The sequence below is a fragment of the Symphalangus syndactylus genome, chromosome 2, assembly GCF_028878055.3.
Source record: "Symphalangus syndactylus isolate Jambi chromosome 2, NHGRI_mSymSyn1-v2.1_pri, whole genome shotgun sequence".
NCBI classification, from domain to species: domain Eukaryota; kingdom Metazoa; phylum Chordata; class Mammalia; order Primates; family Hylobatidae; genus Symphalangus; species Symphalangus syndactylus.
The window spans coordinates 145,045,971-145,113,655 of NC_072424.2; the positions used below are offsets into that span (position 1 = coordinate 145,045,971).

The window sequence follows — 67,685 nt, forward strand, 5'->3', positions numbered from 1 at the left end:
TTAAGGGGCTGAGATAAGTTTTGGTAAGCTTGTATATCAGATCTAAAGTTCCTGTCTGAAACGAGGCTAACATACAGCTCCAAAAAGATGGTATCGCCACCATGCTGGAGTTTGCCCTTTCTTGCTGGCTGCATTTTCTTTCAAGTAAAAGTGGAGGCGAGAATGAAGGCCTCTCTTCCTTTCCCTGTAGATCCTGGGGTCGGAAACCTGGGGCTACTTGGCCCACCATGTTCTCTAAAATGGACCCAATGATGAGCTCTATGAGGGCAGAGTTATTTCTGTGCCTTGCTCAGAGGGATGTCTCCTGTAACTAAAACAGTGCTTGGCATGTTGTTTGGTTTAATTAATATTTGTTAAATAAATGAATGTGTGAATGAATGAGTTGGCGATTATGTGAATGAAAGATTATGATTAAGTGGGTAAAATGCAAATTATCCACTTGGGACACAAGCGTGTAACTGAATAGATCCAAGCACCATATGCACGTGTGCCTGGGAGACCCGGGAGAGCCACCTCACAGTTAGATGCAGGGAAGGGCAGGTACCCAAAGGGCTCCTGTTGCCTTCTTGGGTTTGAGGGTGTCCACATGTCCATTATTTTTAGTGAACCCTAACTCTTTCTGTCTTGGGTTTGAGGGTGTCCACATGTCCATTATTTTTAGTGAACCCTAGCTCTTTCTGTTGCCTTCTTGGGTTTGACGGTGTCCACATGTCCATCATTTTTAGTGAACCCTAACTCTTTCTGCCTTAAGAAAAAATAAAGTTCAAATGTGCTTATCGTCATCCACAGCAAGAGAAACGGCAGTGGGGGGACTTTCCTGCTTCACACCAGGAGAGTGGAGTAGGAGTGACTCCGCTCACTGTCACCCCTAGTGACTCACAGGCAAATGTGTGCTTCTCAGCTCTGACCTTAGACTCTGCCAGACCGGAAGTTCTCATTCCAGCAGGAGGAGGGCTCCCACCAGGAGACACAACAATGATTCCATTGAACTGGAAATTAAGACTGCCTGGCTACTCTTGGCTCCTGATGCTTCTCAATCAACAAGCTAAGAAGGGGCTCTACTAGTTGGGTGACAGTCCTGAATACTAGGAGAAATTGAGCTGCTACTCCACAATGGAGGGAAGGAAGAGTGTGTCTGAAATACAGAAAATTCCTTAGGGCGTCTCATAGTACTACCATGTCCTGAGCTTAAGTTAATGGAAAACTATAGCAACCCAATTCAGACAGGGCTACTTGATGGCCTAGACCCTTCGAGAACGAACTAGTAAAGAATCGTGACCAACTGAGGCGCTTAGTAAGGGTACAGGAAATACAGCCTGGGTAAAGGACGACGGCTGTTACAAATACCAGCTACGACCTTGGGACCAGTTACAGCTAAAGGAAAAAAGGAGTCTGTGTATTTCTCCCTTATCTTGTTATTAATACGTTTGCATGTATGTTAACACAATATTTTTGTTTTCTTCCTTTCCGTCTTTTTTTATAATGTCACATAAGATGAGTTAATAATAATAAACTTTACTTGACAGTATTTAAGTTACAAGATGTCAAAAAAAGTGTGAACATTAACGCAATATTTTTGTTTTCTTCCTTTCTGTCTTTTTTTATAATGTCACATAAGATGAATTAATAATAATAAACTTTACTTGACAGTATTTAAGTTACAAGATGTCAAAAAAAGAGTGAACATCAACCAAGAACTTAGTGTCTTCTTCTAGGGAAGGAGCTAGCGTATTGTTGGTTGTATGAAATTGTACCACTGGGTGCAGAGGTACGACTTCTTGTTGTCTTTATATGGAAATTAAGTATGGTTTAAAGAGGTGTGCATGAGTGCCAGGTTGACAAGGGGAGGACTGTGATGGTTAGTTTTCTGTGTCAACCTGGTAAGGCTACCATCCCCATTAATTCACTCTATCAAACAACAGATGTTGCTGTGAAGGAAGCCAATGTGATTACAGTCCGTAATCAGTTGACTTGAAGTGAAAAAATTATGACAGATAACCTGGGTGGGCCTGGTTCAGTCAAAAGGCCTTCTGGGGAGACCAGGGGCCTCTCAGGTGAGGAAAGGTCCCTGGTGGATGGCCGCTCCAGCCTGCTCAGCCTGGTGTCTGCCCTAAGATGCTGGACTCACCTCACCCCTTATTGCCCAGGCCAGCTCTCTGTGCTGAGTCAGTGTGTGCTTCCTACTGGCTCTGTTTCTCTCGCTGAACTTGACTGACACAGATTTTGGCACCAGACGTGTAGAGAAAAGCAAAATGACTGAAAGCTGAGAACCCATGGCAAAAAAGCAAGGACACTGAGCTCCATTTCACTTCAGAGAAATAGACCTGGGACCCCCAGCAGTAGGGACGGGGAGGTTTTTGCATCGTGTGGCAGAACGATTTTGGAACAATGTTTAAACATCCCTGTTATTGAAGCCACAGTGGTCAATAGCGTTGGACTCAGGTGGTCTTGAACCTGCATCCGGGCTCAACTTGGACAGAGGTACTGTCTCCAGCAGGAGGTACTCAGTTGGTGATGGCTGCCGTTGGTGATTGGTATCCCCTGGGGATACCATCCATACTTGTTCTGTTGACAGGGGCTTCTGAAGACCAGGATCTGTGACTCTCTAGAGAGCCATGGATGGTGGCAGGAAAACCTCCCTGGGTCCCTAAACCACCCTCAGCTAAGCCCACATCTTCGGGACAGTCTGCTGAGTGGCAGCTCTTTCAAGTGAGCCCCAGCCATGCTCCCCTGGAAGCCTCTGCATAGCCAACTGTTCCCGAGGCTCCTTTTATTTGAAGAGAAACGTCCAAAGCCGTAAGTATTCAGGAATGGGTGTCCTAAAGTCCGTGAAACTTGCAGGTTTGAATACAGAATTCAATGTGTGTAAGCGTATGTGCCTCTTTCTGGGGCAGGTTATACAGTTTTCATCACATCCTCAGTTGGAACTGTGAAGTTGCCCAAGTCCCAGGAAAAACAGTGAAGAACTGTTGTTGTTTATTCTTAGAGGGAACATGATCTGCCCAATTCCCCACCCACGAACTTCAAACCCTTCAGACTCTTCTGTGGTTTCCACTGTACAACACTAAAGTTTCCAGGCAGGCTTAGCATGTCCTGGTGGTTGTGAGTTTTCAAATCCTATGCATCTGACTTCCACGTTAGATCCCAGGAGGTTATTCTGCAGTCAGTTCTTCTTTGGGGCAAGAGCTATGTTAGGTGACGACACACAGTGGAGGGTGGGGAGCTTATCTTAGGGATGCTCACATTATCTCAACGAATCCTAACAGGATTATCTCACCGATAAGAAAACTGAAGGACAGAGGGGTTAAATAATCTGCCCCAAGTAACATGCAAGCTGGGACTTCAAACCAGGGCTCCAAGATTCCAGAGATGATATCTTTGGATCTGGGCGAGAACAATCCAGCCTTCTCATTTTAGAAATGCCGAAGGCTAAGGACCTGAAACCACCCATGCACAGGACGTCATCCAGTGTGACATAGACGAGGCTATGACGAGAGCCCCCCATCCAGAGCTCTCCCCATGTGGGCAGCTCCGAGGTGGCTCCAGACTTCGGGAGAGGAAGCACTTGCTGATTATCTCCTTAGATGTGGACGTGCTAAAGTGAATTCCAGGCATGTTTTCGAGATGTCCTTGGGCTGCCTGGATCCGAGGGCGGGGTAGTTATCTCTGCTTGAAGTATCAGTGGTGGAAGCCTTCCATCGGCTCCTCCCATCATCTTGAAAGAATCCCGGGGCATCTGGTGGCTGGCCTCCCTCCGAAGACGGTGGGGACGAAAGCGTCTGGGATACCCATTTTCTTCAGGGGCGGCCAGCTGCAGGAGACACCGTCCAACCCGAGGTGGCAAGTTCCTTGAGCACAATAACCCAGCTCCGCCACTGAGTGTGTAAGCCAGCACCCTACTCCACCAGCACACAACCGTCTCTGAGGACACTGAGTGTGTAAGCCAGCACCCTGTCCCACCAGCACACAACCGTCTCTGAGGACACTGAGTGTGTAAGCCAGCACCCTACTCCACCAGCACACAACCGTCTCTGAGGACACTGAGTGTGTAAGCCAGCACCCTACCCCACCAGCACACAACCGTCTCTGAGGGCACTGAGTGTGTAAGCCAGCACCCTACCCCACCAGCACACAACCGTCTCTGAGGACACTGAGTGTGTAAGCCAGCAGCCTACCCCACCAGCACACAACCGTCTCTGAGGACACTGAGTGTGTAAGCCAGCACCCTGTCCCACCAGCACACAACCGTCTCTGAGGACACTGAGTGTGTAAGCCAGCAGCCTGTCCCACCAGCGCACAACTGTGTCTGAGGACACTGAGTGTGTAAGCCAGCACCCTACTCCACCAGCACACAACCGTCTCTGAGGACACTGAGTGTGTAAGCCAGCACCCTGTCCCACCAGCACACAACCGTCTCTGAGGACACTGAGTGTGTAAGCCAGCACCCTACTCCACCAGCACACAACCGTCTCTGAGGACACTGAGTGTGTAAGCCAGCACCCTGCCCCACCAGCACACAACTGTGTCTGAGGACGGTTGTCAAATGGCACTGTGGGAAGACTTGCAGACTGCTCACCGAGAGCTCGGAGTTCACGTCCCAGCTTCTCCACGAAGTGCCTGCGGCGCCCTGGACAGGCCGCTCCACACGCATCTGTCAGACGTGGGACTGGGTTCAAGCACAAGCTAGGAATTCCATCCCACTGGCCGACGGCATTGCCAATAATTGAAACTATGAAATTTCCTTTAAAAATCCAAATTGCTGGTTTCTGCTTTAAAGCAAGAAGCAGGAGCAGCTCCAGCAGCCCAGGCCCTTCCCTCCCGCCTCTCCCCTGGGCAGTCCAGCCCCAGACCCCTCCCAGGCTGCACACTCGTGCCTGCTGGGTGCTGGCAGGTCGTAGCCATTGGACTCTTGCCCACACATCCTCGGCCCTCCTGGCCAGAGCTGGCCTTTCACGACAGACTGGCGTCGGTCCCACGCAGCGTCCAACCCCTCCTGAAGAAAATGTTCCCTTGGCTTTGGGGAAGCAAAGTTGCTCAGACCAGCAAAAAAGAGCAACTACTTTCAGGGGAAATATGTACCCTGTCTTTTCCACATTCAACCATAAAAATGTCTGGATGTACTAAAAGTCTGCCGCTAAACCATGGAAACGGAGCCAGGCATTGCTTGAATGACACAAACCAGGAGCCATCCCTTATGGCTTTGCATTTCCCTACGCTTTTCTGAAGCCAAATACCAATGGCGTCTCCTCATGGGATGGTGATAAAGGCAAGAATCTCAAAATGGGACCCATATCTGCAGCCTCTGCTGAACAAGCCCCACCCCGGCGTTTCTGTCTCTACCTGGCCTCACCTCCCCCTGCCGCCAGCGGGCATCTCAGATGCAGACGGACCCTGCCACTGTAGAGTGGCAAAGTGTGTGCCGTGCCAGACCTCCTTTCTCAAAACTGGCACAGGCCAGGGGAGGCTGGAAAGATGGCAGAGCCGTTTTAACCTGACTCTAAGAGACTCCAGGTTGTTTAGATTATTTTACTAATTGGATTTTATAAGACCTGTGCTCTGGGGCTTTTTAATGAAGAATAATAATTTTTAAGTGAACCTTGAAAACTTCTATAATAGGTGGAAAAAAAGAGTCAGCTCTGCAAGCACATTCCTTTTCCTGCTTCATCCCCTACAACTTAATCCTGCTGCTGTGCTTCCTCCTCGAGTCCCTCCAAGAACACATGATAAGATGTTTATCCACAAAGGATCTTAATCCCTTTTTGAGATTGCTTTAAAAACTTCCAGTCTTCAAGAGCTGAGTCTCTTATGTTTCTTACTTGCCACAAACTGAGCCCATAACGTACGTGGAATCCTTGGGGAGCCGTTGCCACCGGATGGGCTGGATGGGCTGGATGGGCACAGGGCCTGCCGTGTTTGGGCCAGCCTGGGCTGGACTTGGCCTCATGTCTTTGGACGGACTCTGGGAACGTATTGGTTAGAGAATGGAGGGCCGGGAGGAGGAAGACACTAAGCTAGGTGCTATTAGCTGCAGTAAATTAACGTCCTCCTGCTGGATGCTTTATTGATGGCCATGCCATGCATTTTTAAACAAAATAAATAATGTATTTTGAACAGTGCCGATTTGTGCCTATTTACCAATTGGATAGGTGAATTGTTGTACTAAAACAATTTGAAAATACTTTTTTTGAATTAACACAATGTTTCAGTAAACAGACAACAAATTCTCACTTTTAAACACTTCTTATTGTGTTGTGTGTTATTGTGTTGACTTGTGTCCATGCTGTGGAAGGGAGGGAGGGAGGGAGGGAAGAGGGAAGGAAGGGAGAAAGGAAGGAAGGGAGAGAGGGTGGGAGGAAGGGAGGGAGGAAGGAGGGAAAGAAGGGAGGACGGGAAGCAGTAAAGCAGGCAGGCAGGCAGGGAGGAAGGGAAGGGAAGGGAAGGAGGTGGGAGGAGGAGGGGAGAGAGGAAGGGGTAAGGGGAGGAGGGGAGGGAGGGGAGGAGGAAGGGCAGGGAGGGAGGAAGGGAAGGAGGGAGGGAGGGAAGGGAGAATGGAGGGGAGGGAGGCAGGCAGTCACACTTAATTTCTACACTCAGACTCGGCTGTGTGTGTGTTCATGTGTGTGTATTGAGTGCACATGTGTGTACATGTGTGAGTGCTGGGAAGAGAGGGGAATGCATGAAAGAGACGGTGCTCAACTCCTCTCCCCAGCAAAGCGCTCCCTCCCTCCAGGTGGAGAACAACCCTACACTATGACTACGGGTGCTTGTCACGACCCCGGTGCCTGGCACTGGGCAGACCCCAAACTCTTTCTCTGCTCGGCTTTCTCGTCTGTACCCCGAGCCTCACCCATGAACCAAACTGAACTCACCACACACATCCAGCAAGTGCCCACTCCTGACTCAGTCCTGGCTGGGTTGGGTGATGCGGTTTTATTCACTTCACTGAACATGAAAATGTAGCAATGGTGTGCCAGGCGTGGGTGCACAGAAGGAAGTGAACCAGAGCCAATTCTGTGCTCCCGGAGTGCAGCCCATCAGCTCCAGGCACGGGGGAGACAACGACCTTGTGCCAGTGCTGCAGGGGACCTCCCCACACCACCCAGACGCTGAGGTCCCCGATGCCAGGACTGCAGGGGACCTCCCCAAATCACCCAGACGGTGAGGTCCCCGATCTGAAGTCCCCAGGCTGAGCCTGGGGATGGGCTCCACTGGGAAGGGGATGCCCCAGGCGGTTTCCTCTCAGAGCCCTCTGACCTACAGGCCTCTCCTGGGAAGCGAGGAGCCTGGGGTTCCCTCTGGAATGGGAAATGCTGAGTCCCCTGCAGATAGTGGACTCTGAAAGGCTGAGAAGCATGTGCGGGTTGTTGCACCAGCCATGTGTTGCATCCTCTGCAACCAATGCTCTTAGCCGTGGAGCAGAGGCCGTCGGGTCAGGCCCCACTTACAAGCACTGGCCACGTAGATGAGCAGGCACAGGGTCAGCGCCGCCGCAGCCGCAGGCCCCAGGGAGCAGAGCTGGCCTGCCAGGGTCACGCTGCAACCAGCTCTCCAGGCCCCAGGGAGCAGAGCTGGCCTGCCAGGGTCACGCTGCAACCAGCTCCCCAGGCCCCAGGGAGCAGAGCTGGCCTGCCAGGGTCACGCTGCAACCAGCTCCCCAGGCCCCAGGGAGCAGAGCTGGCCTGCCAGGGTCACGCTGCAACCAGCTCCCCAGGCCCCAGGGAGCAGAGCTGGCCTGCCAGGGTCACGCTGCAACCAGCTCCCCAGGCCCCAGGGAGCAGAGCTGGCCTGCCAGGGTCACGCTGCAACCAGCTCCCCAGGCCCCAGGGAGCAGAGCTGGCCTGCCAGGGTCACGTGGCAACCGGCTGTGGCCCTTTCTCCCAAACACCATCAATCACCCTGAAGAGAGCGTTTCTTCCACTTGGAAAGATGAATCATTTTCAGGGCAGTGGAAAAAAACACTCCCTCAGTTTATTTGATTACTTGAAAACACGGGCGAGGCTTGGCTGATGAGAGAATGCCCAGGGAGTAAACCCAACTCCCCTGGGCACAGCAAGGTACACCCGTGTGGAAAGTTATTACAGAGGTGGCCGGGGCCACGCGCTCAGGGCGGGTCAGCGTGGGGCTCAGACAGGCTCCAGGGGCACCCGGAAAACACCTGCAAGTTGATGTGCGATGATGCCGTTATGTGTGTGTACATGTTTCTGGAGAGAGGGCCTGTAGCTTTTCAGATTTTCAAAGACTTTTGCCATCCCAAAAGGTTAAGAACCAGTTATACAACATTTTCTTATGTTTTATGCAACAGGGAACATTTTAAACATATAGAAGACATATTCTTAATTCTAAAAACATTTCAGAGCAGACTTCTAAACACTCTCCTATAAGGAGCAAAAATGAAGCCGCCGGAGAGCATCTGTGTACACAGAGGTTCGTTAAAAATCACTGTCATATTCTGAGAACTTTGAAGGAAGAAAAGCTCACAATTCAATTTTTTAAAAAATGACTACAGAAACAGCCATATGATTTCATTTTATACTCGCCTTGGGATTCCAAGTTTATATTGAAAGTTTCCTTTTATTTCCTTTATCTTCTACTGAAAATCCCCATCCCCGTTTATCCAACCACACGCAGTGCTGCAGCTTCCAGACTCACACACAGTGTTGCAGCAGAACCTGTGCGCTTTACTATATTTAAATGAAATGTCATATCGGTAACCTATAAAGTCAGTCTTAGTGTATATATATCTCTATATATATATACACACACTTTTTTTTTTCTTTGAGACGAAATTTTGCTCTCTCTCCCAGGCTGGAGTGCAGTGGTGCAATCTTGGCTCACTGCAACCTCCACATCCTGGGCTCAAGTAATTCTCCTGCCTCAGCCTCCCAAGTAGTTGGGATTACAGGGATGCACCACCACACCTGGCTAATTTTTGTATTTTTAGTAGAGATGGGGTTTTGCCATGTTGGCCAGGCTGGTCTCGAACTCCTGACTCAGGTCATCTGCCCGCCTCGGCCTCCCAAAGTGCTGGGATCACAGGCGTGAGCCACCATGCCCAGCCCAGTCTTAGTAAATTTTTTATTAACAATGCAGAATGTTCGGCAATATGTAAGCCACTCGACCTCAGGAAAATGACTTGGCCTCGCTGAATGCTGCCTTTCGTGGAAAATGACGGTGCTCCTGCCTGCTGGGGTTGGTTCTGAGGCTACATCAGATGTGACCGGAGTGAGAGCCTGACACTGCGCACAGCTGATAAACAGAAAATGTTTGTTTGTGTTCCTCATGAATCTGGTAATTTTCCACCTTTTCTCTAGGAATGTTAGGCTCCAAACTGCTGCAACAACCTAATTTTTCCGTCTTTTGTAAAGTTTAAATGCATAAACAACAAATAAAATGTTAAGCTCCACCCCTCCCAACCATCTGAATGAACCCAGCAAAGGGCACTCCCGAGTTAATCTGGAAAGCTGGTTCAGGCTGTGATGGGAAGAGGGGGTGGGACAGGCTTCATCATGCCCACCTCCCTTTTGGAATTCAAGAAAAGCTGACCAGCATGAACATCAGTACAGACCTGAAGTTTGATAAGAAACACTGACCATCTCTTCTCTCTGAAGCCCCTGCTACCAGGAGGGAGGTTTCATCGGCACGATAAAATCTGAAGTTGTCCCGACTTTCTGGACCGAACCAAGGTATTTCTTAAATGCACGTGATTGAAGTCTCACATCTCCCTACAATGCGGATAACCAAGCTGTGCTCCAACCACCCTGGGCACATGTCACAGGCCATGATCACTCATATTTGGCTCAGAATAAATCTCTTCAAATATTTTACAGAGTTTGACTCTTTTCACCGACAAATGGGCAATGTGTTGTGTTTGCATGAGGAGCCCCTGGTTGAGAATGAGTTCCCTGCAGGTTCTGCCCTCAGGTTCTTGGTGGCCGGAGACACTCCCCAGGGCGGGCAGCCAGCCTGGTGCTGGCCAGGGCTGTGCTGCTCAGCAAGGCCACAGAAGGGACGGAGCTGCCCTGCCTGCCAAGCCTGGGAAGCCTGCTCGGGTTGTTTCCTGCTGGCCTCTGAGGAAGTGCTTTGGGAATAACCTCACACCTCTCAGGTCATCTGACTTTCAGTCCCACAGGGAGGGCAGCTTAACCTGTTTGTCTGCTTGTTGCTTGTTGGGCTGTGCAAGCAGTGAGGCTGGATTGTTGCCTCAGGAGTAAGTTACATAAGAGAATCTACATTACATTACATTACATTACAGCTCTACAATGCACCAGACGGACCCATCTGGATTCTTTCGGGGCTCTTAGCCCTGGAAATAGCATCATTTCTTCAAATTGGTGCGTCCTCCTGTCTAAAATCAGGATGCAGAGAGTTGATGCAAGGCACAGTTATATTGTGGGGGCAGCCCACTCCATTCATGCCAGAATTCTGGGCGTTTAATTCAAGTCCCTCCAACGAGAGTGTTGACAGCTTTGTTCTCTCCTTATCCCTTTCTCTCCTCTTCCTCCTTCTGACTGCAGGATGCTGGGCAAGCCTGGCAGGCCTGGGAGAGCCGGCAGCCAGCCTGGGTCCGGGAAGTGGGCAGCTGCCACAGAGGGGCTTCCGAGGCTAGCTGCCTCCTAACTTCCTCACGGCACACCATTCTGCAGTCCTGAGTCTTCTCAAGGTTGGAAGGTGCCCAGATCCAGGGAGATGGTGCTGGCTCTTTGGTGGCTGTGGAGTGTCCAGACAGATGAGCTGGAATCCTTGGGTTTCTCTGCCTCCCTGTCAAGTTGGGGTAGCAGTGCTTGGACTCTTGCCCCTGCTGCATTGACCAAGCCTTGATGTTGCCTTCTCTGCCAAACCACTGGCCGCGATGTTGCTGGCACAGCAGCCCAGAGGCAGCTGCTTGTCCGTCTCAGCCTGGCCCAGCCTTCATGCGGGCTCCATCTCAGCCATTGTAAAGCAAGCTCCTAGTTTTAGTTCTCCTCCCCCACAAATTTTATTGCTAAATAAACAATTAAGCTACCCCTTTAAATAGTAAAAAAATATATATACAAATAAGATCTAAACCCATCACAAGAATGTATCAACCAAGCCAGGCACAGTGGCATGCACCTGTAGTCCCAGCTATTCAGGAGGCTGAGGCTGAAGGATCAGTTATGCCCAGGTTGGAATCCAGCCCGGGCAACATAGTTGTATTAGTCCCTTTTTATGCTGCTGATAAAGACACACCCGAGACTGGGAAGAAAAAGAGACTTAATTGGATTCACAGTTCCACATGGCTGGGGAGGCCTCAGAATCATGGCGGAGGACCAAAGGAACTCCACAAATGGTGGCAGCAAGAAAGAATGAGGAAGAAATAAAAGCAGAAGCCCCTGATAAACCCATCAGATCTCATGAGACTTATTCACCATCACGAGAATAGCATGGAAAAGATCGACCCCCATGATTCAGTTACCTCCCCCTGGGTTGCTCCCACAACATATGGAAATTCTGAGAGATACAGTTGAAGTTGAGATTTGAGTGGGGACACAGCCAAACCATATCATTCTTTCCCTGGCCCCTCCAAATCTCATGTCCTCACGTTTCAAAACCAATCATACCTTCCCAACAGTCCCCCAAAGTCTTAACTCATTTCAGCATTAGCCCAAAAGTCCACAGTCCAAAGTCTCATCTGAGACAAGGCATGGTGGAAGTCTCTTCCACCTATGAGCCTGTAAAATCAAAAGCAAGCTAATTCCTTCCTAGATACAATAGGGGTACAGGTATTGGGTAAATACAGCTGTTCCAAATGGGAGAAATTGGCCAAAACAAAGGGCTACAGGGCCCATGCAAGTTCAAAATCCAGCGGGGCTGTCAAATTTTAAAGCTCCAAAATGATCTCCTTTGACTCCAGGTCTCACGTCCAGGTCATGCTGATGCAAGAGGTAGGTGCCCATGGTCTTGGGCAGCTCCGCCCCTGTGGCTTTGCAGGGTAGAGCCTCCCTCCCAGCTGCTTTCATGGGCTGGTGTTGAGTGTCTGTGGCTTTTCCAGGTGCACAGTGCAAGCTGTGGGTGGATCTACCATCCTGGGATCTGGTGGACAATGGCCCTCTTCTCACAGCTCCACTAGCCAGTGCCCCAGTGGGGACTCTGTGTGAGGGCACCAACCCCACATTTCCCTTCTGCACTGCCCTGGCAGAGGTTCTCCATGAGGGCCCTAACCCTGCAGCAAACTTTTGCCTGGGCATCCAGGTGTTTCCATACATCTTCTGTAATCTAGGTGGAGGTTCCCAAACCTCAATTCTTGACTTCTGTGCACCCACATGCTCAACACCACATGGAAGCTACCAAGGCTGGGGGCTCCCACCCTCTGAAGCCACAGCCTGAGCTGTACATTGGCTCCTTTCAGTCACGGCTGGAGCATCTGGAACACAGGGCACCAAGTCCCTAGGCAGCACACAGCACAGGGACCCTGGGCCTGGCCCATGAAACCACTTTTGCCTCCTGGGCCTCTGGGCCTGTGATGGGAGAGGCTGCCATGAAGGTCCGTGTCATGGCCTAGAGACATTTTCCCCATGGTCTTGGAGATTAACATTAGGCTCCTTGCTACTTATGAAATTTCTGCAGCTGGCTTGCATTTCTCCCCAGAAACTGGGTTTCTCTTTTCTACTGCATCATCAGGCTGCAAATTTTCGAAATTTTATGCTCTGTTTCCCTTTTAAAATAGAATGCTTTTAACAGCACCCAAGTCACAGTTTGAATGCTTTGCTGCTTGGAAATTTCTTCCACCCAATACCCTAAATCATCTCTCTCAAGTTCAAAGTTCCACAAATCTCTAGGGCAGAAGCAAAACGCTGCCAGTCTCTTTGCTAAAACATAACAAAGTCACCTTTACTCCAGTTCCCAACAAGTTGCTCATCTCCATCTGAGACCACCTCAGCCTGGACTTTATTGTCCACACTGCTATGAGGCTTTTGGTCAAAGCCATTCAACAAGTCTCTAGGAAGTTCCAAACTTTCCCACATTTTCCTGTCTTCCTCACAGCACTCCAAACTGTTCTAAAATCTGCCTGTTACCCAGTTCCAAAATTGCTTCCACATTTTGGTGTATCTTTTCAGCATCACCCCACTCTACTAGTACCAATTTACTGCATTAGTCAGTATTCACACTGCTGAAAAGACATATCTGAGACTGGGAAGGAGGTTTAATTGGACTTACAGTTCCACATGGCTGGGGAGGCCTCTGAATCATGGTGGGAGGCAAAAGGCACTTCCTACATGGTGGCAGCAAGAGAGAATGAGGAAGAAGCAAAAGTGGATAAAACTATTAGATCTCATGAGACTTAATTCACTATCATGAGAATAGCATGGAAAAGACCGGCCCTCATGATTCAATGACCTCCCCCTAGGTCCCTCCCACAACACATGGGAATTCTGGGAGACACAATTGAAGTTGAGATTTGAATGGAGACACAGCCAAACCATATCAGTAGAGCCCCCTGTCTCTCAAAAAAAGAAAGAATTAGTCAATCAAAGGAGAAATCTGAGTGGCTGTGGCTAGTGCTCTGGACTTGGCATGGACAGCAGTCCCAGGGAAGCCTCCCTGTCACGAATTATGGTGGCCAATTAACCACGCCAGCCGCAGCTTCATCATAACCAGAGTTTCAAAGAGAGACTGAATCATAAAACTTTAAAGCTTAGAAAAGCTCTGAGAAATTAAGACCCATATCTTAGAGTGGAGCTTCTCAAATGTCATCGTGCACGTGATCCCCTGGGCATCTCGTGAGGGAGAGTTCTGAGTCAGAGGACGGGGCAGGGCAGGGATCAGCATCTCTAACCAGCTCCTGGGAGGCCGCTGCGGGGCCGCGCTGGGATGGCGAGGCCTCAGAGGACCCAGGGCTTCCAGCGCAGACTCAGCTTCACACTGCAGAATAAGAGGAAACATGTTAGAACTCATGTTTCTGTATTTTCAGGTATAGAGACCCTTGCGGAGGGTCCAGCCCCGCTGCGTTTAGCGTAGCTTGTCACGGAGAGGTTCCAGTGTGTTTACACCTTTGAACCATCACAACGCCAAGCATGAACTCTTCAAACTTTTGTATTCATGGCTCCAAATGTTGAAATTTTAAAAATGACTTTAGGACTTTTTATTTATTTTTAATTTTTTTCTACAACTTTAAAGCAAAACTCAAATATGAGCTCAGAAGTATTTTTCTTTGAAAATGTTTTAAAAAAAAATGCTGCAGGTAAATGAAACTGTTTCTTTGGGACCAGCCCATGGAGTGGTGGAGTAGCTGTGAGGTGTGCGCCATGCATGAGCTGTGTGTGCCAGGCCAGGGGACTCACCCCGCTTGTGCTTCCATGTTAAAATGTGGATTGTAGTGGAGCCTACCCCAGAGGGCTGCTGAGAAAATTAAATTAGTTACTGCATGTAACACTTAGAAAATACAAACATAAAGCGCGTTTAATACCGAATGCCCTCATCCAACATTCATTGATAATGTTATTGCTGTTGCTGTTTCTCACTCCACCTCTCCCCCTGGGGCCTGGGAGCGGGGATGCCTGCAAGTGTGTTGGAATCCACCAGTGCAATGCCAGCAGCACACAGGCAGAAGCGGGTGGGACTTGTCCTGGTAGTGGGGACAAGTTCAAGGTAACGCAGCAGAAAAGGAGAAATGGATTTTGGTTGACCAGTAAGTTTTAAATGGAAAACGATCATTCAAAAGAGGGGACTTGAGGACACAGTGAGCCTTTGCCTGCACCCCAGAGCTGCAGGGGCTGCTGCGGCCCGAGGACAGGCTCGCTGCTACAACCTGGAAAAGCTCTTCCTGTCTCAGATCAGTTCCATGATCTGATTCTCATGAATCATCGAGTAAAGGGGATGCTTCCAAAGCTGCCTTCAGTTTTACCCAGCAGAGGCCCTGATGTTACCGGGCCACACCCCTGATACCTTAGGGCCAGGAAGACAGAACGGTGATGTGGGGACCCCAGTGCCCGTCCGGTCTTTCCTTCCCGCTTTCAGCCTCAGGGCGGAAAGCCCTGTTGAGACGCTAAGGGGTGTCATTAGACAGTCATCAGTCTTAGCACCAGCCACCTTCAGATGAGCCCTCCAGGTCCCCCACTGCTCAGCAGACAGGGGCTGTGTCAGCCTGGGGTGATAACACCCACATACCCTGGCTCAGCCTGCACACAGTAAGTTCCCCCAGTAAGAGCTTCTGAGTGCAAAAGAGATCCGTCAAGTTGATCAAACATGGATCAAGTCAAATGTCTCATTAATTATTCTTATTACTAATTTTCATTAGCTGAACTTTTTTTTAATTGATGAAATTCTTCATCTATTTAGCATTGTGTAGACGCATTGTGTCATTTGGAAAAGTGCAATGCAGAAAACGTCATTGACTTTGTACTGGACATCAGAATTTTCATTCCCCTGAGACAGGAATGGGACTTAACTAGTGAAGTGAGTCCCCCTCCCCCGCTACCCCAGGACCAGCAGAACGTGGGTCTGGAGGAGGCCTGAGGATGTCCATGGCCAGTCCAGAGAGTGTCATTTGCTCCCAGAGATCCTCAGGCACCCCAGTTCATCCTAGAGAGAGTCCCAGTCCCTAACAAAGTTCCAGAACCACCTAATGAAGATATGAACCTTCTTGGGAGTCTCTAAACTACTCATTCGTTCAACAAATACCTGTGGAGTCACTCGCTCTGTGCAAAGTGCTGTAATGAGCAGTATGAGAACCTTCCCTCCACGAAAGGCATAATTTAGGGGAGACAGGCAGGTTAATTACTAACTATCACGCCAGGCTGAATGCCACGGATGCTATAATAAGTGTACAAACTGCATGGTGGGGACGCTGGGTCAGGAATTCAATCTGATGGGAAGCTTCAGGATGAGCTGGGCTTCAAAAGACACGGCAGGCAGAGGAGAGAGAGGTAGAACCTTAGTCATGAACTGTTACTTAATATCTAACTTTCTGTTTAGCCAGATAATACTTTCCATGGCTCAAATATTTAAACGATATTTAAAGATGTGTTCAGGTCTCACTCCCACTCCACTCCCATCCAGGCAGGCCCCTCGTCACACCTCCTGCTGTGCCGTGTGCACTGGGTCTGGCTCGCCTGTCTATGTCTACAAAGATGCAAGCAGTGCCCATTCGTATTCTTATTCCCCGTCCGTGTGCACAGTGCAGCATATTGCTTTTTTTGCTGAACGTCATATTCTGATGATCTTTCCTTATCCATACATGGAGCTCTTTCTCATTCTTTCCCTAGAGCTGCATGTAATTCAAGCAGCCCTGGATGGATTTACGTCTGCTCCTCTCCCGGCCTTGTGCTGTTACAAACACACCACGGTGAGTGGTGCACGGATGTCATTTTGCACATGGGCTGGTCTGGACAACACCAGATTCCCTTCCCTAGCTGGAATGCCATTTTGCTTATCTCCCGACAGCACACGAGTGCCTGCTTTCCACAGCACCTCCAACAGAATGCATTCTCACCCCTTTCAGTTGTTTGCTTATCTCATCCCTGAGAAATAGAATCTCAATTTAGTTTCAGTTGCATTTCTCTTACTGGGAATGACAAAGAGCCACTGAAATGTGTATTCTTAAGAGAATGATCATTAGGTATTGCATCCAACATCCTTCTAAACATTCCATACCAATTTTAGAGAGCCAGTAGTGAGACCAGGCACCAGGCGGAATATGGCTCATTATCTGACTCCAGGTCATTCTCCTCCTGATAAAATTAAACCTGTAAGCATGGGAAGACCCACTGTGTGTGTGCAGGGATTTGCCTGTTACATGGTGATATTTAGCACGGTGGAGCGGGAAAGGCTTTGCTGGTGCTGATCCTACAGTCAGGTTGTCTGGAAAAGAGCGTCTTTTGGGAGACACAAGACAAGCACCCAGAGGCAGTGGTGACGTGTGAGCAGGCAGCCCCAGCTCATCCCTACCGGGCCTGGGCGGCACCTCTGTCCCCTGCAGACGGGGCTCCTGTGGACGTCGAAGCCCTAGGCAGTCCCGGTGCCCTGCAGAAGAAGCTCCAGGGGGTTCCTTTCCTCACCATCTGTGGAGCCTGAAACCGGTTTTGCCATGGTTTTGGCGCCATGGTTTTGGGTGAGCTGTGGGTCTCTTGCTCACTGACGCCACATCATCCTGCAGGGACTGGGAAGGGGAACTGAGGCTGCCACTCACGGTGACAGTGGCAGAGAGTAGGAAGTAAATACATGTGGTTAGTGCACTTGAAATAGTGTAAATGGACTCAGCAGTGAGGAATTGGCTGTGGCACAGCAGGGCCAAGGGATGCCCTCCATGCCACCGCAGCCGGCAGCTCCTTCAGACCCCCCGGGCCAGACCATTTACCGTGGTCTGAGGCAACCCGGTGGAGAGGAGGGCATAACTGATGTCGCGGGATCCATCCCTGGCCAGCCACAGGCTCCACTGGGCTCCACGTCCAGAGCCTGTCCCTGCAGACGGAGCTCCCCGAGTGACGGCCTGGATTGCTGACCACCAGGAACACCTCAGAGGGCAGAGCCCACAGCAGGGCCCACAGAGGCCTTCGAAATCCTTTTATCACACACCCAGCCCATGAACCGAGCCAGGAGAGGGCCCCAGAAGCCTGGCGCCTCTTCCCAAGCCTTCACTGGGATGGCCCCTCCTAGCCGGGGACGCTTGCTCAGAATCCCTCCAGGACAACAAGGCTAAACTGGAGGACTGATGTCCAAACAGCCGCCCACTCCCCTCACAACCGCGCAGCCATAGGAGGGGAGAGCCAGGGGTGCAGGCAGAGGAGAGAGGGGTTCTGCATCAAGTCCTCTGGGCGCCCCCACCCCACTTGGACAGAGCCTGCTTCTGCGGCCCCAGCTCGGGGCACTCCATCTTGACCTTGCTCTCCTTCCTCTGCCCCCATCTAAGCTGGATGAGGAAGGCAGGCTGGAGCTGAAAGGGCACAGTTCTGCCCTGCTCCAGGGCCCACCGCCCTGACAGCCCCAGGGCACTGGAGGTCACCAGGACCCTCACCTGTGACTTAGGAAAATGTCTGAAGAGCTTTGTGAGGATTTGGCACAAAATGCCTGCAAGGATTCTGTCCTGGATATATTTGGAAGTTAGAGCCAACCTAATTCGCTGCTGGGTTGGATGTGGTGGTTGAGAGAGAGAGTTCCCCAGGGTGGCACCCAGGGAAGGCCAGCACACCTGGAACATGGAGTTTACCAGGACAGGAGTGGAGTGCCAGAAGCAGGTTCTGCAGGAAGGGATTTCAACTTGGGACATGGCAATGCTGAGATGTCCATTAGGCAGCTAAGTGGAGGCTCCCAGGAGCCCTTTGTGAGTCCGAAGTTCAGGAGAAGGGATGGAGCTGGAGCCCAGAGGGAGAGCCATTGGCTCAGAGATGAGGCTTGAGGCCCAGAGCCTGGAGGTTGAGTGGAGACAACAAGATCCCAGGTGGACCTCTGGGTGCGCGGGTCTCAGGAGGTCAGGGAAGGACCCAGGAAAGGGGGCTGAGAAGGTGCAGCCTGACAAGGCGGGAGATGGCCAAGGGAGGAGTGTCCCTGATGCTGGTGGAAGTGGGGCTCTGGGGAGGCCGTGAAGGCTGGGCTGGATGAGGAGAGTTCAGGGAGAGGTTGGAGAATTCAGAGCAGCTGTGGAGGAGGAGACCAGGCTCAAGGGAAGATATACCACAGCGAGATTCCTGGTCGTCAGATTTAGGCGACCTGTCAAGAAGTCCGCTGCGAGAGGATGTGGGAAAATGGAGTGGATCCGGAAGGGAAAAAATGGGCCAAAAACAATGTTTTGTTTTCGTTTTCCCGAGATAGGAGAAATAGTAGCACGTCTGGGCACTGGTGAGAAAGATCAGGGAGAGAGGGCGAATACGACGGTGTGGGCGGGAGAAGGAGGCGCCACAGGGCGTCCCAGGCGGGTGCACGGGGAAGGGTCTGGCCTTTGACAGGAGTCAGACTGGCTCATCCCCTCCTGAAAGTGATTGGCGGCAATTCCCAAATGAAGATGGAGTCAGCGCGCTGGCAGGGTAGGCTGGGTGGGCTGGATGACGCGTTCAAAACCTGCAGGCAGACACGTGCATTTTAAAAAGCTGCCCAAGAGATGTTTCACAGCCATCCCGCCTCCCAGCCTGCCTCGCCTCGGGCTTCGGGGATGCCGACATGCAGGTGCAGCTTCTGAGAGACAGAGAGGCCTGTTCGGTGTGGGGGACGGCAGTGGCCTGGGGCTCAGGTGCCATTTCAGGCGTCAGGGGCAAAGGCGATGAACAGTGTGTGGTGTGGAGCCGGCGGAGAAGACGGTTATCACTGTTCACTCCAGGAAGGATTTCTTGACCTAGCTCTGCTCTGATTCACTGATTGCGATATTATAGTCCATTTTCTATTTCAATGTGCAGTTTAACTTTCATTATTTCCAAGTCTGCAGAAATATTTCCCCACGGACCCCATGGACACGTAAGAGTGGGCTCCTCCCCATCCTCCACATTGCTCGTCCGCTTTGGGAACAGAAATCACCTCAAGGCCCAGCCCAACAAAGACCCTGAAGACAGGAAAGCCTCCCCTGCAGAGACTGCCTGTCTCTCTGCTTCAGATCAGTTTACCCCAGGTCCAGACAGGGTCATTCTGCTACTAAGGGGCACTGAATGACCCAGATGGTCCCACTCCATTCCTGGCACCCATCCTCCCCACCCCACCCAACCCCACCCAACCCCACCCACATAAAGTTGTAGGACAACTACACACCCTCATGATAGACATTCTGCTCACTTGAGGGCTCAGTGAGATGTTCAAGTTTTCCTTCCAGAACCTTCTAATGTCCCATATCACTCTTTATACCCTCCTCAGGAAGTTCACCCAGATCTGGAGTTAAGGAACCCTAGGTTAAGGGTGAGAAAATGAGGCTAGGTATGAGGAGGGGAGAGAATCAAGAGCCATGTTGTAATCACTCATTGTTACCTCCCACACCGTTCTGGAAGGTTCCAGGCTCATGCCTGCCAAACCCAACCCTGATTCCCTGGCAAGCATCAAGACCACACAGTGCAGAACAGAAAGATAAACATTTCATAGAAAAAGACCTGACTCAGAATGAAGGTAGAGGTAGCAGACCCCAAACCACACACATGCATACAGTAGGTGCTTAACAAATACTTTCGGAATAGATGGATGCACAGAGGGGGCCTCATGAGAAGACCCTGGCCCTGAAAGCCTTGAGCCTTAGGATGTGTGCTGAGCCAAGGTCGCCCCAGGGCAAGGCGGCTGGAGGGCGTCTTAAAGATTCCATTCACTCCCTGCCAAGAGCCAGCATCCACATGGCTGCCTTGGAGTGCTGAGGTCAGAGGTGAGGAAGTATTTTGAAACTGTGAAAACTTTGAGCTGACTCTCTGGTTCCCAGCCCTCTGTCCAGTGCCCATGTGACGTGTGCTCTGGATGGGAGTCTGCACGATCGTTCTCCAGCCCAGCTCTGCCACAGAAGCTCAAGCAGCCAGGAGGCCAGCCGCTGAGTGAGGAGGGATTGGGGAGATAGTCACGGTTGCACAGCAGACGCTGAGCCAGGCACTGCTCCTGGATTAACTCACTCAATCCTCACCACGGCCCGTTATTATTGACATTTTACAGTTGGAAAGTCTGAGGCAGGGGGCCATATGGGGAGGATGCTGGGCATGGGGATTTAAACCCAGGCTGTGCAGCCCTGAAAATCTGGCTCTTAGTCACCACGCCATCCAGCCTCTCTCAACCTCGAACACCGGATTACAGCTCTCCACTGTACACCCCCATCCATGCCTCCCTCCCTTTTTCCCTTCCTCCATCCCTCCATCCACCCATCTATATATTACTAACAAGCCCACTGGTTTGGCAGCAGACCAAGCTGGGTGGTAGCAAAGAGAAGAAGAGATGTGGACACACACTGTGCACCTGCTACCACATGCATTAGGCTGTGTGCACAGAGAGGGCTGGCGCAGAAGGCTGAAGCCAGATGGGCATCTTTCTGCTGACCAAGAGGAAACATCCCTAGATGACTCCCCGTTCAGCCCCACTTCTGGGCCCCATCCTTGTACTCCTTCTACCTTTCATCTCCACCCCTCGCTAACCTTACACGCCCCCCAGGAAAGCTTTTCTTCCCGTTGTTTGCCCTTCCTAAATGTCACCTTAGTTCTGAACAATGCTGCATTTTATACTAGTGAAGCATAAACTTCACCTATGGAAGGAAAGTAATTGGAATGTCCATGATAAATTACCCGGACGAGAGTAGCATAAGGGGTTGATTGCATTGATTGATTAGTGAAATTATCACCAGATATATCCAGTCTTCCAGAAGCCCTGCAACAGACTCTATGACAGGTGAAACTCACACTCCTGGTACAGGCTCCTTTGCAAATGTCATGACAAACTATGAGCTGTTTCTCAATCACATTATCAGCAGCGCAAAATCCAGTATCAGCACACAGCCACTGCCAGGAGACAGGGTGAGCACCAACACACAATGGAGTCTTTGTGTTTCCATCTGGTGCAAAAGAAAGGAAAACAGCTTTGGTCAGTAAATAATATGCATGGCTGTTGGGGTTTTTCAACACGGCCAATAAACACAATCTTAAAATTGAGTTATATAATGCTACATTCATCCTTCATTTCTTTTTATTGGACTCGATCTACCTAGAGCTTCTGTAAAGTGGCTACCCACAAGAACATAGTTGAAGGCCAAAAAATAGAGTGAAATAAATCAAAAATAATCTCGACTTTCCTTCAGATTTTAAAACAAAGACCCTGTGTATAACATCCATGTTACATGACACACCCGATGGATCCTCTGTCCCCTTCTGAGTAAATGTTTTCCTGGAGAGTCACGGCTAATAGTTTTGTTTTGTTTCGTTTTGTTTCTGAGACGCAGTTTTGCTCTTGTTGCCTAGGCTGGAGTGTAATGGCACGATCTCGGCTCACTGCAACCTCCACCTCCTGGGTTCAAGTGATTCTCCTGCCTCAGCCTCCTGAGTAGCTGGGATTACAGGCATGTGCCACCACATCCGGCTAGTTTTGTATTTTTAGTAGAGATGGGGTTTCTCCAGGCTAATAGTTATTAAGTGCTGCATTAATAAGCAGTGCTGATCACCAATATCCAATCTCTTCTCTCCAGCGTGTGGAGGATTGGCCTTTCTGTAGCCCTGCAGTGGGCATAGCCTCACGGTGCAGCCTGTACAGTGGCTGTGTGTGCAGCATTTGAACAGGGCATAGGACCTGCTAAGATGAGATCCTCCAGCCTTCTCCTTCCCTCTCCTCTGGTCACTGGCTGATGTGGTTTGGCCGTGTCCCCACCCAAATCTCATCTTGAATTGCAGTTCCCATAATCCCCATGTGTCGTGGGAGGAACCTGGTGGGAGGTAATTGAATCATGGGACAGTTACCTGCATGCTTTTCTCATGATAATGAGTGAGTTTTCATGAGATCTGATGGTTTTATAAGGGGCTTCCCCCCTCTTCACTCTGCTCTTCTCTTTGCTGCTGCCATGTGAAGAAGGACATGTTTGCTTCCCCTTCCATCATGATTGTAAGTTTCCTGAGGCCTCCCCAGCCATGCGGAACTGTGAGTCAATTAAGCCTCTTTCCCTATAAATTACCCAGTGTTGGGGATGTCTTTATTAGCAGTGTGAGAATGGACTCAAACACTGGCTTTGCCAGGAGTGGTCCCAGATGAGGACAATGCAGCCCCAGAGGACTCATGGGTGGCCCCTAAGAGACACGTGGAATGAGCAGGAACCAAGACACCAGGGTGCTGGATTCTGCAGCATCCAACAGGATAGTGAGGCCTGTCCTGTAAACTGGTCAGCACAGCCTCTCTTATGGTCTGTCCTGCAAACGTGCACACTCTGTGCTGGATGCTGTTCTGAAACCTGCAGCTGTGGTGACTGCTGCTGTCCTCAGAACAGCTGCTGAGGCTGACCCCACTTCCCCCCATTTGACAAATGCAGAAACTGAGGCCAGAATGGAAAGTAACAAGAAATGAAACTGAAGTTTATGCTACTTTATTAAGGCAATTTTTAAACCAGATTCCATTTTTATGGCCTTAAATATTCTTTTATATACACAATTGTGGCTGACAACAGGAAGACTGTTTTCCCTACTTCTTGCTAGAGGAGGGACATAAAGATTGGAAAAAGACAGCAGAGCACACCCCATAACCATCAAGAGGGACTGCATACATCACACTCATACCAGAATCATCACACAACAGTATTGGAATCCCGAGGAGTTACTATGTCACGGACATCCAGCTGCCAGGACCTTGCTGGGCCAGGTGCACCATCAGTGGCCGAGCACAGAGACAGTGCACTTCCCTGCCGCCCTGCTGCTCTCAGCTCGGTGCAGTGAGATACGTGCGACTCCAGTTGCTTCCGAAAACCCAAGGAGGAAGAGTGAGGGCGCCCCAGAGGCCTGGCCCACATACCCAGCCCCAGTTCCTAGACATACAGACTGGATTTCCATTTTCAATCTCATTTGAAGAAACAGTTCCCTGACTTTAATAAATGTTGAAACCAGTTGGTGTTGCAAAATAAACCTGAGCTGGGGAACCAGAGTGGGCTTGGATTCCAGCCTCCCGCTTCCAGGTCACACAGCCTTGGGCGAGTAGTTTAACCTCCCTATTGCTTTCGTGTCCTTAGAAATGTAGATATTAGGATGATTATGCCTACTCGATACTGTCGGGAACAACTCCAGCCCTCTGTGAACTGCTAGGGGTGGGAGAGATGTCACAGGCCTCCTTGAGACAGGACTGGGGACAGCAGCCATCCTGGAAGAGATGACATCTGGGCTAAGGGGGCAAATCGAGGACGAAGTCTATTCCCCACTCACAGGTGAAAAGATCCTGCCTGCTCAAATGCTTGTGTTTTTCGTACTCTGCTTCAGAGGGTAGAGAGGAGTGTGTCACTGGAAACACAGAGTCTAATCAAATGTGCTTTGAATTCTGGCCGAACCCCTGGTTGGTGTTTTGCTCAATCCCAGTGGACTTCGACTCCTATATTAGTTACAGCAAATGTCATCTTCAAAGAAATTCGCTGGCCCAGGATACTTAAATTAACCATCAAATCAGTTCCTTGGAGAAAAATCTCACGTGCTGGGCTGTCCCCTCCAGACTTTAAAGCACTGCAACAGCCCTCAGGACCGAAAAGCAAGACTTTAAAATATACCTTGGCCTCAATTAAGAATAATTTGCACGTGAAAACAGAGCCAAGCTGAATCAGAATTTTCTATCAATCTTTTCATTAGGGTTCGAGCTTTGCCATTAGGTATGCGGGCTCTTTGGGGATGAATCTAAATTCCGAGAGTTAAATCAACCCCTGAGAGGGGTACAGAGGGTCTTTATTTCTGGACTTCAACCCTGGTTTTCTTCCCTCTGACACGGGCGGACTGACGTGAGTTCATTTGCAGCTCCACGCATCACAGGTGAGCCACAGTGTGACATAGATCATCAAACTCATGAGGATTGCCCGGCTTTGCTTGTCATTCTGTGTTTTCTTCTCAACAGAGACAGAGTTGCAGGGGCTACAGGACTGTGTATCTGTGGTCTGTGACTGAAAGTCTCTGAGCTCAAAGATGGATTCAGGCAGACAAGGGGCAGGGCACTTGGCATAGAGGAGGCCCCCCATCTGCAGCATCTGGAAATCCCTCCCAGATCTGACTTTTAACCAGTAATAAACACTTCACCTTCATGCCTGTATTAGTCCGTTTGCGTTGCTCTAAAGGAATCCCCGAGGCTGGGTGATTTATAAAGAAAAGTGGTTTGTTTGGCTTACAGTTCTGCAGCCTGTGCCAGAAGCATGGAACCAGCATCTGCATCTGGTGAGGCCTCAGGAAGCTTCCACTCCTGGCAGAAGGTGAAGGAGAGCCGGCATCATGTGGTATGAGAGGGAGCGAGAGAGATAGGAGAGGAAGTGCCACTGTGTAGTTAAAAACCAGGTCTCGTGTGAACTAATAGAGAAGTCACTCGTTACTGCAAGGACAACACCCACCCAGGCATGAGAGATCCACCCCCCGTGACCCAACCCCTCCCACCAGGTCCCACCCCCAACACTGGGGACCCAATCTCAGCATGAGACTTGGAGGACACAAGCATCTCAACCACCTCACGCACTAAGTGAATGATTCGTCCTCCAGTTTTTCTCCCCAAGGGCCCTGAGTGAGCTCACTCGGCGATGTGTGAGTATGGTCTGGCCTGGGGTCAACTGATCGGAGACTACATTTTACAGATTTAACTTAATCATTTTGGTAATTTGATCCATTTTCCCAACAGAGGATCAACCTCACAGTGCCACAAACTATGATTTGTAGGTCGTTTTAAGTAAGCTTTTTGCACTTAACCTGCTGTGGTCTGGCTTTTGCTCAGCAGCTATGAAATATATATATTTGGATCCACAACGGCTCGTGGAGTGCTTTCCCATGGAGGCTGATAGCGTTCTTCTGCCATACGCTTGCCCATGCCCTAACTAGAAATGGGCAGAAACAACATCTTTCAGTTTGTTGGCACAGGTTCTTTGAAGTCGGACAAACTTGCATGTACCAGATGCTTAAAGCACCAGGACCTCAAGTCTTCACCTATAAACTGGAAATAGGAACACCTTCCCCATAGTGCTGCTATTAGATTTAGAGGTAAAGTGGCGCGTCGCACCCAGGGGCCATTTTATTTATGATGGTGATGATCGGCTGACTCGCCAGTCCACACGCTTTTCCACTTGCATTTTTGATAACCCTGTACGAGTGGACTCAAGATTGCAAGGATATGACATTCCTAGACTTCCGAGGCTCTTTAAAATAAAACGTTTGTTTAATGAACCAGAAAAGCAAGGGGAGTCACCTTCATTGCTAAAGGTGAGATTTAGCAAAGGAAGGATGTGAAGCCTTTCCTTACTATTTGCAAAATGCCACCCAGAGTGAGGCGGCAACCTTCAGTAGCTGAGGGAATGTCTTTTACGTAAGATGGCCACAGTTCCTTGAACTGGCTCAGAAAGGCCACACACTGTCCTGGGTGAGTGAGAGTTCCTCCAAGGGAGCACGAGAAAGACCCAGTCTTCTGTTTCTTCACGTGAAGCCTCGTCCAAAGGCCTGTCCAGTAGAGGCACCAACGGATGACAGGAACGCTCCAGATGCAATCAGTCCCCAGCTTGGTCTCTCTCCTCTAAAGCCGCAGGCAGTATTTCTTTGGCATGAGTTCATGCAGGAAATCCCACCCCAGCCGCACCGAGGTTCTGCTCCAGCAGCTGGTCCAAAGGCACCAGTTTCGGCATGCCGCAGAGCATCAGAGAATCTTTGTTGCCATAGGTGAGAAGTGCGTCTTCTGAAATGCCAGGTGTTTTCTGCTAACGGCTGCACACTCTCCTTACCAGGGCCGTGCCATCCTGCTCCATGACACACTCCATAGAGGGATCGCTGCACTACAGGTGGTGACAGCAGGATGGCGTGCGTCACACTGAGAGAAGGTGTCCACGGAGAGTCCGTCCGCTCCTCCTTGCCTTCAGTGTGTCCTCCTGAAGCTCGGGAGCTCTTTGTGGATGCTCCCATCACAACGTCCCCATCCTTGGATCCAGGCTGAGGTATTCCACAGCAGCTCGGCTGCAGGGCCCGGGCCCCCGTGCCGTGAGCCTCATCCAGGTGCAAGGATGCCTCGGGTTTCTTCTTGAGGGCAACCACTTCAGGAAGGTCAACAACAGACTCCTCCTGCCATATGTGCCTTCCACAAGGATTAGCGTCTTCTTCCAGGGCCTTCGCATCCGAGACTGACCGTAAACAAGAGCATCTTTCAACAGCTCACCCAGGCCCTGCCTGCCGTCGTGTCTGGCAATTCGAATGGTTGCTTCTGGCAGCGTGGCCTCTAGAACCAGTGCAGCAGGGCTCAGTTCCTCACTCAGAATCAGGCGCCGCTGCCCACAGGAGCAGGAGCATTCACTGAATTTGCTGCAGATCCCATACCACGTGCCACAGAACCCAGAACCGCGCTACAGGCCTCTCTAGTTCTTCGTGTTGCCCCGGCCTCCAAAGTCCTGCCGAGGGCTGCACACTCCAACTCCCTGCTCCTCTGGAACTTGCCAGCTGCTTGCTGACATGATCCAGCGTTCGGTGCAGGTCCAAGACAGCTGTAGGGACCCACGTCTCTGGCACCTTTAATTCCACTCCCTGTATACCTGGAGGACCAGTTATAAACAGGAGACTGTCTCTGCAGCATGTCCACCTTGGCTCGCTCCAGACTGTTTCATTCCCGCTGTCTGTTAGCCTCACCTAGAGGTTCCGTGTATAGAAGTTTTCAAATCCTGATACAATGACACAATGCCCTTTTGTTCTTCTCTTTCTGTTGCATGGTGATGACTTTCAATTCTCCAATGCCTCAAGAAATCAAAGATTTTCAAAGAAGGCGGTGGGTACACCAGACCCCTAGCATGTAGGTGAGCACAGCACCCAGCACGTGTTTCTCCTATAGCTTCATGCAATGCTCTTTTATGCCATTTACTCTGTTCTGTGTAACATGATGGACCCTCTGCTCAAGCCTCCAGGTGCTCTCAGCCAGGTTCCCTCTCCCTCCTTGAGATGCAGAGACGGCTCCTCAGGGGTGCGAGGGGAAGCCCCTGGCCCAGAGCCGGGAGTAGTGGCAGCTGGACTGGTGGCCCCTCTGCACCTGCCCCTGTGGCCACCCCAGGTTTCTTTTAATACGGGGAGGTTTTCATCAGGGAAGGTGGGAACCAGAGGTGGCTCAGGAACTCCCCTCCCTGTCGAGCCTCCCTTCCAAGATGGGGGTGTACCACAGGCCCCACTGAGAGGCGAGCACCTTGGGGGCCAGCCAGAGAAAGAAGGGTCACCCTTTCCATCCCCTGCCCCGGGAAAGACCTGCCTGGGTCCGTGTGTCACCAGCCGTCTGAGTTTCACAGCAGTCCCCCCAGGAAGATGCCCTCACCCACCAACAGGCCGCACTTCTGACCTGGGCACTCACCCAGGTCCCATGTGTCAGGGTGCGGAAAAGTCTGAGCAGAGCCCCTTCCTTGGCCCCTCACTGCTCCCCAGACTTCCCTCCAAAGAGCGACCCACTTGAAAGGCCCCAGAAATATTCACTAAGCCACACAAGGCTGGGAGGGCTGACGGGAGTCATCATGGGGAGAACTTACCCTTGCCCCACGCACGATGCATTCACAAAATCCACGTCGCCTTCTCGGGATGCTCCTGGACTCAGAGCCCAGGCTCCCGGCCTCCCTCTCTGTTTTATCAAAATGATCTAAAAATGCACATATTATTTTTCCAGTTTCCTTTCTTTTTTTCTTCAGGTTAAATTTTGACTGTAGTTAGTGTGTGGCTGCATTTGAAAGAATCCTAAGGGAGATGTTGCTGCTCCCATTTTCTGTCAAATGATCTCATTTTTCAAGAGATAGAATCTCTCAGGCCTCAGTCCTCCTGTGATAGGCGGCACGCTATGCCAAGATTTTATTTGGCTTTGTTCAGGGACCAAGTTTTAGCTGAATAAATAGAAGGAATGACCAAAGATAGACTAGAGAAATGCAAATTCAGCTCGTTTTTACCACGAGGGTGGTGGTGTAAGAACCCCGTCTGCTCCTAAGCTGGCTTGAGGCTGACGTCCCTTCATTGCAAGTGGAACATTTTACCCTGGAACAGTCTCACATTTTTCACCTGATACACATACCAGAGATCCCTGCACACCTAGAGGGTTTCCTCTCACCCTTCGCCACGAGGATGTGAAATGCTGGGGAGACAAAGGTGGACGAAGAGGAAGAGAAGAGAGGTGAAGCTTCTTCACAAACACGGTGAGTGAGGCCGGCCTGAAGTATTACCCTGCGATTGGCCAGGACTTCCAGCCCACCTGCTGAGAGCTGCCCAGAGCTCAGTCTTCCCATGGGGAGAGCATCGCACAGGCAGGATTGTCCGAAGGAGGCCCCTGGTGTGGATGAGGCCACCACGCTTCCATCCCACTGGCTAAGAACCCTGACTCCGGGCACCTTCCCCCAAAGATGGAGATTGTCACAGGGAGAGAGAGAGTGGAGGGAGAGGGTGGGCAGCTCCCGTTCCTCATGCCTGGACTCCCATCCTGGAGGTGAGAAGTGAGCTTCGTGGTGGGATCACCACAAAGGTCTATCACCTGAGGGTCCATCACCTGCTGTCACTCGCCCACCTGCGGAGCCCTGACCGATGGATGGACAGCCTTTCGCACCCTATGTGTCTCCTTAATGATTGGCCAGACCTTGGCCAGCAGTTTTATGTTCCCTGATGGCCAAAGTGTGTCTTCTAATAGAATCTCCCTCTGTTTTGTTTTCCAAACTTCAACTCTCTCCTCCAGGCTGACTCCGTCCATACCCGTCTCTGCATTTCCCAGTGGCCTGGGACCCAGCCCAGCTCCTCTGTCCTCACCCAGGTGCCTGCATGGGTGCTGTGGCTCCCTCCCCGCTCCTTTCTCCTTGGCCTTGGTGTCTATTCCTTGCACCATGGGTGTCTCCTCATGCTGCCCCTTTCCTGCGCCTCTGGGGAGCCTCAGGCCTCACTGCCTCTTTCCTGCGCCCACAGCACCTCCTGTTCCTGCCCTGCTTGACACACCCAGGCCTGATGACTCCCAGCACAAATTCCCATGTCTCCCACCCCACAACCCAAAGTCCCGAGCTGGTGTTCAAAGCTTTCCAAGCATTCGCTCTTTTCTGCCTCTCCAACCTCATAATTTGAGTTGCAGCTTCAGAGCAGCCACCCCCGGCCTGGGAGTGCTTCCTCCCCCGGCACCAGCATTGCTCAGGGTTAGGGTTGGGGTTGGGGTTAGGGTTAGGGTTAGGGTTGGGGTTGGGGTTGGGGTTGGGGTTGGGGTTAGGGTTAGGGTTAGGGTTGGGGTTGGGGTTGGGGTTGGGGTTAGGGTTGGGGTTGGGGTTGGGGTTGGGGTTGGGGTTGGGGTTAGGGTTGGGGTTGGGGTTGGGGTTGGGGTTGGGGTTGGGGTTGGGGTTAGGGTTAGGGTTAGGATTAGGGTTGGGGTTGGGGTTGGGGTTGGGGTTAGGGTTAGGGTCAGGGTTAGGGTTGGGGTTAGGTCAGCCTCCGGGTCCCTCTTCCCTCCATCCAGACAGGTCCCACTCCTCGCTCTAATTCCCAAGTCCTAAGACCTCGCTGGCGCTCATGTATCACCTGCATCTCTGGGCCTTGAACATCCCAGACCAGGACGGAGTCTCTCTCCCCACAATTTGGGTGCCATGTGGGGCTCCCTCATTAATGCTGCATGCCTCTCTGGCTGGACTTCGTCCATGAAGACGTGAATGCCTTAGGAATGGTAAAGACCTGCCCTCCGCGTCTTTATAAACTGGATACCCTGGTCCCAGCCAATTTCAGCAGTCAGCGCCATGAGCAAGAGTCAAAATAGTTAACAACAGCACAGTAAAACAAATAGATCCATCAATATACCCTTCAAAAATTGTAAAATAGATCCCCTTTTTTTAAACTCTATTATTATTACATAAACATGCGTGCCTAGATAGCCATTTACCAGGGTATAGGAATCATAGCACGAATTTTTTATCAGATCATTCTAAGAGCTTCCAAATCATCAATAAACATTCCAAAATTGTTGGCATATGATTTGTTTGGCTCTTCCTGAAGATGACTCTGAGTTAGCCATGATTAGACATGGAAAGTCCTCGAAAATTCTCCCAAAAACTTCCTTATCCATTACACGGTCATTAGGTGACTATGATGTATTCTAACACTTTAGAATAGTGTTTATTAAAGCAAATCTCCAAATGTTTAACCACTCCCATGACACAATTTTAAAGTCTCCATAAAGCCACCTAACCTAAGTCTCCAAAAAGAACTTCCTTTAACATTATTGCCATTACTCATGGTGCAAAGACCTGTGTCAGCCTTTGCTGCACTAACATGAATGACACATAAATATCCAGCCCTCCTAACACTGCCTGACATTTAGCTATATGTAATTTCTCTACTACTAGACTGTTATGAGAATTGGTATTAGCTCACTATATTTAATTATTTGGCTCAATTTTCTTTATCCACAGAGATTCACAAATGTCCTCTGACCTAGTTTCAGAATTCAAACTACTTAAACATCTTAACATTTCATTGTTTAACTTTTCTCTTCAAGCCAAAAATGCATTTTCCAATAACTTATTACACAAGCTGATAGTTTTTTCTCTTAGAATAGCTACTTTATGTTTTTATTTCAACTTTTATCTTATTTCTTTACTTGAATACTTTCTACTTTTCCTTCACTATTTCGTTTATTTATTTTATATATTCATTCATTCAAGAAACATTTATATATTGACCATCTACCAGGTAGAAGGCACCACGCTAGGCACATCAGTGACCAAAATCAACAACAACAACAAAAACCTCTGCCCTTCATGGACTTACAGTGGGGAGAAAAGGAAACAAATAACAAACATAACCAAACAATTACAACGTATGATTTAAAGCTGATAAATGCTTTTGCAAAAGAACTAGACCAGGGAAGGGAATCCAGAGTTCTGTGGGACAGTGAGAGTTTCAGTCCTTGGAGTTTTTAACAGTCAGGGTAGGACTCACCTAGAGGAATATGCATGTGAAAACCTTTTTCCTCTTTGCTCTAATAACTGAAACATGTTTTTCTTGTCATGCTAACAAAGCATTAATGGTGTTTATTAAAGCCACAGTCTTCAAATGTTTAACCACTCCCATGACACAGTTTTTATCAGAGGGACTATATGAATCTTGATATACTTTTTAAAACATTCTAGGCCAGCACGGTGGCTGACGCCCATAATCCCAGCACTTTGGGAGGCCGAGGCGGGCGGATCACCAGGTCAGGAGATTGAGACCACCCTGGCTAACACGGTGAAACCCCATCTCTACTAAAAATACAAAAAAATTAGCCGGGCGTGGTGGCAGGCGCCTGTAGTCCCGGCTACTTGGGAGGCTGAGGCAGGAGAATGGTGTGAACCCAGCAGGTGGAGCTTGCAGTGAGCTGAGATGGCGCCACTGCACTCCAGCCTGGGCGACAGAGCCAGACTCCATCTCAAAAACAAACAAACAAACAAAAACAAAAAACACTCTAAGAAGCTCTAGCCTGCACAGGGTACCCATTACAATCTCAGCTATCTTCCAGTTTTTGTTTTTATTCTAGCTCTTCAGGCATAGTATTTAATTCTCTCTGCTGTTTACTTGATGTATAATACAAATATAAAGCTTATTGGGAAAAGATGCAGTGATTGATTTACGTATTTTATTGCGTCATTCAGATATAATTGAATACAGTCATTTCAGACTATAAATTAGTCTAAATTGAGTAGACAATCAAAATTAGACAACTTAAATTAAAACATGTTGAAACTTTATAAAAATTTGGCAGAAATGACATATTTTCTTCACACAATTACACTGACACTGTTTATGCATACCTAATGTGTTCTACATAAGGAGTTTCTCATGGAAATTATTTTTCTCCGACACTAAAAAGAATGATTGACATTTAATTTTATGACGTTCACAAAATCAACAAAACCATTAAACTGTCTTCAAAGTTCTGAATTTTGTGTTTCAGATAAATTATTATAATAGTCTTATGTGAAAGAAATGAAATTTGGCTGATAATGATTGAAATGTACTGCCTTGACTTGTAAGTTTCCTTAAAAATTGTTTTCATATTTCAATGGATGTATGTTTTCAAGTAGAAGAGTCAAAATTCTAGATTATGGCCAGGTGCAGTGGCTTATGCCTGTAATCCCAGCACTTTGGGAGGCTCAAGCAGTAGGATCACTTGAGGATAGGAGTTCAAGACCAGCCTGGGCAATATGGGGAGACCTCATCTCTACAAAAAAGGCACGGTGGTGTGCACCTGAAGTTCTAGCTATTCAGGAGGCTGAGGCAGGAGGAATGCTTGAGCTCAGGAGTTTGAAGATACAGCGAGCTATAATTGTGCCACTGCACTCCAGCCTGGGCGACACAGCAAGGACCCCAACTATAAATAAATAAATAAATCTAGATTACAATAATCCATCTATATTAACATTATTCTGTTTTTGAAGCTCTAATGACTATTTATAGGCTGAGTGCAGTGGCTCACACCTGTAATCCCAGCACTTTGGGAGGCTGAGGCAGGCAGATCACCTGAGGACAGGAGTTCGAGACTAGCCTGGCCAACATGGTGAAACACTGTCTCTAGTAAAAAAATACAAAATTAGCTGGGTGTGGTGGCACACGCATGTAGTCCCAGCTACTCAGGAGGCTGAGGCAGGAGAATCGCTTGACACTGGGAGGCAGAGGTTACACTCAGCTGAGATCACGCCATTGCACTCCAGCCTGGGTGACAAGAGTGAAACTCTGTCTCAAAAACAAAAAACAAACAAACAAAAAAACTATTTATGTCTGAAGCGCCTGATAATTTTTAGCCACAGAGTAGCTGGTATAAAAGATTATAAAAGCAACACTTCTAAACATTTTTTCAGTTTCTTTATTAACACTCTTTAATAAATTTTAAAATAATTTTGTACGATTTGAAATGTTTATATGTGAAATTTAATTATGAATTAAGAAAATTATTCTTCTAATTTTTTTCATTAATTTTACACATTTCCATATGGAAACCGTGAGTCTGTTGCACAACGTGGTTATCCCTGCACTACGTGTGTAGATGGTTGTTGGCAACTTTAATTTTGACATTACACAGTTGGCACCACTTGCATCTGGCATTTATGTCAGTATCAATAATAAGTCATTCATATTTTGTTGAAATAATCAAGTTGTTTTTAATTCCAGCAATGCAGCTTTTTCTAAAAAAAAAAAAAAAAAAAAAAAAAAAAAAAAAACAACAACTAATTCTTGCCAATCAAACCCTGCTCCAGGCCAAATTGGCATTTCCAACACCAGAAGATGCTCCAGGCAGTAGATCTTATTCACATTCTCTCAGAAGACGCATGTTTATGAAATTTAAAGCAAGCATTCCTACACTTATCCGGAGTGATTTTTTTACAATATTTTATTTTAGATTCTATAGCTACCACTTACATAAAAAATGCAATGCACCATAACAATAAAACCAAAAGTTTCTCAGAAGACAGCACAACAGAAAGCCCATGTGTCTATACTAGTCACAATGGTCAATATCAGTGTGACCCAGTGAGCTTACCCTAGAATTTATATTATAATTAAAGATTGCCCATTATCACAGCCACTATTATAGTATTTACTATGTACCAAGCACTATGGAAATAGTTCAGTGTTTTCACCAACAGTCCAGCCTGATGGTGTGTTAATGCAAGGCCATCGGTGGGAATGCTCGCCTGGCACGAGGATTCTGGATTGTGTTGGATGGAGTTCATTATCATTCTTAAGGGCAATCCTTTTTAATATGCACATGACTTTTTTAACCAACTTTTGTGATATAATTGGCATACCCTAAATTTACCCATTTAAAGTGTATAATTCAGTGGTACTAGTACATTCACGAGATTGTGCAACCATCACCGCTCCCTGACCCCTGAGCATTTCCGGTCTCCCAGGAGAAACAGCATTCTCCTTAGCAGTCCCTTTCCATCCTCCAGCCCCCGGCAGCCACTGCCTGACTTTCTCTCCCTCTGGATTTGCCTGTTCTGGACTTTCATGCACATGGAAGTAGACAGTGTGTGGCTTTTTGTACCTGGTTCGTCCCCTAGGAACGTTTTCAAGGTACATTGTGTTGGAGAATGTGTCTGTACTTCTTCTCTTTAATAGACTTTGTTTTTTCGAGTAGTTTTAGGTTCACAGCAAAACTGAGCAGAAGGTACAGAGATTCCCCATCTACCCTCTGCCCCTCAGCACACACAGAGCCTCCCTCACAACCCACATCCCCACCACAGTGCGCATGTGTTACAACTGATGAACCTACAGTGACGCATCATTGTCACCCAAAGTCGACGGTTTACAGGAGAGCCCCCCCCACTCAGTAGTGTGCATTCTATGGGTTTGGACAAATAATAATGACACACACCTCCAGTGTAATACCCGCCTACTGCAGGTGATGTCTTCACCTAATAGAAGGGCAAGGAGCTGCTGACAGCCATTGTCCCTCCACCACCATTGCCAAGCCTTAGCCCCGAGCCCTGCCTACACCAGCTCTTCCGAGGCGTTGGTGTATTAGCCCTGCTGTGTCCTGATAGACTTTAGCTCTGTTATGCCCGTTCCAGCCCAGTAGCCAGACTGCATCGTTTATTCTGTATATGAGGCTGTGCGGTAACTTTCCGTGTGTTTGGGGGTTTAGTCATCGTAGCATTAGATTAACAGGTTTAGGGCTGGGCGCGGTGGCTCATGCCTGTAATCCCAGCACTTTGGGAGGCCAAGGTGGGCAGATCATCTGAGGTCAGGAGTTCAAGACCAGCCTGACCAACATGGTGAAACCCCCATCTCTACTGAAAATACAAAATTTAGCTGGGTGTGGTGGTGCATGCCTGTCACCCCACCTACTTGGGAGACTGAAGTGGGAGGATGGCTTGAGCTCAGGAGGCCAAAGCTGCAGTGAGCCATAATCACGCGAATGCACTCCAGCCTGGACAACAGAGCGAGATCCTGTCCCAAATAAATAAATTAATTAAATATTCTGATTCTCTTCTTTCTTCTGATGTTTCCACATAGACAATTGTCCAGCATCCAAATAGAAGGCAGCTGGAAGGAGAATACATAGTAAAGCTGTTCTCATTAACTGTCTCATTTGCTGACTATTATTGCCATAGGATTGATGAGCATGACAATTATTACACAGAAGAGGGATTTCTTGCTATCCCTCTCAACTGTCTAAATATTTAGACGTGTGGTATCTGAGCCATACATATTTCTATTCCCAATTATTGAGTTCCCAGCTTGGCCCACAAACAGAATGGGGGTTTTGTTTAGAGTGGAGAAGAAAAGCCTTTTTAAAGCGCTACAGAGAGTGGGGCTTCCTAAACCGGCTGGGATTCTTTCTGAAGGTGGAGGAGTTGCTGGAAGTGGAGGGATTTCTTGAAGTCCAGTGGGGAGCAGGGAGCTTTTATCAGCCCAAGGGGGTATTTCAAGGCTGACACTGGCGCTCAGTCTCCACATCACACCTGCACTCACTGCTCCGGGACTTCCAGAGCAATGTTGCCCCACCTGCCAGGACTCTGCAGAGCATGAGGACGGTGGTCCTGACTCCTACAGTGGCCACATGTAGAGCAGACCCCTGAGCCCCACTTCCTCTCCATCAAAAGCACTGATTCTGAGGCTCTGCCAGCCCTGAGTTTCGAGGCCCATGGCCCAAGGAGGATGAGGAGAAAAGAAAAAATGAGCTAAGTATAGACGTGGCTGCCGTTCATCCCTAAGGCTGGAGAGCAAAGGGCAGTCTGGCGGCTCACCCCAAAGCACAGAGAAGCATGGGGAAAATGCAGCTCAGACTCAAGAACTTAAAAGTGTCCACCCCAAAATCAATGCGAGTTAACTACGCCACCAGCTATGACACTAACCGTCTCCTGCCTCCCCCCTGCAGTTGCCTACATTTTGATTTTGGTTTCATAGATCTGGAAGAAATCTGCTTGCAGTCAGAAATGTTAGTGAGGTAATCCCAGAGAGATAAATATCTGCCGCAGTCATTTAAACATCTGATGCCACCTCCACCCATGACCCCATCCATGGCTCACCTGGCCTCCCCTCATCTCTGCCAACCTAAATTCCTCTGGCTTCTAGTGAAGCTCTTTCCCTATAATTTTCCTTCATCTCCTGATCAATAAAACCTGGATTTACAGGCCAAGAACAAGCAAACAAAAAGTACCTGTGAGCTTGTCTAAACTGGCTTTCATCGAGAAATGCAGCACAAATAAAATGAGTGATTGGTGAGGTATGAGTTTTAACTGGGCTTATTCTGGTTGAGAAGAAAGCTCACATCAACTTGGCCATGCAGGAGTAATGTGACTGTCCCCAATTCTGTCAAAAACAACAGCAGACTAAACTCCCTGGCCTCACAGCTAGCCACTTCTGAATATGAGGCTTACCATGCACTCAGGACTATGAGCCTTTTCCAAATGTTCTCTTGTCTACAACCCTCTGAGCGTGGTGCAAATATTAACTAGTGTTTCTAATGCCGCCTTGCACTGTCATTATCTGTTGATGAAGAGACAGACATGTCTCCGACAACATCCAGGCCAGCCAAGGTGACATTGCTTTCCTTTGCTCCAAAGCTGTATTCAGCTGCCCTAGTTGGAGTCATCCGCATAGAGTCATTACCATCTCACTTTTGGAAACACTCCCACTCCACTCTGTCACTGTCCCTAGCACTGTCACTGCAATAAGATAAGAGCCCTAGGCTGGGCGTGGTGGCTCTCAACTGTAATCCCAGCACTTTGGGAGGCCAAGGAAGGCGGATCACCTGAGTCAGGAGTTCGAGACCACCCTGGCCAACATGGTGAAACCCCGTCTCTAAAGAAATACAAAAATTAGCCGGGTGTGGTGGCGCACCCCTGTAATCCCAGCTACTCGGGAGGCTGAGGCAGGACAATCGACTGAACCCAAGAGGCAGAGGTAGCAGTGAGCCGAGATCGCACCACTGCTTGGGTGACAGAGCAAGACTCTGTCTCAAAAAACAAACAAAAAGAGCCCCAGTGCACCTCCAGCGTCCTGGGATCCTGCAGCTCCCGCCCTCCTGGGTGCAGGTCCCTAGCTTCCCCCACAGGCCCACCCACCTTCACCCCCACCTGCCTGCTCCAGCCTCTTCTGCTTCCCAAAGCCACGGCCAGACGCACCTCCCCAGACACGGCCTGGCTGGCCCTCCTCTGCTCAGGAATGCACTCGGGCTGGTAATTACTGGCCACGCCAGGTCACCAACTTGTTTGCCTTGTTCTGGAGACTTCCGTGTGATCTTGGCTCCTGTGTGAGCTTGGTCACCTCTGAGCCTCTTCCACGCCTCTCTCCTTTCCCCCAAGCTGTGGCTCCAGCCACCAAAGCGAAGCCATAGCAATGTCCACTGTGTATGGTGAGAACGCTGCATCCAGAACTCTGCAGTGCCTCTTACCTCACCCGATCGCCACACTCAGCCACACACAACAGGCAAGCTCAGTTCCCATTTCACACACTGGAAAACCCTCAGAACAGCCTAGTGGTTTGCATAGGATTACATAGCTACAGCCTGGCCCACACTTCCTAAGAAGCCCGTGCTTCCTCATGGCCATGGCATGCAACCTCCTCCAAAGCCCGGAGGCCTGGCTGTCTTCTAGTTCCTGGGGCAGTGACCAAAAGCCCCCGATGTGTAGGACGGAGACTAGATATGAGGCGGGGTCCCTGGCTTAAAAGAGCTGGTAATGAATTAAATCAGCAGAGAAGACAGAAGTAATATAAAGAATTGTCATTAATATAAGGTAGCAAATGATTAATACCAAAGAAGTGGCAAAGATAGTAGCTGCTGTGGAAGACGGAAAATATGTGTTTGAGGCTGGTGTGGTGCAGGGACAGCTTCTTGGAAAAGGTGGCCTCTGAGCGAGGCTGGCCTCTGCCCCCGTGTCTTTGTGACCCTGGGGTACAGGCCTCCACTGGAAGGACCACAGCATCGCCTCGAGCCCTGGGCTTCGGCACTGTGTTTCTGTGTGTTGCTGCCGAATGGTTTCCTAAGATTCAGTCTGTCTCCCCGACAACGCTGAAGGCGTTCTCTTACAAATATAAAAATACCCACATTTTAAAAATATACACTTTCATTTCCTTCACAGCCAGGTTGCCGTGTGACTGTGAGGGCTGGCGTGGGACTTGGCAGCTCCTGGTACCCGGGGAACTTGGAATTACGCTGGTGCCTATAGCAAGGGACCCATGAAGAGCTGACGGTTGACTTGGGCCTCCCTCCAAACTCTGGGTGAATGGAAATATTAATAGCTGCCTGGCAGATGCACTGATTTAACTCAGTGCAGTGATTAATAGTTCTTAGCCTGTTTATGTGATTATAAGAAAATACCTGAGGCTGGGTCATTTGTGAAGAACAGACGTTGATTCTCACACTCCGGAGGCCGGGTCCAAGATCAAGGAACCGGCAGGTTCAGTGTCTGGTCGGGGCAGCTCCTCTCAGACAGCGCCTTCTCCATGTCCTCACATGGCAGGAGGTGAGGAAGGAACAGACTCGCCCCTCGAGCCGCTTCTAATAAGGAGCTAGTCCTCCTGCACATCCCTCCTCTCACCTGCACATCCCTCCTCTCACCTGCACATCCCTCCTCTCAGCACCATCACACTGGTGACCACGTCTCCACATATGAATCTTGGTGGACACATTCAGGCCACAGCAGACGCAATAGAAAGGATAGTTCAAAACATAAAAATGTTCACAATTTTAGTAGCAAAAGGCCAGCCTCCTGTCTGGACTGACATTGGGCCTCCTGCTATGTGTTTCCTGAGAGCCCACACCCCTCTTCACACGCGGGCCTCCTTCACTCTCCCTGGGGTCCTGGGCTAGGAACCTCCACGCCCACCACCCACTGCTCATCTTCTGCTGCCCCCACAGCTTAGACGGCCCATTCACCCAGCGTTTCTCATCTGCCTGCCTACACCATCTCTTCACATCTCAGCTTAGCCACGACTGTCTCTCGGAGCCCTCCGGACCTTCAAAGACTGGTCTAGGGTCTTTCCTACGCACTTCCAAGGCAGCCTTTGAGCCCCATTGGTCTTTCTCCTAAGGCTGTTTTCCTAAGGCAGGAGGTCTGTGTTTGGTAGCATCATACACTGGGCACTGACCAGGCTGAGCAGGCCTACCCTCGGGGACTGTTTGTGAATAGCTGAGAGGCAGGGGCCGACGGAGAGACCTCAGCTCTGGGTTATCCGTCCACTAGCAGCCATCCCCTTGTCTGCTGTGGTGGAACATGAATCTTAGCAGAAATGCACAAACCACCCCAACCATAAAACTGTATGCATTCCTATTCAGCTCATTATCAATCAAGATGTGAATTTATAATCCTGGTAATTACTAATCAATAAAATTAGACCAGATAAGTCCCTGAATTGTCAAGTGTAAAAACGAGAATGTAAAAAGAGCTAGTTGAGGGGTCAAAACACAGAGGAAGTCCTGGTGTGGTAGTCACACGTGGAACCCCAGCACTTTGGGAGGCTGAGGCCAGCCCAGAAGCTCGAGCCTGGGCAACACAGTGAGGTCCCGTCTCTCCAAAAAAAATATTTAAAATTAGCCGGGCGTGGTGGTGCATGCCTGTGGTCCCAGCTACTCGGAAGGCTGAGGTGGGAGGATCACTTGAGCCCAGGAGTTTAAGGCTGCAGTGAGCCATGATTGTGCCACTGCACTCCAGCCTGGGCTACAGAGCGAGACCCTGTCTCCAAAATAAATTAATACTTTTAAAAGCACACGTACAGAGGAAGAAGGCCTGAATGATTCTCAAGCCCATCCTGCACCTGCCCTCCCCACAGAATGACTCCAGCTTTGCCTGGGCACTCACAAGGAGAGCCAGGCCCAGGCCTTCTCCACAGTGATGCGCCATCAGGTGGAGGAGCCACACCCTCCGCCTGTCCACTCCCACACTCACCGTTGCTGCGTCACACGTGGGCAAAGGAAGAATCGGAAACTAAAGGTTGCCAGTTAGCTTTTCAGGGAAACACACGTCCCCATTTGTTTTCTAGAATGAAAAGAATGGCTTCAAGGTGCTTAGAGGCTCCTGTCAACGCCCCTCATGCTTGGAAATGAATGCAAGCTGCAGATTCGGGTTGCCTTCTCCACCTGCTGCAAATGCACCTTTAATTGCTTGTATACATCACGTTTTCCCGGGGAGCTGATGAGTCACCTGCCTTTCCACTCATAGGCTCACGCCCACCTCAATCCATCCTTCTTTATGTCTCTACAGGTAAAGAAAATTGCCTGCATTAGCTGCCCCGACAGCCACCCACTACTCCCGAGGGTGAACATTCAGAAGAGAGAAGGTGCACCTCTCAGAGCCGGTCTGGACTGCTACAACGGGAACGGTTATGCTCTTTCAAAAGGCTCTTTCTCTTTTATGCCCACAGATAAAAGTTAGGGACTTCTTGCTGAATCCCAGGAGGTAGTAAAAAAAACCATGAATCTCCATCCAAGGATCCCTGCAACTAGTTGGTGCCTCCATGGCACTCCGGTTTAAAGACCAGGGATCTTAGTCGTCACTGTTTGTAGAGAATGAGAAGAATCGAACCTCACGAGATTAAATCGCTTCTGATGCTCGCCCTTCCAGGCATGCGAATGGGCCCACGCAGACAACATCTTTTTGCTGGGCTATTTGGCCAGATGTACATAAAAGATCTGTGAATCGTGGCAGTGAGTAACTCAGCACCTTCACTTAGTAGGGGCTCATCAAGAACGTGGTAAATGCGTAAGTGGCTGGAGGAATAAATTACTGAGCTCTGCAGGCTTAGGTCTGTCTTTGCTCCACTGACCAGATCAGCAAATCCCCACCATGAAAGAGAGTTCTCAGGGCGGTAGCTCCCTGTCTCAGCCCTCTCTAGCCCTACAAAATCATAAAAGCAGATGATGGCTGCACAGGTCTCTGAAGCAGGGCTAGATCCATAAATTATCTAATGGAATTTAATCCTTGCAGTAAGATACATTCTTTATAGGTGAGAACCCTGAGCATCAGAGAAGGCAACTAACTCAGCCAAGGTTAAACAGCCATGAAGGGGAGGAGCTGGGATGTGGGGGTCTGACTCCAGCAACTACACTTCAAGTGACTGGGCTACGGTAGTGCCCCTCATATCTTATATGAAAGCACGTGGGCTGGGCCTCACAATCTGCATCTTAAACAACCTCCCAGGTAAAACCCATGCTGGTGGTTGACGAACCTTACCAGGAGCCACAGAGCCCTTTTCCACTCTTGGTACTGCTCTGATCTGTCCTCTAAAACATCTTCTACAACTTTCCTGATTACCGAATGAATCTACCTTTTCATTTTTGTGATTCAGTTTTGTATGAGTCAGGATTCTCCAGAGAAGCAGAGCCAACAGGAGATATATAGATACAGAGAGATAGAGAGAGTTTAAGGAATCAGGGCTCATGTGATTTGGGGAACTGCCAAGTCTGGAGTCCACAGGGCAGGTTAGCTGCCTGGACATGGAGATGACAGTTGATATTTCAGTCTGGAGTCCGAAGGCCATCTGGAGACAGAATTCCTTCTTGCTTTGGAAACTTCAGTCCCAGTGAAGGCTCTTAAGGCCCTCAGTGGACCGGAGGAGGGAAAATATGCTTTTCTCTCTACACACCTGCTCTCCATGTCCACAGCAGCACTCTATGACAGGAGGATGTTGTGCAGTCTCCACCTGCTCTCCATGTCCACAGCAGCACTCTATGACGGGAGGATGGGGTGCAGTCTCCACCTGCTCTCCATGTCCACAGCAGCACTCTATGACAGGAGGATGTTTCTGCAGTCTCCACCTGCTCTCCATGTCCACAGCAGCACTCTATGACAGGAGGATGTTTGTGCAGTCTCCACCTGCTCTCCATGTCTGCAGCAGCACTCTATGACGGGAGGATGTTGTGCAGTCACTCGGGGCTTGCCTCCCTCCTGTGTCTAGTCCATGGCACAGAGAGAAGTTTGGCCTGCAGTTTGGTCTTCTACCAGCCACTGACTTAAGCACTTTTGAAATTATTCTAATTGACATTTTTAACGTTTCATCTTTGAATGTTTAAAAATATTCATTGTAATGTAATTGTCAAGTAGGTAATGTGCTCAGGCACCACCACTCACTTCCCAGCTTCCAGACAGGTGACTGTGGTTTAACAGCTTCCAGTCTCCAGCAGAGACTGCCACTCAGTGTCCCCAGCAAAGCTCCAGAGTTCATCTGGAACTTGAAGGGCAAACAATCCAGAGAGAGAGAGAGAGAGGAAGGAAGGAAGGAAGGAAGGAAGGAAGGAAGGAAGGAAGGAAGGAAGGAAAGAAGGAAGGTCTGTCCTCCTTAATAATAAGGGATAATTTGCGCTGAATTTTTTGCCTATGTTGCTGCATTTAGCGTCACCTTCAGCAGTAACTTTAACCATTCTGGAATATTATTGACACCTGTTCCAATGGAAGGAATGGAAGGAATTGACATCTGTTCCAATGGAAGTCTCTGATAAAGAAGTCTTTATCAATATCTAAGCAAGTTTTGACCTTCTATTGAATGCCAATTTGTAAGTGCAGAGATATTTCATAATTGCTTCTTACCTCCAAGACTTTCAGTCAACAGCTAAAATGACTTTTACTGAAATAATGTATGCTGCTTTGAATCTACTCCTCAAAATTTGCACCCCATCCAAAATGCTTTTCCAATTTTCCCACTTATCTAAGGTCTTGCTCATAACCAAATCCTTTGAAAACTATTACCATTTTCAAAATGTTTGCATACACTTAACTTTTAATATGCCTGCACCAGACATGAATGAAGTCAAAGCAAGTCCTGTGCTGCATTCCCCCAAAAAAGCCTATTCTGTCCAGTGTCACAACTTGAAGCACATCAGTCACTCCAACGACATCCCAGAAAGAACATTTCATCAGTAACTATGAGGAGATGATACATGTTTAGCCTACAAGGAATCAGATGCAAAAAAATTTCAGTGAATGTTTATACGATCTTTCGATGAAGAAGGCCTATTTTTTTTACAAATAATACAAAAGCAAAGACAGAAACAATAAGGAAAACAGTCACAACTTTTATACCTAAAAGTGTAAAATCTCTAGATGTCAAACTTCAGTTAACAAAATTACAAACAAATGAAAAGTCCAAATGAAATACTTGTGCTATGCATGAAAAACAAAACATTTATTTTCTAGCATATTTGATTATTTTAACAATCAGTAAGTAAAAAAGATAACTCCCATGAGAAAAAAAAATGAAGCCAGGGCATAATTGGCAACTCATTAAAAATATGTAAATATATAAAATGTTATAAAAGATATAACAGCAAACATATTCATAATATTCAATCTTTCTAGAATTCAAAGAAGCATGTATCAAAAAATGAGAAACCAGTTTTGTCATTGGAAAAGTTGTATTTTTTTTATTACGTTTTGATAAAAGCCCATTTTTGGTGAGGGTCTGACAAATCAGATGCTCTCAAACATGGCTGGAAGACATGTAAATTCATGCAACTTTTCTAAATATTGACAAAACTCAATATTTACCACGATGCTTAAAGATTTCAAACACTTCGGCAGGGTGCAGTGGCTCACGCCTGTAATCCCAGCACTTTGGGGGGCCAAGGCAGAAGGACCATCTGAGGTCAGGAGTTTGAGACCCACCTGGCCAACATGGTGAAACCCTGTCTCTACTAAAAATACAAAAATTAGCCGGGCATGGTGGTGTGCACCTGTAATCCCAGCTATTCAGGAGGCTGAGGCAGGAGAGTCACTTGAACCAGGCAGCAGAGGTTGCAGTGAGGGAATTGAGATCATGCCAGTGCACTCCAGCCTGGGCAACAGAGGGAAGCTACATCTCAAAAACAAAACAAACAAACAAACAAAAAAAGATTTCAAACACTTCAACCTAATTATTCCATACCTGGAAATCTAAGGAAATAACCAGGAATGAGCAAAATTTGGAATACACAAATATTTGTTGTAACATGATTAGTAACCATGAACCAATGATCTTAAATGTTCAAGAACAAAAGGGAGAAATAAATTGAGTTTCTTCCACATTTGATAGAAAACTATACAGCCACTAATACAAATGTGATTTTGAAAAACATTTATTGACCTTGAAAAATGTTTATGCCATTGTTAAGAGAAAAAGCAGAATGAAAGCATTGCAAATAATAATGATTTCATCAGGAATATGTGTTAAAATTACCTGTGTATTTATATTTATTAAAAGCTCACGCCTGTAATCCCAGCACTTTGGGAGGCCGAGGCAGGTGGATCACGAGGTCAGGAGATCGAGACCATCCTGGCTAACACGGTGAAACTCCGTCTCTACTAAAAATACAAAAAGTTAGCCAGGCGTGGTGGCGGGTGCCTGTAGTCCCAGCTACTCGGGAGGCTGAGGCAGGAGAATGGCGTGAACCCGGGAGGTGGAGCTTGCAGTGAGCCGAGATTCCGTCACTGCAGTCCAGCCTGGGCGAAAGAGCGAGACTCTGTCTCAAAAAAAAAAAAAAAAAAAAGTTCTGCTCACTGATATTTTAGATATACCCCCTACTGGGAACCAACAATGTGCCATATGATCCCAATTCTACTGCATACAAAATACTGAAACAAAATCCAGAAAACACTCATTGTGTTTTGCCCTACATGAGTACATTTATCATTTGAAAAAAGAGGGCAACTTTTTTTTTTTTTTTTTTTTTTGAGAAGGAGTCTTGCTCTGTTGCCCAGGCTGGAGTGCAGTGGCACAATCTCAGCTCACTGCAAGCTCCGCCTCCCAGGTTCACGCCATTCTCCTGCCTCAGCCTCCCGAGTAGCTGGGACTACAGCTACCACCCCCGGCTAATTTTCTGTATTTTTAGTAGAGACGGGGTTTCACCATGTTCGCCAGGATGGTCTCGATCTCCTGACCTCGTGATGTGCCTGCTTCGGCCTCCCAAAGTGCTGGGATTACAGGTGTGAGCCACCGCGCCCGGCTGGCAATTTTTAAAAGTACAAAATGAAGCCTTTAATCTGGCATAAGATATGCCATTAATATTGTTTTTCTTTATTTTAGATTCCATTTCTTTCTTTCCTTTTTATTTTTATAGAGATGAGGTCTTGCTATGTTGCCTAGGCTGTTCTCAAACTTACAGCTTAAAGTAATCCTCCCACCACAACCTCTCCAAATGCTGGAATTATAGGCCTGAACCACCGCGCCCGGCCAGATTTCCTTTCTTAAATCAAATTTTCCTTTGATAGCTTTTCTCATACCCAAGCAGAGAGCTACTTTGGTAGCACATTGAGATTACACAATTGCTTGCGTCTTTCATTGATGCTTTTCATCATTTTTCAAATTGACAAAAATTTCCCAAGAGACAACCGAAAGTTAAACTCAATGTTCACATAATGTTCATTCAATGTTTATGAAAATGTAATGCTTTCTTTACTAATTTAAACATATCTGTCAAATAATAAACACTGAGTTTTTAAACTTAAGGACTATGTTTTGCCGAAAAAGCTTTTTTTTTGAACAGGAAAAGGCAGTTAACAAATTCATACATTCTCCTCTTTCTAATTCTAACTCATGAAGCTAAAAACAGTTCATTGTATCATAGATCACTTTCTACTCTGAAAACATGGAGACAGAGCTCACTTCCTGGAGTGGCAAAAATCAAACACACTTGCTAACAACATAAAGAGCCATATTTATTAAGAGCTCCTAATAGGTTATAGTAAATCAAGTTAAAATCAGTTAAAAATAACGTGTGTTCCCTTTCTGCTAGGATCCAACTCATCATTTAGGACGTAGCTGGAATAGGAATTGCTCAGTTGAGACTAATGCTAACTCCTTTGTGCTCCTTCTTTCCCTCTTCGTACTTTCTGCCTTCTGTCTCCCATCTGCATTGATACTGCATTGCCTGTTTTGTCTCTTAATTGAGCCTGAGATCTCAGGGTACAAGGTCACAGATCTCTTGCAAAGCACAGTCCACAGCTGGTGCCAAGACAGCATGTGATTGGGACGCCTAACCTCAACTGACACCATGAGCTACAAAACTTACAAACCCCAAAGTTACTGAGATTTTAAATGTGCTCAGCTCTCATCATGTATGTTTAATGCACTAAAGAGCACATTCTTGAGATCGTTCAAATCAATATTGGCCAGCCTGCTAAATACTTACCTGTGCGCTTCTGGATCGAGCTCTGTGGGCATAACGGGTCATTTGAACTTGGGTAGAAATGTGTTTTGTCTTCGATAACCTTCCCGCTGTGGCTAACCAGTGCCTGCTGTCCCCATGAATCTCCTCCTCTGTGCAATGTGCATGAAGCCTGTGTTCTTCCTCACAGCCCTCTCCCTGCAGTCCCAGCACCAAGGCCGGCTTCACGGGCAGGCCACCTCCTCTGCACACCGCTCCCTGTTCCCTGTTGGGTTTAAGTAGGAATGGAGCCTTCCCAGTGTTAAAATAAACCTGTGTCTGCAAAAGAAAACAAAAACAAGACAGAATTCATTTGTAATTTGGTATTTGTCTGACTTTTCCTATGAACTATTAGGATGCTTTTCTTATATTTCTCTGCGAACGTGTTCCGTTTTCCACCCATGAGTACAAGTTGCATAGATGATCTACCTCCCTTTCGAGACTGTGGCATCTTTGAACGTAGAATCCATCTCCATTTATCTGGTACTCTCTGCCGGAGTACTTGCTGCACTGTGGCCATCAATAGGTGTTTGTTCACCATTTAATAACGGGGCAATCTAACAAAATTCCATTAAATTTGTTTCTCTCCACGTGGAAATGTAATTTTATCTTATTAGAACCATTTCACTTTTAAACGCCCTAAAATAGCACTCTTGGAACGAGGAAATGAATATAAACTAAGAAGACGCCTGTGGGGACCTTTGTCCCAATCCCCATCAGTTACTCTTCCAGCCACCTGGCGAGGATACAGGCTGAAAGGCAGGTGTTAGGCTGAGGTCACCCGGTCACCAGCTCCAGGGCTCTCGGATGCCCCGCTTTTGCCACCACCACACACAAAAGCAGAGCGAGAGCTCCTTAAAGCCAGTTTATTTAGCATTTTGATCTTTTCATTTTCTGATTTCTTATAATTTATAAATTTGAAGAATGCCTTCTTCGCACTGGTGGGGGCTAAAGCCTGGAGGCTGCTGTTCCAAAGTCTTTGAGGCCAGAGCTTCTTTTACTATCCTGAGTCAGAGCCTCCGGAAGCCACTGAGGAACACCCACGGGGCCAGGGGGTGGGGTGGGGACACTGCGCATTCAGGTCTCACCATCTGGGGACCCAGTGTGCCGTGGTGCCCTTGCTGAAGCAAGGCTAATTGTCCTCAATGTGACCGAGAGAGCCTTCTCACGGCCACGCACAAAGAGACCGTGTCAACAAGCATCCCAAGGTGGGACAGAGGCAAAGCGTTTCCGATTCTCTTTTAGAATTTGGTGGCAACTGCTGGAGAGGCTGGTCTCATCTGTAACAAGTTAAACAAAGAGCCTTAGGAAGACAAACAGGAGAAAGAACCTTGGATTTATTACAGAATCCGAGGCCTGGCTTTTTGAGCCGGGCTTAGTTTTATTAGCATACAGCATAATGCTTGGCACCGAGGAGACGCTGAATAAATATTTATGCACAAATGAATGAATTTTGAGGACATCACTTAACCCTTTATACACTCAGTCTCCAAGTCTACTAAATAAGATGATTCAACTAGACAGTTATCATGATTGTAAAAATGTCTTGATTTAGAGATACCTATTTTTCCCTCGTTATCTACTTTCACACGTGACTAAAGCAAATTATAACCAAACCTCATTAATTTAGAATTATACTAGTAATCCTCATCTAATTCATTAAAATCTGAATTACAAAATATATTAAGAGAAATACATTACTTTTTAAAAATTCAATAAATAGGATGAAGATATAAGTGAATAAGAATCAGATTAATTAGATAAAATGATTTGTACACTTGTGTTCCAGATTGATAAATCCAAAATTTAAAATGTCCTAACAATAAAATATAGTTCTGAGTTTGGATGCTGAAGACTTTCAGGGTAGCTTTGTGCTTCCTTCTTTCTCTTTCTTTCTTTCTTTCTCTTTCTTTCTTTTCTTCCTCTTTCTCCTTCCTTCCTTTCTTCCTTCCTTCCTTTTTCTTTCTTTTTATTTTTGATGTTTACTTTTGTTTTTCCAACTAGAAACTAAGCCTCTGAAGTCAGGGAATATGTAGTATAGAGCTTGTGAGATAACTTTTGAAAACGGACAGAAGTATTTCAGAAACTTCTACTCAACAGTTGCTATGGACTGAACTGTGCACTCCCACCCTGCAAATTCCCAGGGGAAGCCCCACCCCTCAGCCTGACTACTTTGGAGCAGGGGCCTGTAAGGAGGTCGTTAAGGTTAGATGGGGTCATGAGGGTGGGTCCCTGAGCCAATAGGATTGCTGTCCGTATAAGAGGAGCCACCAGAGAGCTCGCTGTCTCAGCACACATGCGCAGAGGGCCAGGGGCTGCTGGGCAAGTCCCGAAGCCTCAAAATGCAACTGTCTCGGCACACATGCACAGAGGGACAGGGGCTGCTGGGCAAGTCCCGAAGCCTCAAAATGCAACTGTCTCGGCACACATGCACAGAGGGACAGGGGCTGCTGGGCAAGTCCCGAAGCGTCAAGATGCAATCTGCCTGCTGCCCCCTGGATCTCGGACTTTCGGCCTCCAGAACTGTGAGGAATCAACCTATGTGGTTTAAGCTGAAACTACCCAGTCCGTGGACAGCAACCCAGGCAGAATAATACAATAGCAATTTCAACACCACACAAAACTCTCCTGTCTCCTTGTAGATGAAGCAGCTCCGACCCACAGGCTCCGGTCTCACTCAAGGCTCACCAGATATGCAAGCCTCACCCTCCCCATCCACCCCTGCATGCCACCATCCACCCCCATGCCCCATCCACCCCTGCACACTATCCACTATCCACCCCTGCACTAAACCAGCCACACTTACACACCCCCATCCACCCCTACCCCCATTATCCATCCCCACAATACACCATCCATTCCTGCCATTCACCCTTGCATGCCACCATCACCACCGCACTCAACCATCCACCCCTGCTCCCCACCATCCACCCCTACCCTTCACCATCCACCCCATCCTCAACCACCCAATACTACCACTCACCATCTCCCCCAACCCCACCATCCAATCCTAACCCCCGTCATCCATCTCCCCACCATCCACCCCTACCCCTCACCATCCACTCCTATCCCCCACCATCCACCCCATCCTCAACCATCCAATCCTACCCTTCTCCATTCTCCCCCACCCCAGCATTCAGCCCTACCCCTCACCATCCTCCCCTACCCCCATCATCCATCTCTCCACCATTCACCCATACCCCTCACCATCCACCTCTACCTCTCACCATCCACCCCTACCTCCCACCATCCACCCCTACCTCCCACCATCCACCCCTACCCCTCACCATCCACCCCATCCTCAATCACCCAGTACTACCCCTCATCATCCATCTCCCCACCATCCACCCCTACCCCTCACCATCCACCCCTACCCCCCACCACCTACCCTACTCTCTCTTACTCAAGACATCCACCCTACTTCAGGCACCTGCCCAAAGCCCATGCATCCACCAACCTGCCTGAGAGAGCAAAGGACCCTCCACCTAAATTCTTATCTGCTCTTCAAGGGTTTCCATCCATTCCACTCACCCTCTGAGTTATCACCATTGCAGTGGGTGAGACATTTCACTTGAGGGAATCAAGGGTTTTTTTGGTTCCCTCTCCCTTAAAAATATTTCAGGGAGTTGAGCGATGAAAAGCTGCCCTTCCCTTAAGACACATACACATTGGCCCAGCATAGTGTGCTAGGCAGTACCCTAGCATGCAGCAGGCACATACAGGGCACCTGGGTCCACCTGAACTTCAATCAACCACAGATAATTTCTTAACTTACACTAGATTTAGATAACACTATATACAACCCTACTCTACTACCATGTATTAGATTATGCCAAAAAATAATCCATGGTTATTGTAAATGCACACTTACCTGGCACACTGTATTTTGCTTGCTCTATCTGTCAACTCCTTCCATAAGGGAAGTCTGAAGTGAGCAGTCCAGCTGGGAAAGCAGAGTCATGTGGGGCGGGGGAATGATGGGGTACCACAGCCATGCCCATAAGCCCATTGACCACATCTGCATGGCACAGGGAGAAGGAGAGGAGGACAGGTGGGTCCCGCCATGGCCACCCCTTCATCAGCCCGTCAACCACAGCCTGCACGGCACTCATCCCATGAGCTGTCACCCAGCACCCATCAGGAACTGAACAAGAAGGACATGGCTGTGTCCTCAGGGAACTTAGGGAGGACAGTTATCTCCCCCAGAACACAGTTCAATCAAATGTACCAAGGGGCAGGTGTTAGTCTAATATTAACCAGTGCTGGGAACACTGCACGATCTTAGTTCCTTCTTGGAACACTTGTTTTCAAAAAGCTGAAGGAAAATACATCACAGTGATACAGAAGTTGAACCAGCCTCTGACCCTGAGCACCAGTGCACTAAGCAGGTGATGGGGCGGCCCCAGTACAGGCAACAGCACATGGGGTCTGGGGGCAGCCGGGGATCCAAGCTTAGCCTGGGCAGCATGTGAGGTGAGCGGCCAGCAGCACACCCAGTGTCACCTGGTGCCTCGGTAAACGAGGCTGCCAGAAAAAGCATGGATTAAGCAAGAGTTTATTTTGCCTGGGGTCATCATTTTAGCAACATAAACTTACGTCATTAATTTGCATTGGCATCTGACCATTTTGTGAAATGTGGAGTTTCTGAGGGCGGCAAGGCACCTAGAGTCCAGCACCTTCCCTTGCTGCCCACTCTGGCAGAGGCCCCAGGCAGAGAAGAAGGCGGCAGAGAGGTAGACTAGCTGATGAAATTTCTGATTTTGTAACTGGAGCCTTCTTCCTCATTAATTTTTTTCACTTTTCCCTTTTTATGGAAACAGAACATACCTACAGAAAGTACATTTAAAGTATTAGCTTGATGAATTTTCACAGCCTGCACTCACCCTCATCATCAGAGCTGGAAGAACAACCTGAACACACAGCAGCCTGAACCCTCTGCGGGCCACTCCCAGGCACCAAGCTCTGGCACCCTCACTTCTGAAGGCAGAGAGTGATGTGCCTGTGTTTTTGCACTTTATACGAATATATTTTGTCTTACATCTTAATTGCATATGTTATTTATCCCCAAGTTCCCTGAGGACGGAGCCGTGTCCCTCTTCTTCCCTCCTGATCAGTTCCTGGAGGGTGCGGGGTGGCTCTTGGGATGAGTGCACGCTTGGTAGTGAAGGGGTGGCCGCGCCTGGACCCACCCACTCTCTCTCTCAACCTCCCTGTGGTTGACAGGCTGCTGGGCATGGCTGTGGGACACCATCAGTGATTACTCTCCCTTCAACGCTTTCAGAATCAGCAATACAAGCAGTGCTTTCAACCCAAAAGGCCCCTTAGTCCCAGGCCATAGGGATTTTTAAAAAGCCGTGGGATACGGAGCTGGTACAAGTGGAGTCTCTCTTATTCGAAACGCCTGGTACCAGAAGTGTTTTGAGTGTTTCATTGTTTCATATTTTGGAATATTTGCATATACATAATCAGACATCTTGGAGATGCTACCCAAGTTGAAACACAAAATAAATTCATGCTTTATATACACAAAGCCTGAGGTAATTTTATACAATATTTTTAATAGTTTGTAAATGTAACGAAATTTTGGTTACACTGTGACTGCAACCTGTCACATGAGGTGATATGGTTTGGCTGTGTCCCCACCCAAATCTCAACTTGAATTGTATCTCCCAGAATTCCCACGTGTTGTGGGAGGGACTGAGGGGGAGGTAATTGAATCGTGGGGGCCGGTCTTTCCTGTGCTATTCTCCTAATAGTGAATAAGTGTCACGAGATTTGATGGGTTTATCAGGGGTATCTGCTTTTGCTTCTTCCTCATTTTCCTCTTGCTGCCACCATGTAAGAAGTGCCTTTCGCCTCCCACCCTGATTCTGAGGCCTCCCCAGCAATGTGGAACTGTAAGTCCAATTAAACCTCTGTTTCTTCCCAGTTTTGGGTATGTTTTTATCAGCAGCATGAAAACGGACTAATACATGAGGTCAGGTGTGGAATTTTTCACTTGTGGCATCAGGTTAGCGCTCTAAACATTGTAGATGTTAGGACACTTGGGATTCCAGGTTTTTGAATTAGGGATGGTCAGCCTGTAGGGCAAAAAGCCAGGTGCAGCAGCCTCCAGTCTGCAGGCCTGAATATTGGGCTGCTAATGCAGGAGAAGGCAAGATTGATCTGATGTCAAATATTGAAGCTGAAACGTGTCAGTGCCCATGTGGATCAATGTTTCATGTGAGGACAATGCTGACATTTTTCTAACCAGCTGGACGATTTTAAACCATTGTGCTGAAAGAAAGACAATCAAAGAATTATTATTTTTTTTAAAAATCTCCCTAGCTTATAAAGTTTAACACTGAAATACAGTCCTTAAGAATATCTTCTTCTAAGTGTGGTGTACAAATTCCATTTCTGCAGTGGTTTGAGGCTGATGTGCTTCTACAAGACGGTTTTGTGGTCTGGCCTAGCTATGCAGACCCTTTTGTTTCTGTTTCTGGAAATATGTCAGGCATGTTGCCCTGTTGGTGTAATTTCCTTTAATTCATCCTCGGTCACAGTTTTCCAGGGCCCCTGGGCATGGGCGTTGATAATCTCCATACCTGGCAACACCAACGTCTGTGAGCCCAGCCTGACAATGATTCTACCACCTGTCAATGGAGCAGGTTTCTGTGTAAACAAGTGTGTGAATAACTGCTGAAATATTGATGCTTTATTGCCTCAACGGAGGCCACAGTTTCCTTTATTTTATGATGGTACTTGAAATAATGTTTGATAAGAACCTACGCAAAGTCCTCCTCACATTCAGCATCTTAGAGTTTCAAAAGAAACGTGTTGAGGTTTCTGTTCAAATTCCAGAAGATCCAACCAGATCCTGGGAGTCATCATCATGCTTCTGGTGGATTTTCTCCTGCTTGCATCGCAGAGTGTGATTCTGAGACCCCTCTAGCTGTCCCAGTCCCCTATGCCCAAATTAATTCATTCACTTCAGTGCTTCAAAAACTGTCTTTAATTCTCACAAGCCCCAAGTTGATGCATTCTTCTGAAATCCTTGCCTGATGACACCAAGTATCCATTCCCTGCCATTCTCTGTCACCACACGCTTTATATTTGCTCATTGCACATAGTAAAATATGTAATTTTATATTTGCTTTTCATTTTCCTTTCCATCTCCTTCACCAATATGGAAGCTCCAGGAAGGGAGAGCTGATGGACTTTCTTCCCCTGTTGTTTTGCTACTATCACGCACACAACGCCTGAATTACAGTCACTGCTCAATAAACATCTGTTAATGAATACATGGTAGTGGCGCAGGGGCCTGGTGTGGGTGAAAACCTCCCTGTATTCCTCTTTAGCTCAGCACTCAGGGTACATTCCTTCCTGTGCACAGTGGAAGGTGACTCTGCTGAGCCCTCTGTCACCGCAGCCTCTGCAGAGGTCCGGGCACACGGCCACCTCAGAGCCCTCCTGCAAGCGTAGCAGCCTCGCACACAACCTGGAGAACGTGCACATGCGTGGGACTGGCCCTGGTTCCTGCCACACTGGGAGGTGGCCTTTGCAGAAAGTTGTCATATAACAGCCCTGCCAAGAGGAGGGTGGGACGTCCTGGTTTCACATGGATAAGGTTCTTTAGGGCAGGCTCCCTACAACACTTAGCAAATAAATAGTGTTTATTCATGTGCTCATCCAAACATTTGTTGCCCAATGCAAATTCACTAGAATCATAGAGTCAAACAGCTGGATGATCGCTCATCATCACACATAGACTTGAGGAGTCCCAGAGCTAATGTCAGCAAGATGATGGATGGACGGATAAGAGATAGATAAATAGATAATAGGTTAATTGAGAGAGATAGATGGTAGATAAGGATGATAATGAACTTAGGTATAGATAGACAGTAGATGTGGATAGGTAGGTAGTTAGTAGGTAGATAGATAACAGGTTAATAGAGATAGATAATAGATAATTAATAGAGAGAGAGAGAGACAGATGAGAGATAGAGATGACCCTGGCTTTATCATTTATTGTTATCATTTCGACAAGGCAGAGACCCTAGCCCATGGAGAAGCTGTTGGTGGTGCAGCTGGGGTGTGCGAATGTTTATACACACATGTTTTTGAGGGGGAAGAGAGGAAGGAAAGAGGAAAGAAGAAAAACAACGGGACAAAGCACCCAGGGCCGCCATTCACGGGTCCATGTGTTAAACAGGCGGTTATTTGGATAGTTGCTGCTGAAAGCTTCTGCTACCTTCCCCAGTTCAGGAATGAAACACACAGGCCCTGGTGGTGGCTCTGGTTTTTTCTGGAATTGTTCTACTGGAAACTGCTCTCTGTGAATTGACGGCTAATGAGACAAGCAGCCGGAGCAAATGAGGGGCAGCGCTCTCCTCCCGTGTCCACCCTGTGGGCTCCTCCCAGGCCGAGGAAGCTCGCTGCCCAGGCTTGGACAGACCCGCAAACAAGGCGAGCGGACAGCTCCACAACACTCAGCCCGTGAGGACTGGAGCAGGTGACTCTCCACCCAGCCTCTCTCCTTTGGACAAACATGAACTCTGGAGACGTCTGGGTGCAGCTGCCTCAGGCCCTGCTGTCTTCAACAGGACTGAGGTTGCAGTTTAGTTGGCTTTCCTGTTCCTGCTTCCCTGGGTCCCCCTCAAAGAAGACGTCTGCACCCCTGTGCCACCTCACTCTGGCATAGCCCTGCTCCTCCAAACCCCCAGGCCTGCCCTCCCTTGTCCAGGCAGATCTGACAATCTCCACAGTGCGGTGCAGACTTCAGCTCCAAGAAGTTGCAGATGATGGAGATAAAATCCTTTCCTGAGAGAGTCATGAACCGCGGCCTGTTTGAGGTCAAAAGAAGAAATGAGAACAAAGACAAGCCAAGGCTTCGCAGTGAGCCCTGAGACACCTCTCAGCTGGCCAGGTGGCCAGAGATGCCCCCTGCAGGAGCCGCATCGAGACTGGTGGGCCACGTCTCCCAGCAAGCGGCACACAAGAAGGCTCCTCCCAAGAGGAGGCATCTGCGGTCTTCCCAGAGCAAAGGCAGCAGCCCCGGGAGCCCAGCCAGTCACTGGCCACCTGCACGCCTCTACACGGCAGACCTGGCCAGGCGGGCAGTGCCCATGGCCCCTTGCGAATAGAATGTGCTGGAACAGGCGGAAGCTGGGCAATTGTCCTGCACTCTGGCCAGCCAGTCCATGGACGCTCCTGCCAGGCAGGACTGAGCCACTCCCAGTCGGGCCGCTGCCAGCCTTTGCTCAAATCCAGCCACGCCCTCTCTGGATACGGTCTGGACACGGGCAGGCCAAGCAGGCAGTTGCCCCCCTGGCTGGCTCTGACCTCCTGCAGCACAAGAGAGGATGCATCGCGCTTCCAGGCATCCGGGCACTGAGCGCCGCTGCTCCGCCGTTTCTTTCTGCTACCGCTAATTCAAAACAGGGCGGGGAGCAGCTAGGCGGCAGCTGGGAGAGCTGCGGGCCCCTCCACCCAGTTGCTGGTGGGCTCCATCCAGCCGCACCGCCCGCACATGCTCACCTCCAGCTGCCTCGGCCCAGCGGCACGGATGGACTCAACGGCGACCACCGCGGCAGCGCCCAGGGGACTCCCCACAGGTCAGCTGAGCTTTGCTTTCAGTCAGCGTGCATGGTTCCCAAATGTCGGTGGTGATTTTTGTAAGTGAGGTGGGAGGTCGGCACAGGAAGAGTGGGGAGGCGAACCTCCCTTCCCGCTGTTTCCCGCCTTTTCCTCCTGGCCGTTGCCTTTCCACGTTGTCCTCCCTGCTGCCCGCCCCCGCCCACACTGAGCAGGAAGGTGGGGTGTGGGCGGGGAGGGGAGTGGAACTGACGGAATCAGAAAGGGTGGTGCCATTGTCTCCGGCCTAGCTTCTATTTAATCATTAGTTTCAATTCAGGAAAACGTTCTTTTGAGGGAATTTTAAAAATAAATCACGTGCACCTCTCGAGTTAAGAAAACCAAGTGTCACAATCGTTGTTACCATGCAGGTGAGAGGAGAGGAGGGAGGATGGGAAAGCGAAGGGGCATGAGAAAGGCGGATGGGACTGAGCATCTACAGCCCACTGGCCTCCACGCACGTGCTGGCCCTCCCAGTCCACAGCACCAGCGGCATCTTCCCCACCCTACAGCGAGGAGGTGGACGCTGCCCCAAGGTGAGGAGCATGTCAGGGTGGCTTCCAGGTTCAGGTTCTCACCCAGGCCTCAGCCTCATATGTGCATTCTGCTCTAGAACATTCCTGTTCATGCGTGGTCGTCGCTCACTGGTGGCCGCTTAGGTGCACTTCCCAGTGGCACTGCCCAGCACGGAGCAATGCCTCTGAGTGGCAGTTTCTTCAGTACGGTTCCCACGGCCCCTCCCAAGGCGGAGGATGCTGCCGCCAAGGAAACTGGCTCACCATGGACGCTGGTGAGCTATGGAGCTATCAGTGAGGTGTGGATTTCTGAGGCCTCTGGCAGGAGCCAGAGTAAAGGCCCTGAGTGTCTAGACTAGCCAGAGTGTCTGAGTGTAGGTCAGCAAATGTGGGCAAATGTCTAGGAGGTGGTGTCCTGCAGGGAACTGAAGGCCCGTGGGGGACGTGACCAACTCAGCATTCCGCTGAGGCTACAAACAGCAAACTGTTTATCATGAATGCAGGATGTGAGCAAACTCACAGTGCCCTGCCACCAAAAGGTTTGCTAACAGACACCACTCCCTAGCTCCGGGCTCCTTGAAGTTATCTGCTTAAAAAATCTAGTGCCTGTTGTCCAAAAAATGCAAGCCTACTGTGAACCAAACGGCAGACAATCACCAACCACCTCCCCGCCTTTCTCGCTATCTCTTTTTGCCTAATAAATACGGAGGGCTGTGTAAAGTTCAGGGCCCAAAGGCAAGGTGCCCCCAACCCATTCTTCCAAATATACTCTTTTGTCTCTTGTCTTTTATTCCCGCGTTGCCCCCCTTTGTTCAGTCCAATAGGTCCACAACAGTGTCCCGAGGGTATGAATCCTGGAAGACAACGCTCCACTAAGCAGGCATTTACCAGGTTAGTGCCTGTTTCCTGGGTACTAAGGGAAAACAGTAAAATGTTCTGTACGGGGGTCCTGGTTCTGCGTCGCACGAGAAGAGAGTGTGTTTTTTTACTTTTTTAATGTGGCTCAATAAAATTTTAAATCACATATGTGACTCTCATTGTATTTCTATTACACAGTATGCTTTTTACCATGTCAAAATATCTGGTGGTTTCAATCAAATTGGTTAGTTAGCACCATGTTCAAGAAAAACTCTGCTTTTAGGAAGGTACTAAATGGTTGGTTGGTTGGGTTTTTTTAATGGAATTATATAACGTGTTATCACTAATTTGGCTGCAGAATAGGAGTCTGGGGTTTTGCTATAATGGCCTCTGAGGTCTTCTAAGCCTTATAGCTCTGTGATATTAAACTTGGTAAAAAGATGCTAAGAGATTCCTAGATGACAAACCAGAAAGTATTCGCAGCCTCATGAAGTAGAGACAACTCAGCCGCTGTGAAGGGATAAACATCTCCACTGCCACGTTCGCAGTCTCCTCTGCGAGGCCTCAGTTTTCGGTCTGGTGATCTGGCTCCAGTTCCCCACTCCAGGTGGGAGCTTTGCAGGCATGGGCTAGTTATTCGAGTTCCGGGTGCCTGGGTGACCCATTTGTAAGGTGGAAATAGCAAAAGTCCCTCCCCAATGCTATCAAAGGGTAGTGATGCGAGACAGGAGAAGTGTGAAGACGCTTTATAAAACTCAGAGTGCTAACTACTGGGGCTTTTCCCCCTCTAGGTAGAAAGTTATAGAAGAAGGTGGCATTGTCTAAGAAACAAAATAATCACATTAATGAATAAGGCAGGAAAGATTTCTGAGATTAAATAAAATTTTCATAGATTGATTTTTTAATTCCATATTTATCATCAAAGTCGAGCAGAACCCAAAACTGATCCTTATGGTTCCGAAAGCAGCCTTCTGTGTCATGGAGTTGTTGAGCAGAGTCTAGTTCTGCGTGCGTATCCTGCTGGGTTGCACCTGTTTAATCTTTGCCTTTCCTTTGCCCAAAGAGTCAGCATGTGAATTTGTTTATGAGGAGAACGACTCAAATTAATAACGAGGTGTTTTTGGTTTTTTTTTTTTTTAATCTTTGGAATGTGCCACATCAAGTTCTGCTCCATTTCCTGGTGATTCAGATTCTAATGATGACCTTCACTCTCCCAGAACATCCTCCTGTGACTGGCAGCAGGCCCTCTTCGCCATCCACAGGAGTGGGGGCTGCTCCAGGCACACAGCCAAGGGGGATCGGCCCCGGGGAGGGGGCCGCAGTGCACCTCCTCCTGGCATCTTTCTCCCCCCGTGGGTCCACACTCTCTGACACCATCTGGCTTCCCTCCTGACAGCCCAATGCAGCAGATGGCAGCGTTTACAGTTTCCACAGTGATGTGGGGCCTCCAGCCAGTGCAGGGTGACCCAGGCGTGCCCTCAGAGCCTGGCGTGGCCCAACTCTGGCTGCGCGGTTGCCCCTGGGTTGTCCCCTGACTGACATCGCTTGGTCCCTTCCTCTGCTTCATTTGGGAATCCTTTGTTGTCCAGTGACCAGGGAAATTGAGAAAATAAGCAGTGTGCTGATGTCATGGAAACAGTATATAGCAACTAAAATACACCAGCTTTCCTGTTTTTCCAGGCCCATATTCTACCAGATCAACCAATCCATGGCTTTGAGTATCAGCTGCCCACAGCGCGCTTAGCACCATGCGAGAGGCCATGAGGAAGGAGGGAGGCAGGTGTGGTCACCATCCTTAAAAAATTCAGATGTGAGGCCGGGCGCGGTGGCTCACGCTTGTAATCCCAGCACTTTGGGAGGCCGAGGTGGGCGGATCACGAGGTCAGGAGATCGAGACCACGGTGAAACCCCGTCTCTACTAAAAATACAAAAAAATTAGCCGGGCGTAGTGGCAGGCGCCTGTAGTCCCAGCTACTCGGAGAGGCTGAGGCAGGAGAATGGCGTGAACCTGGGAGGCGGAGCTTGCAGTGAGCCGAGATTACGCCACCGCACTCCAGCCTGGGCGACAGAGCGAGACTCTGTCTCAAAAAAAAAAAAAAATTCAGATGTGAGACCGGGAAACACACCCAGCAGAAACAATAGGAGTAAAACTGAAGAAAGGAAAACATGCCAGCATGAAGTTTTTGAGAAAAGACTCCTTAGAGGAGACAGGACACTGTCTTTCCCCCGTCACTGGGAGTGCCTAATGCCTAGTGTCAGGGCAGGGCTCTGTGCTGTAATTATCTTTCCTTACACCTACTAGTCCACAGAGGAAAATTAAAAGGCAAAACTGTTAAGATCAACCGGGTGCGGTGGCTCATGCCTGTAATCCCAGCACTTTGGGAGGCCGAGAAGGGTGGATCACTTGAGCTCAGGAGTTCAAGACCAACCTGGCCAACAGCGTAAAACCCCGTCTCTACTAAAAATACAAAAATCAGCCGAGTATGATGGTGCATACCTGTAATCCCAGCTACTTAGGAGGCTAAAGCATGAGAATTGCTTGAGCCTGGGAGGTGGAGGTTGCAGTGAGCCAAGATCGTACCACTGCACTGCAGCCTGGGTGACAGAGAGAGACTCTGTCTCAAAAAACGAAAACAAAAACAAAAAACCTTGTTAATATTGGGCCCATTTGCCCCAAGAACAGTTAAATTATTTAGTAACAAACCAAACCAAGTTTAAAGTTATTTCAGTTGGCAAGAATTCTAGCAACCTGGTTGCCAGAATTCGTTCACCTGGGTTCACAGGTGCAAACTATGAGCCGTTCTCGTCCATTTCCTAAAAAAAAGAAAAACTTAAAAAAAGAAGAGTACGGGACAGCTTAGGAAATCACGGGGTTCCGGCCGTGAAGCTGAACAGAAGCTCCTGGGCACCAAGGCTGCAGCCACACGGAACACGCCACCTCAGCTCTGATGCCACCAGCTCCAGCCACACGCACACGGCCAGTTGCATCCTACAAGTGTGCACTGCCACACCTCCAGCAAATATTTCATTATCCTAACCATATCCTCACACTTTATTTGGTTGGCAATAATGGAGACTAAACTGCTTCATATAATTTATCTTTCTAAATAATGGAAATTGACTCCTTTAAAACTTTTAAACCATTTTAGATGGCCTGTAATATATGAAAGTTTTTCTTACATTCTTCAACAAATAGCAATTTAATGTGTGTGTACGATTCAGTATGAGTGTTAAGAAAGTCAATTTTGGAGCAATTATATCATTGAGTCCATTGAATTATAGAAGGATTTTTGAACCCACATTAAATGTTCTCAGGCTTTAATTACTTTAACTTTCATATTTCTTCTTACAGTTTGTCTTCTCCTTCTCCTCCTCCTTCTTCCTCTTCTTCACATTTCTTGCTGTATTTTCTATCAAATCTTAGGATAAGAAGTGGGTTGGCTAAGTAATTAGAAAAAGTTTAAAAAATGCCTTTCAGAACAGAGAAAACAATAAACAGGTGAGAGAAAACATCAAAAGAGCAATGACTCGTTGCTAATGTTAGAGACCCTCCAAGGCTCAGAGTTTTTCTGACCCCAAACTCTTGTCCTTGTCCCTGTGCTGCCCTTTCCCTCTCCTCTGACCTTCCCCAGCACCATCAACACATATGTTTCCATCACCTGCAGTCTTCAGTCCAGCTGCCTTTCCTCTCCTTCCTCTACCAAAAAGCTTCCCAGTAAACACCTTTCACTTTCCTTTTCTACTTCCTCACTCTTCATTCACACTTTTAAAAGCTGAAATTTCACTCCCCAACCCCACCAGGAAAGAAAGAAAATTTACCAAACATCACTCCAGTGGAGAAACCGCCCTTGCTGAAGGTATTCACACAGCTACCTAATTGATAAATCTGGTGCATACAATTCCCATCTCAAGGTCTTTGACCTTTCTTCCACATTTGGTACAAGTGACTACCCTCATCTTGAAACTGCTTTTCTCTCAATTCCACAAAAATTCTTTCTGGATTTCTTCCTATATCTCTTATGACAGATTCTTTGCCACGCTCTTTTATGGCTTTGTCTTCTTCTGCCTGCTCCTTAAGTGTTGGGATTTCCCCAAAGATTCATCTACAATCTTCTTTCAACTCCATACTGACTGAGAAGTGTTATTAATGCACCAGGGCCCCTATCCTGGTGCTGTGGTTTGGATGTGTCCACTGAAGTTCATGTTTTGACAACTTAATCCCCAATGCAACAATGCTAAGAGGTGGGACCTTTGAGAGGTGATTAGGTCATGAGGGCTCTGCTTCATAAATGGATTACTGTCGTCATTACATCTGGGAGGTGGGCTCCTGATAAGTGAATGGGTTCAGCCCCCATCCCCCTCCTTTGCATTTCCACCTTCCACCACCCACCATGGGATGTCAGAGCACAAGGGCCCTTGCCAGATGCTGGCAACTTGATATTGGACATGTCAGTCTCCAGAACTGTGAGAAATACATTTCCGTTCATTATAAATTACCCAGTCTGTGGAATTCTGTCATATTAGCATGAAACAGACTAAGACATCTGTTGAGAGGTTATGGTTTTGTCCATCTGATTTGTCATCTTTACCTCTCTCTTTGCAAATACGATTCTCCTTGTGGTCAGGCTGGAGCCAGCCCTCTGTTGTGAAGAATCATTGGGGAGACAGGCCTGAAAAGGTAGAAATACCTGGGAAAGGGAAGGGCATTGGAAATGTTCCTGAAGACACCAGCCGCTGGGCCTATGGAGGGTGGGGGAGGTGGATGGGGAGGCTCCCCTGGGGTGCTGACGTCTTCATATTGTTCAAGGGGCACAGAGAAGCAGTCGGGTATTTGTGGAGTCTCTCTTTGCCAGGGCTCAGCCTCTTTGGTGGTGGTAGCAAGAGCTTAATGGTTCTACCTGCGTCCCTGAACCGTACTTTCATGTGTCTACCCGCCTGGTAGACATTCTCCCCAAAACCCCTGCAAGCAAATTGAACCTACTGTATTCCAACAGCACCCACTGGCTCCTCACCTTCAAAAATGCTCTAATTCTGTCTTTCTTATCTTTGTTAATGACATTAGCCATGACCTAGTGGCCAAGGTTGGGACCCCATAAGGTCTTGTCTCCTCCTATTCTCTGTCACATCCTATTGGCACACAAGTGTGAATCAGCCAGGGTCCTGGCAGGGCAAGGTGGCCCACTTAGAGGGTTTAACTGAAAAGAGTTTTATGAAGGGACTATTTACATGAGTGTGGGTGGGGCTGAGGGAACACAAAAGAGAAGACAAAATGTTGAAATTTGTTCATAGGACATGTCCGGATAGGCAATCTAGAGACAGAAAGCAGACTGGTGACAGCCTGGGGTAGTGGGGTTGGGGAACATGGGGAGTGGCCACTAAGGGGTATGGGTTCTTTCAGGGATGACACTGCAGAATGTTCTAGAACGGATCGTGGTGATGGCTGCACAACTCTGTGAATGTGCCAGACACCAATGAATGGCACGGTGTAAACCAGTGAACTGCATGTACCTGAATTACATCTCAATAAAACCGTGAGAGTTGTTTACAGGGAAGAGGAGGTGGCATTGGGAGCATTCAGACTGAGCAGTACTAGGGACTGAGGAGCCAGCAGCCTGTGGGCCTGGAGGCAGAGGGGAGGGACCAGTGGTTCTGAAACCTGGAGCCACCTGCCTGAGGTTCTTCTCCAGGCAGAGAAGAACAAAGTCACAGCCAGACCCAGAAAGCCAGGGAGTAAACAGGGAGAAAGACCCCATGCTCCCTCCCCCGGCCCCCAGGCTCTGGCCCAGACCGTACTTCCGGATCAGGAAAGGCAGGCTCCTGGCTTTGGCAGAGCCAGCAGAGGAGAGCAGCCATTCCCCAGCCCTGCTGCCTCAGAAACTGCACATGGCCATCTCCCTGTCTCTCCTGTCACCACCTTCTCAAGATCCCTGTGAAATCCTGTCTCCGGTCTCTCAGCTCCCGTCCACATCTCCTCACACTGGGGTGACTGGGGTGCTGGGGTGGGGGGCCCGTGCTCATCAACAGGTCAGTCCCCACAGGCTGTTCCCAAGAGGAAATGCTGACCCAGGGCGGCCAGGTTTCCCAGATTGTAGATACAATTAAAAATAATAATAAAAGACATGGCCTGTCAGTGCAGACCACAAAGCAAAAGCATTTCTACAGTCTCAGGGCTGCCCATTGGCCACTTCTGCCCAGTGAGAGAGCCGGGGCGCAGGAATGCAGGGCTCTTGGACCCACTGCCACCTGCATCATAATGGGGTCCTCTTGGGTAAGCATTGTGCTGGGGAAGAGAAGGAGCCCAAAAGGGGACACTGAGGACCCCAAACACAAAGCTCCCACCGGGTGGACAATAGCTTCTGACTGCTGACCTGTGTTCCTTTAGGCCGGTAGCAAGAATCTGCAGAGCTTTGTCCCAACCGTTTGCTTTCCTCTTTTCTCGAATCCAGAACCAGTTGCCTCTTGTTGGGCTTTGTGGGGTGGCAGATACATGCCCGGCTTGTCCTCAGCCCCTGACTCTCCTCTCAGGCTCTTGCCGTGCACAGTGTCCAGGCAGCCCCTTCGCTGGCCATTGTCACTGTCTCCATCACAAGTAGAATGAGGATGCTGGGCCTCGCAGCGCTGTGCCGAGGGCAGTGGCTTCTCCATGAAGGGCCTACCTGTGGGCCAACAGACCTCAGCGTGTGGCTTTCGTGATGTCCACACCTGTGGCACCCGTCCTCTCAGTCCCACACGTGGCAGCCCTGAGGTGTCCTTGCCCAGCCCTGTGCAGGGGGCCCTGTACCCCACTCCTTGTATACGCCATGGGTTGATCTTCCCTGGGCCCACCTGTAGTCCAGCCTGGTGCCAAAAAGAAAATCAGTCAAAGGAGGGCAGAAGGAGAGAGAGTGTCCTGGAAACATCCTTGCGACCCGCACCCCATCACCTGCTGCAGCAGAGCCTCGCCACGTGAGGAAGGCCACGCGGGCAGGAGGTGGGCGGAAAAGCAGCCTCAGTGCCAGATGCCTGGCCTCACACACATCACCAGGAGGTGTGTTGACGTCTCTGTTCCACAGGTGAGGAAATGGCCACGAGGCTCGGAAAACAGCAAGGTCACCTGCCCCTGTCAAACTTCAAGAAGGTGCAGTCTTAGGACTGCCTGTCCCCCAGAGCTTGCCACTCCAGGAGCCCGAAGTCTTAGGAAGTCAGCAGCACTCACACAGCAGTCAGGACAGGCGCCTGACTCAGTCACCTGCTGCCACCAGGCCCAGCTCAGGTACAGCGGCCAAGACAGCGTACCCAACCACCAGGCGTCTGGAACATAAAACAGGCTGAAGTTTTGGGTTCCTAGTGTTTATTCCCCAACAATAAAACACAAGCATCATCAATGTGGAAAGGTTAGCAACAAGCGGTTTAGACTGGGAAATTTATCACAGACAAGAAGGAAACTTGAATTTTCTTTTTTTCCAACAAACTGAAGACGACATGCAAGGACATATCTTCTGGGAGTAGAGCTTCAAAATAAAAGCCTCCAGAAACATTTCATAAAGACATTTTTCAGAGAAAGTAAACATCAAGGAGAATGTGGTGGTTTGGATTCTTTCCTGAAACAGAAGTTAAAATAAAATGTTTTGACAAAGAAGAAGTGCTATTTTGATCTCCCTGTGAGATTTTTACAAGAAGCTCTGGTAGGAGTTTTTAAACAGGGTAAACTCTTGTTTGGTGGCAATGTTACTATCTGTGATTGATATTTCATATTGGCAGACGGCCAGCAGGTGAGGGGGAGGAGGTAAAGGTTAGGAGGATTCTGCTCTTCCTTCCAACAGGAACTAGAAACAGAAGAAACTACTCCAGTACTACTGAATCTCCAAGCAGCATTTACTGCTGAAAAGGTAGGCATCACCATTGATACAGTTCAGAGTTCTACAGCACAGCTAGCCTGAAGAGCCAATTTTTATCTCTCGGTGAGATTGATTTTCCATTTTTCTTGTCATTCTCCATTCATAGTCTACTCTCCTATTTCCCATAAACTACAATAAGAAAACACAGTAAGTTAGAATCATTGAGCATTCTTTAGTCTTTTTTCTTATAAACAGACACTGTACCGCACAACACAGCAGAGCTCTGATAACATTTTAATGTGCGCCGATGCCAGATATGCAGGCTGCCCACCCAAAAGTGAAAGTTTTAGTTGCTTGTTTGGAAGTATCTCAATAGCCGACTTGAACTAAGAGGAAAATGCTGGAAATGCATTAACCTTTCATCTGTTTGTTTGTTATGTAGATATAATCAGACTGGTATTTGTTTATAATTACAAGTACCATCTGAAACTGAAAAAAAGTTAGTGATGTGTTGACAAATACTTACATCCCCTCCCCCAAATTCTTAATGTCAAAAAGAAAAAAAAAGCATATTTTTGAAGGACTGCCATCGCCAAGCTGCTTGGCAGATGATACAGCCTCTGCCTATTCTCTCAGTAACTCTGAAAGGTGGGTGCCAGGACTCTGAAGGTTCTGGGGTTTCACCCTACTTGCAAGCCAACAGGTGGGCCTGCAGTGGTTCTGTGCATGCTGGCAGCAGACCTGAGCCCCTTGAGCCCAGGACAAGTAGCTTTACTACTCCCACACAGCAGGCAGTAGGGTATGTGTGCCTCAGTTCCCCTTGCTCTCCAAGTCCCATGGGGGTGAGGTGGAAAGTCCCAGCTGGATCCTGCATATCTGGTGGGTGTGTGTCACAGCTGACAAAGTCCAAGCTTGGGAAACCCCGTTTTTTTATGATGGGCTGCAAGCAAACCTGACCTTCGCCCCAGAAGGAGACATTATCTCTATCTCCCAAGATGGTGTCACAAAGGGCTGTTGATGGCTTTGCACACACGATAAGTGGCAAGTGGAGACGCGTGGAGAATTAGCTCTCAATGGTGGGCAATGTTATTCTACTTATTACAGATTCATAAAGGAAGCATTTGAAAAGGTAATCAGCCTGCTCAAGTCACAAAGCTTATTAAATTGAAGAATCAGAAGTCAAATCCAGGTGGGTTTGACTCCAGAACTCTCCCTTCTGTATCTTACAGCCAAATAGTAGTCCTCCACATTAGAGCATGAATAATCAATATATAAAAGGTATTATGGGTCAGGCAAGGTGGCTCATGCCTGTAACCCCAGCACTTTGGGAGGCTGAGGTGATGCATCACTTGAGGTCAGGAGTTTGAAAACAGCATGGCCAACATAGTGAAACCCCGTCTCTACTAAAAATACACAAATTAGCTGGGTGTGGTGGCATGCATCTGTAACTCCAGTTACGCGGGAGGCTGAGGCATAAGAATCGCTTGAACTGGGAAAGCAGAAGTTGCAGTGAGCGGAGATCATGCCACTTCACTCCAGCCTGGGCGGATCACTTGAGGTCAGGAGTTTGAGACCAGCCTGGCCAATATAGTGAAACCCTATCTCAAAAAATAATAATAAATAAATAAGTAAATAAACAAAAGGCATTATGACCACAAACTCCTGAATTTACCACACTGGCACCTTGAATATTTAGAGCGTTTCAACAACAAACCTATGATCACCGGCCCTTTAACCAGGCCTCGCAATCTAGCATTATGCCTTTTAACCTCACCCCACAGTCTAGCAATTTTCATTTTTCATATGCAGAGCATGAGATATAGAAAGTCAAATCAGAGCCATTGCCCCTGGAGGGCACAGCCTCCGTGTGCTTGGCCCCACCTGGGAGTGCAGGGCAGAGCAGGGCCACCTCTGTCCTGACTCACCACTTGTTCAAAACAGGCCACCCTCAATGCCATAGTGTGTGATACTTGCATTTGGGCACATTGTGAATTTTTTTTCTTATAAAGACAATAATATCATATTCATGCATTTTGATAATATGGTAATTTAATTAAGAAATAAATTGGGTTTCTGAAAAAATTGTATGTCATTATTATATATGCATTTCTGCAGAAATTTACTAAAAAATGCTTTCTAAAATTGTATTTAAACTTAAAAGATTATAGTTTATTTCTAGACAGAAAACAATTTTACACAATTGAAATATATGATTTTTATT

General features: G+C 48.4%; 1 long non-coding RNA gene across 1 annotated transcript; it reads right to left on the reverse strand.

Moving 5' to 3' along the window:
- Positions 1–43,874: 43,874 nt before the first annotated feature.
- On the reverse strand, positions 43,875–56,431 carry LOC134733601 (uncharacterized). Its single transcript, XR_010117232.1, has 4 exons — positions 56,179–56,431; positions 50,531–50,677; positions 46,645–46,938; positions 43,875–44,818 (listed from the first exon to the last, which is right to left on the reverse strand). It is a non-coding gene; the product is annotated as an uncharacterized lncRNA (long non-coding RNA).
- Positions 56,432–67,685: the final 11,254 nt, after the last annotated feature.